The sequence below is a fragment of the Coenobita brevimanus genome, chromosome 105 (assembly GCF_032717465.1).
Source record: "Coenobita brevimanus isolate Jiangsu-jjx chromosome 105, ASM3271746v2, whole genome shotgun sequence".
NCBI classification, from domain to species: domain Eukaryota; kingdom Metazoa; phylum Arthropoda; class Malacostraca; order Decapoda; family Coenobitidae; genus Coenobita; species Coenobita brevimanus.
Window position 1 is genome coordinate 11,852,038 of NC_137058.1, and position 69,217 is coordinate 11,921,254.

Genomic DNA, 69,217 nt, shown 5'->3' on the forward strand with positions numbered 1-69,217 from the left:
CTGGTTTGTTAGCGATGTACATCGTAAACCTACAGGCGACATGACTGGGTTGTACTGGGGTGGCAGGACCGGGTGGCACTGTGGTGGCTCTGATAGGTGGCACTGAGGTGGCAGGACTGGGTGGCACTGTAGTGGCACTGAGGGGTGGCACTGCGGTGTGAGACGGTGTAGATTTCCATAGCATACGTTTACGACTTTTCCTCAATGCCCTGGGAAGACTTGTGGGGGAGTGTGGTGGGGGGATTTCACCCTTGGGTGAAGTGAATCGGGAGGCTGGAGCAGTGCATGACGTGGGGTCTTGCTCCGGGGTTCCCCGGCGGGGGGCTTACAGGGTAACTGCTTGGCCTTCTGTGATTCGTTGAAGGCCCTGGGCTGGAGGAAGGTCCTGGTAAAGATTCATGCAAATCCTGCTGGATTTGTTCAACTCCCAGAGAAATCCTCGATCTTGTGTCAAACTGTGTGAGTGGTTCGTTGGTCTCCACGTCGTCGTCATCATCAGGGTAGTCGAAGTCCAGTCTTCTAAACTTTTTGAGGGACAGTCTAATCCTCCTCCTCCTTTTTCTGCCATAAAAGGACCCCGATGATTTCCCATACAAGGCGTCAGAGGAGTTGCTTGATGGCGTTGGTGAGGGCCGTGTCACCCCAGGCCAGCCACCTGCAATACTGCCACTTCCCACTGGTGACTCCTCCTCTTCCCTCAGATCTCCACTCCTGTGAATAATTGGTGTTGTGGTTTGGGTCCCACAGTCGCTGCCACTATCATTGGAGAATAATATTCCGTGTATATCATCATCACTGACCCCCCCACGTACTTTGTCGAAATCTGAAAAGTGAGGAAAAAGCAAAAGTCTGTAATCGGCATGTTGAGACAACATGTGGCAACACTGTAATGAGCTCCATATTCTGTTATCACCCGGCAGGCCTCTCTTATGTTGCCACGCAGTAATGGAACTGTGGCTCTATTACATATGGCTATAGGGATAAATATGTCAAGGTATATACAAGTGAGGAATTAGTGCAAACACAGTACTGTGGAACTTACCTGGTAATCGGCACAGGTTGTTGCACGTCAACTAGTGAAGAGCACAGCGGCACACACCCACCATCCATCACCCCACAAGGCATACTAATGCTGCGACAATTGAGATGCCGGCTAGCCACCTCACCGGAAGAGTTATCATGAAAAAAAGTGTTTTGTGCATGTGCTCGGACACCACATGGTGCCGCGAAACGCGAGCAGGGTCCTGTCCTATTGCTCCGGTATGGCCTGTGGACCCTCTAAAGAAACGTCGACTGTGGCACTTTGGAGCTGTGGATGGGGAGGCCCTCAGGCAGTACTTCTTTGATTTTCCATGGAATGATTATTGCTTCCATGGCCAGGAGCCATCTCAGTGTGCCTTGCGCATAACAGAGATTTTTCTCTCGGGCATGGAAGCATACATTCCTTTCTCATATCCTTTGACTAATGCAAGAAAGCCTTGGTTTAATCACGCTTGTTCTAATGCTGCCCGCAACAAGGAGAAGGCCTATAGAAGGTACCAGAGCCAACCCACCCATGAATCGCATCTTTTATATGTTAATGCCCGGAATCGTGCTAAGTCTGTTCTTCGTTCTGCTAAAAAATAATTTCATCCATACTAAATGCTCTCAACTCTCCAACTCGAATTCTTCCTGCTCCTTCTGGCACCTTGCCAAAAATCTTTCTAACAACTTTACCTCATCATCCTTCCCTCCTCTTTTCTACTCTGATGGCTCTGTAGCTATTTCTTCTACTGGTAAAACAGATCTCTTCGCTCAGACTTTCTCCTCCAATTCCACCTTAGTCGATTCCGGTGCTGTTCCTCCACTTCCTCCCTCTGACTTCCTCATGGTAGACATTAAAATTTCTTCAGCTGATGCATTTTCTGCCATCACAGCCCTCAATACTGATAAGACATATGGACCTGATGGAGTCCCTCCTGTTCTCAAGAACTGTGCTTCTGTGCTTACACCCTGCCTAGACAAACTCTTTCACCTTTGTCTATCAACTTGTACCTTTCCTTCTTGCTGGAAGTTTGCTCTCATTCAGCCAGTCCCAAAGAAGGGTGACCATTCCCAACCCTCTAACTATCACCCAATTGCTTTAACATCCTGTATCTCAAACATTTTCTAATTAATTCTCAATAGAAAAAATTAAAGCATCTTTCCTATCACAACCTTCTTTCTGATCGTCAATATGGGTTCCGTCAGGGACGCTCCACTGGCGATCTTCTTACCTACCTCTCAGACTCCTGGTCATCCTCCTTTCGGGACTTTGGCAAAACCTTTGCCATTCCACTTGACATCTCAAAGGCTTTTGATCGAGTCTGGCATAAATCTTTAATTTTCAAACTGCCCTCTTATGGTGTCTATCCTTCTATCTGTGCCTTTATCTCTAGCTTCCTTTCTGGTCGTTCTATAGCCACTGTCGTAAATGGCCATCGTTCTTCTCCTAGATCTATCAACAGTGGTGTTCCTCAGGGCTCTGTTCTATCATCAACTCTCTTCCCTTGATTCATCAATGACCTTCTAAGCTGAACATCTAACCCTAGCCACTCATATGCTGATGACTCCACCCTTCATCTTTCCATTCGGTTCCCGCAACGTCCATCTCAGCAGTTACTTCAACAAACAAGGGGTGAGGCTATGGCACACCTAATGTCTGGCTTGGCTTATATCTCTAACTGGGGTAAAAGTAATCTGGTTGTTTTTAATTAATCAAAGACTCAGTTTTTACACCTATCAACCCGACAAAATCTTCCACAGGTATACTCACTAATGTTTAATATTCAGCTTAATCCTGCATCATCCTTGAACATGCTTGGGGTTTCATTTACTCGGGACCTATCTTGGAAAGATCATATTACATCTCTTGTAAAATCTGCCTCCAAGAGATTAGGTGTGCTAAGCCGACTCCATTCCTTCTTTACCCCTGCACAATTGTTGACTCTATACAGGGGTTTTATCCGCCCCTGTGTGGAGTACAACTCTTATGTGTGGGGAGGCTCTCCACATACAGTTCTTCTCAACAGGGTGGAGTCAAAGGCTTTTCGTATCATTAACTCTCCTCCTCTTACTGACTCCCTTCAACCTCTGTCTCTCCGTCGCATTGTTGCATCTTTATCTCTTTTCTATCACTACTTCAATGGTCACTTCTCCTCTGAACTGTCTTCATGCATTTCTCCATCTTTACTACGGGTGCATAGCACCCGTCTATCAGCAAACTCTCAGCTCTTTTCTGTCCAACTCTCTAATGCAAGAGTTAACCTTTACTCCCAGTCCCTCATTTATGCACAAGGTCAACTCTGGAACTGTCTCCCTCTGTCTGTGTTTCCTGCTTCCTATGATCTCCAGTCTTTCAAATGCAGTGTGTCCAGGCATCTCGAAATGATCGGATTTTGAATTTGGCTCTCTCTTGAATTTTGTTTTTTCTCAGAAGGAGCAATAATTGCGGGCTCGCGGCCTTTGGTTCCTTCTTCTTCGCATAAAACACACACACACACACACACACACAGAATGGAGATATGTCCTGGTTTCGGTTCATGTGGGTTCAGGTCGGTTCAGCGGGTTCCATGTGTTCAAATAGGAAGAGGAAGAGGAAGAGAAACATTTGAAGTCTTCAAGCATTTCTCGTACAGATCCAGCTGTGGTGATGTGTGTGTGTGTGTGTGTGTGTGTGTGTGTGTGTGTGTGTGTGTGTGTGTGTGTGTGTGTGAGAGAGAGAGAGAGAGAGAGAGAGAGTTATCGGCGTTATTGATCTTTTTTCAGGTTAGAGAGAGAAATAAGTTATTGGTGTTATGGATCTTTTTCGAGAGAGAGAGAGAGAGAGAGAGAGAGAGAGAGAGAGAGAGAGAGAGAGAGAGAGTTATCGGCATTATTGATCTTTTTTCAGGTTAGAGAGAGAAATAAGTCATTGGTATTATGGATTTTTTTTCAGGTGAGAGAGAGAGAGAGAGAGAGAGAGAGAGAGAGAGAGAGAGAGAGAGGCTATCGGGGTAATGGATCTTTGTTTTTTTCCAAGTTAAAGAGAGATAGGCAATTTACATGGGTTATATATCTTTTTTGCAAGTTAGAGAGAGAGAGAGAGAGAGAAGTTAGAGGGGTTAAGGATATTTTTTTCAGGTTAGAGGTAAGTTACAGAGGTTATTTTATTTTTTTTTTTTTTAGTTTAGAACAACTACAGTGTACAGTAACACCTATATTAAAATTTCCACACCTGTCATTCTCTGACTAAATATATCTGCACTGTTTACTTATCCCCTAATTCTACTGACTATGAAAAGTTCCTCGACTATTTTTCTTCTACGACAGAACATTTTCTATCCTTTTCTCCTTTCGCTGAACTCTCCATTCTAGGAGATTTCAATGTTCACCACCACCTTTGGCTCTCCTCTCTTTTCACTGATCCACCTGGTGAACAAGCCTACGTCTTTTCTATCCTTAATGACCTAGAGCAGCTTGGACAGCACCCTACCTGTATCCCTAACTGCCTTGGAGAGAGCTCCAACATATTTGACCTCCTCATTACAATTAATCCTTCTGCTTACACCGTTTATCTTTCTCTCTATTGGGCTCCTCTGATCACAACATTATTACCTTAACCTGTCCTATTGCTCCGGTACAGCCTATGGGCCCTCCAAAGAAATGTCGACTGTGGCACTTTGGAGCTGCAGATCGGGAGGCCCTCAGGCAGTACTTCTTTGATTTTCCATGGAATGATTATTGCTCCCATGGCCGGGAGCCAACTGAGTGTGCCTAATGCATTATGGAGGTAATTCTCTCAGGCATGGAAACATATATTCTTTTCTCATATCCTTTGACTAATGCAAGAAAGCCTTGGCTTAATCACGCTTGTTCTAATGCTGTCCGCAACAAGGAGAGGGCCTATAAAAGGTACCAGAGCCAACCCACCCCTGAATCACATCTTGTTTATGTTCCTGCCCAGAATCGTGCTAAGTCTGTTCTTCGCTCTGCTAAAAATAATTTCATCCGTACTCTTAACTCACCAACTCGATTTCTTTGCACTCCTTCTGGTACCTTGCCAAAAACCTTTCTAACAACTTTACCACATCATCCTTCCCTCCCCTTTTCTACTATGATGGTTCTGTAGCTATTTCTTCTACTGATAAAGCAGATCTTTTTGCTCAGACTTTCCCCTCCAGTTCCATCTTGGATGATTCCCGTGGTTTTCCTCCATCACTTCCCCCCTCTGACCTCCTCATGGCTGATATTAAATTTTCTTCAGCTGATGTATTTTCTGCCATCACAGGCCTCAATACTAACAAGGCATATGGGCCTGATGGAGTCCCTCCTGTTGTCCTCAAGAACTGTGTTTCTGTGTTTACACCCTGCCTAGGTAAACTCTTTCACCTTTGTCTATCAACTTGTACCTTTCCTTCTTGCTGGAAGTTTGCTGTTATTCAGCCAGTCCCAAAGAAGGGTGACAATTCCCAACCCTCTAACTCTCGTTCAATTCCTTTAACATCCTGTGTCTCAAAAGTTTTTGAGTCAATTCATAATAGAGAAATTATGAAGCATCTTTCCTATCACAAACTTCTTTCTGATCGTCAGTATGGGTTCTGTCAGGGTCGCTCCACTGGCGATCTTCTCACCTACATTTCAGACTCCCGGGTATCCTCCTTTCGGGACTTTGGCGAAAACTTTGCCATTCCACTTGACATCTCAAAGGCTTTCGATCGAGTCTGACATTAATCTTTAATTTCCAAACTGCCCTCTTACAGTTTATATCCTGCTATCTGAGGAAAGGGTGGCTGAGCTTGTGGCGGATGGAAGGGTGCAAGGAATAAATGTGTTGGGAGAGTTGAATGATTCTTTGATCACGAAGGAGGAAGTGGAGAAGGCAGTAAAGGAGATGAAAACAGGGAAAGCTGCAGGTATGGATGGGTGTGCTGTGGAATGCCTGAAGGGTGGTGGAGTGACTATTGTTGACTGGTTAGTAAGATTGTTGAATGTGTGCTTTGAGAAAGGTTTGGTGCCAATTGACTGGGCAAGTGCTTGTGTGGTCCCATTGTATAAAGGCAAGGGTGATAAGTATGAATGTACTAGCTTTAGGGGTATAAGTCTGTTGAGTGTTGTAGGTAAGGTGTATGGTAGAGTGTTAATTATGAGAGTTAGAGAGGGTACAGAGGGAGTGATTGGTGATGAGCAGTGTGGCTTTAGGAGAGGGAGGGGATGCGTTGATCAGGTGTTTGCTGTGAGACAAGAGTGTGAAAAGTATTTAGCGAAAGGCAAGGATGTGTTTTGGGCATTTATGGATTTAGAGAAAGCGTATGATAGAATTGATAGGGAGGCTTTGTGGACTGTTTTAAGATTGTATGGACTTGATGGTAGGTTACTAAAAGGGATGAAAAGTTTTTATGTAAATAGTAGAGCGTGTGTAAGAGTGGGAAATGCTGTGAGTGATTGGTTTCCCGTGAGAGTGGGGTTGCGATAGGGATGTGTGATGTCGCCTTGGTTGTTTAATATTTACATGGATGGTGTTGTTAGGGAGGTGAATGCAGGAGTTTTAGGTGGTCTGAGTCTGGTAAATGTTGATGGTGGAGAGTGGAATCTGAAGCAGCTGCTGTTTGCAGATGATACTGCACTGGTGACTGATTCAGAGGAGAGATTGAAACAGTTGGTAGAGGAGTTTGGAAGGGTGTGTGAAAGGAGGAAATTGAAAGTAAATGAGAATAAGAGTAAAGTGATGAAGTGTAGGAGGTTGATAGATGGTAGGGGGATGAATATAGTTTTGAATGGTGAGTTGCTTGAGGAGGTAGATTGTTTTAAATATCTAGGGTCACATGTTGCTGTGGATGGAAGAATAGATGCAGAAGTGAAGTTTAGAATAAATGAAGTAGGAAAGGTGATGGGAGGAATGAAAAAGTGTTTAAATGTCGTTCGCTTAGAATGGATGTAAAGAGAAGGCTGTATGAGGGTGTTGTGGTACCGACTGCATTATATGGGGCTGAAACATGGAATATGGGTGTAGCAGAGAGGAAAAGTTTGAATGTAATGGAGATGAGGTGTCTGAGGAGTATGTGTGGAGTGACGTGTATGGATCGGGTGCGAAATGATGAAGTGCGAAGGAGAACTGGAGTTGTTCGGGAGATGGCTGGTAGAGTTGAGCAGAGGGTGTTGCGATGGTTTGGGCATATGGAGAGAATGGATAATGAGCGATTGGTGAAAAAGATAACTAGATCTGATGTGAGAGGTGTAAGGCTGAGAGGAAGACCACGAATAGGATGGATGGACAGTGTGAAGAGAGCGCTGGATGTGAGAGGGATGTCTGTTGAGCAAGGAAGAGTGGCTGTGCGTGACAGAAATATATGGAGAGAAATTGTGAATGAATAAGTGATGACGCAGCCCTGAGGGGATATTCTCCCGCATTTGGTCTGATAAGCTAGTCAGGTCAGGTGCGGGTAAGGGGATGGGTCTGTTATGATGTGGCAGGGGTAAACCAGTTCTGCTGTCGGGCCCTGCTGCGGATGTCACTGATTGCATTGCGCAGTTGACCCTTGTGCGGTGTGGTGCGGTGAAGATCTGTCCATTCTCCCCTTTGGGGCTAAGATGGGAATGAATGTGTTTGAATGGATGAGTAAATGGAGAGTGTGTCGTCCTGTCTCGGCTACCTCCCTTTCCTTGGGGGAAGCAGCCTAGGTATATAGATAGATCTGTGCCTTCATGTACAGCTTGTTTTCTGGTCGTTCTATAGCCGGTGATGTAGACGGCCATAGTTCTTCTAGATCTAGCAACAGTGGTGTTCCTCAGGGCTCTGTCCTATCACCAACTCTCTTCCTCTTATTCATTAATGTAACCCTATCCACTCGTACGCTGATGACTCCACCCTTCACCTTTCCATTTGGTTCCTGCAATGTCCATCTCAGCAGTTACTTCAACAAACAAGGGATGAGGCTATGGCACACCTAATGTCTGACTTGGCTCGTATCTCTGACTGGGGTAAAAATAATCTTGTTGTTTATAATGCATCAAAGACTCAGTTCTTACACCTTTCAACCCGAGAAAATCTTCCACAGGAGTACCCACTAATGTTTAATAATATTCAGCTTAATCCTGCATCACCCTTGAACATGCTTGGGGTTTCATTCACTCGGGACTTATCTTGGAAAGATCATATTACATCTCTTGTAAAATCTGCTTCCAAGATATTAGGTGTGCTAAGCCTACTCCATTCCTTCTTTACCCCTGCACAGTTGTTGACTTTATACACGGGTTTTATCCGCCCCTGTGTAGAGTACAACTCTCATGTGTGGGGAGGCTCCTCACATACATCTCTTCTCAATAGGGTGGAGTCAAAGGCTTTTCGTCTCATTAACTCTCCTCCTCTTACTGACTCCCTTCAACCTCTGTCTCTTCGCCACACTGTTGCATCTTTATGTCTTTTCTATCTGTACTTTAATGATCATTGCTCCTCTGAAATGTCTGTTTGCATCCCTCCACCTCTATGACGGGCGTGTAGCACCCGTCTCGCAGTAAACCCTCATCCCATTTCTGTCCAACTCTCTAATGCAAGAGTTAACTTTACTCCCAGTTCTTCATTTATGCACCAGGTCAACTCTGGAACTGTCTCCATCTGTCTGTATTTCCTGCTACCTATGATCTCTAGTCTTTCAAACGCAGTGTGTCCAGACATCCCGAAATGATCGGATCTTGAATCTGGCTCTCTCTTGTATTTTCTTTTTCTCTAGGAAGGAACAGTTTGCAGGCTACTGGCCTTTGATTCGTTTTTCCTAGCATAAAAAAAAAAAAAAAAGATCAAGGCAGGTGATAAGTGAGGGGGGAAAGTTGGAGTGGTGTGTGACTGGGAGAGAATACATCTTTGCCACACTAGTAGTTTAGGAATCGGGGTAATATCTTCGTGATTGTCATCGTCATCGTCTTATAATTATCTTAACCCTACATCCCACAAATAAAAACAAACGAGCCAGACGATTAACAGATTCACCATACCATAAGTAAAAACATAGTAGCCAGAAGATTAAACAGATTCACCAAACTGGATGACTTGAAGAAATCAGTTATCCAGAATTAAAAAAAAAAAAAAAAAAGTTTTCTTATTAAAGAGAAGAAATTTAGCGAATACAAGAAAAGCCGAGGTGATGAGGTGTAACAGACAGTTGGAGAAGAACGCTATGTAAGCTTGATCGTGAAAGACTTTGCGTAAATTAAGTATTTTACTTATCTAAAAGGGGCCAAAAATGCTGATGGAACTATGGGATCTTAAATAATTCATGAGATAGGAGAAGAGGCATATAAGGGTAGTGTGACGCATGTGGAACAAGGGGTCAGGGTAGGAAAGTAATGTGATCCTGACAGTCCTGTATGGATGCGAGAAGCAATCTTTGAATATTAGGGACCGAAAAAGGGTGGACCTTCTGGTGATGAAGTGCTTCAGGTATGTATGTGGAGTTAGATGACGTAGCAGGGTGAGATAGGACATTGAAAGTGCGCGAAAGACCACGAACGTGTGAGGGTAGGCGTAGTGCAATGGAAAGGGCAGATCAGGGTATGTTATGGGTGGTGGGAGATTGTGAAAGGATACTGGTCTGATGTGGAGCGAGTGAGGGAAATGATGAGGTCTGAAAGATGGTGGAAGGATCGTGATGAAACAAATTTTCATCTCCAAAGATGTGACGATCCAGGAGTGTGAGAAGCGTGTATGGAATATAGCAAATTGGAATGAAGTGGCTTGGGGGAGAACGACTCTGCCAGTAATCTATAAGGGCAAGAGCTGAAGCAGCTGGGGTAAACCGTGGGTAAGAAGGGCATGAGTGTGATTAATTTGAAGACTACTTTAGGTAGATCACTAAATACAAAAGCTGAGAAACAGAATGAGAGGGGTAGGTTGCGTTCTCCTACTTTCCGGCACCACCAACCTGGAATGAGTAACATGTCGTGAATAAAGTCACAGTACCGCCACTAAAATAACAAAGCTATGGCACTGGAGCCAAAGTAAAATAGAATCACAGAAAATAAAGCAATGGTATGAGACCTAGAGTAAAACAGAATCACATGAAATAAAGCAATAATATGGGAGCCAGAATCAAACACAATCGCATAACATAAAGCAAAGATATGAGAGCCACAGTAAATCAGAATCACATAGCATTAAGCTAGGGTATAAGAGCCAAAGTAAAACAATCACATAACAAAGCTAAGGTATAAGAGCCAGAATAAAACAGAATCACATAACATAAAGTTAGGGTATGACAGCCAGAGTAAAACAGTAACACAACATAAAGTTAGGATAAAAGTGCGAGTAAAACAGTCACATAACATAAAGCTACAGTATGGAAGGCAGAATAAACACATAACATAAAGCTATGGTACGAAAGCCCGAGTAAAATAATATGAAAATTAACGTAAAACAAAGTGACAACATGAAAGTCAACGTAAAATGGTGACAATATGAAAATCAGCGTAAAGGAGAGTGACATTATTAAAAACAGTGTAGATCAGAGCGAATTTATGAAAATAAACAGAGTAATATTATTATAACCAGCATAAAACAGTGACATTAACTCTTCAGCTCAGCGAGAACATCCACGTTGATCTCCAATCCCAAAACTTTTGCGCAGTCAGGCAAAAGAGTCGTTAAGAGTTCCAACAGGTCAAGGTTTAGGTTTCCGTTGTGTATCGGGAAGGCTGGGAGGCATTTTACCAAGTTGAGCAAGCAAGATAGATTAAGAAGCTGCCCACCACATAGCTTGACTGTAGAGGGTTTGGAAAGGGGGGTTATTAAAGGAGGGGAGAAAAGAGCGAGGCAGGGAAGGCATCTGAAAGAGGGAGGAGGAAAGGAGACAGAGGAGGAAACAGAAAGGACGGAGAAAAAGGGGGTGGAATTGGTAGACAGTTGGAGGTAGTGAATTCTTCTCCTTCACCTATTGCTTCGGCTTTCGAGGGTTAAGGAGAGTGTTAGTAATGGGGCAGGGAAAGAAAGAGACATAGGAAGAACGGGAAGGACGGAGAAAAAGCGAAAGCTACGGGGAGACAGAGAGAGAGGAAGATATGCTCTTCCGTATATGCTCCTTTGGCTGTACGAATGGTTTAGACTTTAGAGCATACGAATATAAATCTTAGTGTATTATCCAATACAGGTTTGAGTAGATTCGACCCATCGATTAATAATAAAATAATGTGAATAAAACAACTTCTTTACACTAAGCTTGTGTCACCATGAGAAAGAACCTGAGTTAGAACGTCTCCGAAACTGTCTTTAACGATCTCCATTACGTGGGTACTGAGTCAGTGAATGAGTGAGATCTAGTATCCTTGGAGTATGAGTGAACTTGCATGGGGTGAAGCGGGTGGAAGTGTCTGTGGGAGTTAATTAAGGCTGAGAGAGTGAGAGTATAATATAGTAGAAACGTTCTTTAAGCTGCGTTAGGTTTTGTGCCTGTGTGAATGACTTGCGCCAGTGAATCAATAAATACAATAAATACTGCTGAAGGGATGTAGGATTGTGTGTGTGTGTGTGTGTGTGTGTGTGTGTGTGTGTGTGTGTGTGTGTGTGTGTGTGTGTGTGTGTGTGTGTGTGTGTGTGTGTGTGTGTGTGTGTGTGTGTGTGTGTGTGTGTGTGTGTGTGTGTGTGTGACACCAACAAGTGCACGAATGGATGCATGAGTGAATATGCATGTTATTAAATGAACAAGCGAATGAAAGTGACAATCAGAATGCAACCAAAACACAGCCACTAACTATTCAGGGAAATAAGAACGTCAGTGTCGATGCAGTCCAGGTGACTCAGTCCTTGACATCCTCGGGCCAGAAGACCCACAACAAAGAGGGTGGGAAGGGCCGTCCGCATGGTGTTGGTGGTGATGCCTGTACGGGAGTGCGAAAGTGAGTTTGGCAGGGAGGTGGGGAAGGTAGGTAGAGGGAGGGAGAGTGGAGAGATTGTGAGATATTGATAAAGTAAGCAAGGGGAGGGAGCGTGAAACATGTATGAGAAGTGAGTAGGGAAATGGTAAGGCGAGGGAGAGTGGTCGATGAGTGAGGAGTGTGTGTGTGTGTGTGTGTGTGTGTGTGTGTGTGTGTGTGTGTGTGTGTGTGTGTGTGTGTGTTCTTACCTAATTGTATCTTTACAGGAATGAGTCAAGCTCGTACTGCCCCGTGTCTTAAACCTAATTTATAGTACATATCCTTAAATTTGTGAATTGTTTTGGCACACACTATTTCATTCGGTAGTGCATTCGACTGATCAATTGCTCTATTTGGGAAACTAAATTTCCTTACGTCTTTATCACCTCTTTTTTTATGCATTTTTTTGCAGTGTCCTCTTGCTGATCCATCCCCATAGGTTAAGTAATCATTTATGTCTATTTTCTCCTTCCCTGATATGCAATTATATAGCATAATTATGTCACCTCTTTTCCTTCTCTCCTGTAGTATTGGCAGATTCAGTTTATTTAGTCTTTCTTCGTAGCTTAGATCCTTTAAGCTTGGTACCCATCTTGTAGCGGCCCTTTGAACTTTTTCAATCTTGTCTTCTGTACGTGTTGTTTGAGATGAGGACTCCAGACAACTGATGCATACTCCAGGGTTGGTCTGATGATTGATGTTATTATCTTTCTTAGCATGTCTTCATTTAAGTATGTGAACGCTCATATTTGCGAGCAGTGTATACATGTTCCGTACCTTCTCACTGATGTGGTCAGCTGGAGATAGTCTGGTATTGATAATCACACCTAGGTCCTTCTCTCTTTCTGATGTGTGTACGGTTTTATTTCCTAACGTATAATCCCAATTAGGTCTTTTTCCACTTTCACCAAACTTGATTACATGACACTTGTCCACATTGAATTCCATTTGCCATGTATTACTCCATTCATGAAGTTCATTTAATTCTTCTTGTAGCTCTTTACAAGAGTCTGTGTTAGTAATTCTCCTTTGTATTTTTGCATCATCTTCAGACATATTTAGATAGCTTTCATTTCCAGTGTTACTCTCTGTATCATTTATATACTGTACACTAAAAACATGATTGGTGCCAGCACTGAGCCCTGTGGAACTCCACTAGTTACTTCTCTCCATGATGAGTAATTTCCCCTTAGTACTGTTCTCATATCTCTTTTTATGAGAAAATCTTGCATCCATGAATACAGTTTGCCTCGAATTTCTCCTTGATGGTACAGTTTCCATAAAAGTCTTTGGTGTGGTACTGTGTCAAATCTTTTCTTGAAATCTAAATAGATACTGTCCACCCATCTTTCTCTTTCCTGTAATTTGTCTGTTACTCTGTCATAGTAGCTCAACAGAGTAGTAACACATGATTTTCCTTTTCTGAAAACAAACTTTCTGTTGTCATATTGTGTTCTAGATGATACACCCAAGCTTTTCTTATAAGCTTTTCTAATACCTTGCTTACAACACTGGTTAGTGATACTGGTCGGTAGTTGAGTGGCTTTTGTCTATTCCCTTTCTTGAATAAGGGAACAATGTTTGCTTTCTTCCAAATATCAGGTAGTTTACCTTGTCTCAAGGATTTCTTGAAAATTAAAAATAATGGTTTACTTAACTTCACTGCATATTCACATAGCACCCAACACGAGATTTCATCAGGACCATTTGCTTTTCCTTTGTCTGATTTACTTAGCTCTTCCTGTATTACTTTTTCTGATATTTGTATAACTGGTAGTATGTGGGGGCATGCATGTTCCACATAATCCCTCTCAAAATGTTTTTCTTCTGTACAAACTGATTGGAACTTCTTATTTAGTGCTTCACAAATATCCTTCTCTTGTGTATAGGTGATTCCCTCATCCGTAATAGATTGTATTTTATCTTTTACTTTGGTTTTGCTTCTGAAGTAGCTGTAAAATAGCTTCGGTTGATCACTACTTTTATTTATGACATCCTCCTCAAACTGTTTTTGGGCTTCCCCCCTTATTCTTGTATAATCGTTTCCTGCCTGTTTGTAATTATTATACGCCTTTTCACTATTGTGTCTTCTGTATCTATTCCACAACAAATCTCTTTTTTCTTTTGATTTTTTACATTCTGTATTGAACCATTTCTTTATTTTCTTTTCTGCTTCTTTGTGCTGTGGGATGTACTTCTGGACTCCTATTTCATAAAGTTCACAGAATTTTTTATATATACCATTTAAATCTTGTCCTCTAAGCTCCTTTTCCCAATCAATTTCTATGAAGTATTTGTTTAGGTCATCATAGTTTCCCTTTTTATAGTTTAGGCTCTTTTTGTAAGTTTCATTGCTGTTAACTATGTCATATGCAATACTGAAGTTGCAATTTAGTACTGCATTGTCGCTTTTGCCGAATGGAGGGTGTTATATTAAATTGTCAATATCGTTTTCTTGCCTAGTAAATATGAGATCTAGCATTGAGGGTACATCGAGTCCTCTTTTTCTGGTGCTATCCCTTACATGTTGCATTAGGAAAACTCCTGCACAAGATCCAGGAGTTTTTGGTCCCAACAGCTTTCTTGACTTATTATATCTAGAGTATTCCAATTTATATTTGTATTAAATCTCCAGTTAGTATAATTCTTTCCGATTTCTCTTCCATTCTATGTAGTAATGCTTTTAAACTCTAAATTGTACTCTCTACCAGGTCCTCATATTCTCCTCTTTCCCATGGTGGCATGTACAAATTGGCTACAATTACTTTCCTTCAGATGTATTGATCTCTACTCCAATCAGTTCTATTTGTGAGGGTATATCTAGTTCTATTTCTTTGACCTTTAGATTTTTCTTAGTTAATATTATAATTCCTCCTCCTTTTTTTAAGTTCCTATCTCTTCTCCATATATTATATTCCTCTTAGTTTAGGATGTCATTTGATATCCTTGGTGTTAATTTTGTTTTAGTTAGGCATATTATATGTAGTTCATTTTCTCTGACGTAATCATTCATCTCTTATAATTTAGATACCATTCCATCCACATTTGAGTACATCAACTTAATCATCTTGTTTATATACTTGTCATTATTTGGTTCTACTACCTTCCTCATTTTTATCCCCTCCTGTTTATGTACCACTTTCGTACCTGCAATCCAATTACTTTGTAAACAAATGTATTCTTCTCCTCCTCTGATCTTCCCTTATTATTTGTTTTTGCTTCCTCCCTCTTCTCTTTCAGTAAGTCCAGTTCCTCTTGTGTTAGGCATCTTTTTATCCTTACATTTTTGAACTCCTCTTTTTCCATAAGATTCTTTGCATTTTTAGTATCTCCTCCACGGTGTTTACACTCTGGAAGGTTACCTATAGAGGGCTTGACTTGTTTCTCTCGTATTTCCCTAACCGTTTGTGTTCCTCTATGTCTTTACTACAGATTTCCTCTGATACTTCTTTCAATATGCTCATTACATTTGTCATCTCCTTTTTGTCTCTTGAGATCTTGTTTCTTACTTCTTCTTCTTTTATACCAGTGATTACTATAGATTTGTTGATATCTGCTGAACCTCTGATTAATTTAGGATTGTTTTCGATTATTCTTTTCACTTCCTTTTTAACGTTTTTTTCTTCCACCCTTGTTTCTAAGTCTTTCTTTACTTTCACCAGTTCAGCATATGTGGTTTCCACATCATTTTTGTAGCTGTGCACAGCTTCATTCACCTGTGTTATCTTCTCCTCAGTATCACTGCTCTGATCTATCAGACTGCTTACTTGCCTAATTGTCTCTGTATTATTTTTGAACTCTTCCATAATACTCTCGTGGTTGACTACTGTACTTGCCATTTCACTAATTTTCCTCCTAAGTGAACCCACTTCTACTGTCAGCACATCTATGGTTGTGTCTTTCTTGTTGACTTCCTCTCCTAATTTTTCTATTTCTTCCTTTTGCAAGTGCATCTCTTTCTTAATTTCATCAATCTTATTCTGAAAAGCCATCTCTAGTCTGTGTACTCGTTCCACCAGTTTATTGTGAGTCTCCATTTCAACCAGTTCTTGGTAGAAATAATCATCCTGCTTTCTACCTTTATCCCTTTTCTTTTCCAAATTTGCTTTACTAAAGTATGTGGCCATCATGCAGTACTGAAAGCACATATAGTACTTACATGCCAGGCTGTAGTCATAGACTAAACAAATGATCAGTTGATTTAGCGCATTCTTGCACTACTTTGTTTTCTTTACTGTTTGAACAAGTCTTACTTAAAACTTCTTCTTTTTTTATATTAGAACACCATTTAGTCTAACCTGGTACAGAGCTTGACTCATATAAAGATACTAATTAGGTAATGCCACTGGCCAAGTTGGCCAGGCATGGAGTGGTGGCGACGTGCGTCTGCTCCCCTCGGTGCCTCGTGTGTGTGGAAGGAATATAATGGGAGGGAAAATGGTGGATAAGTGAGGAATGTGTGTGAGAGTGGGAGAGGAATGTAAAGGGAGGGAGAATGGGGCATGAGTCGGGAATGGATGTAGAAATGGTAAAACAGATAAGGGGAGGGAGAGCGAAGGATGACTGAGGAGTGATAAGGGAAGTGGTAGGAAAGATTAGGGAAGAGAACGTGAAGGATGAATGAGGAGTAAGTGTGGGAATGGAGATGGAAAGTGAGGGAAGGTTGAGCGAGGAGTGGGGAATTAGTAAAGTTATGTGTTTATATTCTTTTTAACGTTAATTTGTCCCAGATTTATGTCTTTTTGCAGCTTGTCACCCAGCTTAGTCGTATTACAAGAAAAAGCCTCAGTGCTACATCTTCTCTCTGACTAGCATCATGTTCTTGTGTTAACCTCTTCTTGCAAATTAGCATTCACGATAGAGAGATGACAATTTTTGGCCAAGTTAGAGTAAAAAATGTCAAAGAACCGAGGATCAAACAACTTCCGGTAATTTTGGGGGGGGTTCTTGATAAAGCTGTGTTCCTGTTAAAAGGGACTGAAAGAAAAAAAAAAACAGTTTATATAGGAAACGAAATCATCTTAGCTATAGCCCGTAAGGTGAATTTTGCTGAATATTACGAAGAGGGAATATGGTAAAAAATTATGATTAGAGATCATGAATGATTGACTAGCAAAATAACAGAGATTTTATCCCGCAAATGTACATATTTATGCTAACTTTTTTTGCTGTAGGATGTGAAAGCTGTCGGATTTCTCTAAGTTAATCAAGACTTTTATCTAGTTCACTGTCACAGTTTTCCTCATAGTGAAAGAAAACCAGCTGATTGTACTATGTACTTAATAAAAAATAGTAGTAGTGAAAGGATAACCAGTGTTAATAGAGATTTTTACATTCTTTCACCATGACAATGCCCAGAGGTGAAGAAATGTTAAGAGGTAGCACATATAACATGGGTTGTATCTGAATTAATTTTACAAATGAGATTACCTGATTCTTCACTGTGGAATGGAATGTGAGTGGAACGGAGTGGAGATGTGTGGATTCCGTCTTTTATAGGGAGATGATACCTAACTATCGACCGTGGCAACGGAGCACCACAAGGACAGAGTGACACCCCCCCAGGAGGTGACAATGGAGGGGCTCCGAAGGCATGCACGAGGTCAAGGCAATACGGACGTATGTCTCCAATTACCTTGCGCCGCTATTCCTCGGAACAGACCCAGTGGGAGTGCTGCAGTCTGCGCGCACTACCCTCCGACCGGACTAGCCCTCAACAGGTTTGGGGTGGGGCTGAAAGGACAGTCCCAGGCAGTACCCCTGTGACAGCCTCTAGCCGCACAAACAAGGAGACGGCCTCTAGCAGCTCCAACAATAGTGATGGCCTCAGCTGCACACCAAACGTGATGGCCTCCAGCTGCACACCAAAACGTGACGGCCTCCAGCCACACAACTATAGAGATGGCCTCCAGCCGCTCAGGTGCTGCTCGACCCCCTCCCCTCTCCTGCAGAAACCAGCGACAGCCTCCAGGCGCATCTGGGGAGAGTCAGGTACGCCCCCTCTCCTTCTGCAGCTGCCTGAGGGAGTACAACACAGGTGACGGCTTCCAGCCACACCAGCAGGTAGGTGATGGCCTCTGCCCGCGCTGCGTCTGCATATCACTCCCCCTGCAGGACACAGGTGACGGCCTCCAGCTGCACCCATGGTCAGGCGACGGCCTTCGCCCACACCTCGCCCACGGTCCTGCTTGGAAGTTGGGCCTCGGTGATGGCCTCCAGCCGCACCGACAGGAAAGGGACAGCCTCTAGCCGCCCTCCCCGTATTGCCTACGGGACCTCAGCGACGGCCTCCAACCTTGCCTGGGAGAGACATCACCACCAAAGCTTCTCACCCCCTGTGACTTCCCCAGCAAAGGATGACCCTTGCTCAGCTCGCCCCTCCTGTGGCCAAGTGGGACGTTCCTCCGCCCCTCTCCACCAAGGCAGCCCCCAGGAAGAACCTTCCTGCCTGAAGGAAGTGTGGTGAGGTCCTGTGCTGTACACGGGAATGAGTGCCATCCAGCCAGTGCCCATGGGACACGACCACCTGACGGACTTCTGCTGGAGGCAACACCACAGTCCGACCCTGATGGCAGCCCGACTGGAGGGAGACCGCAGACACCAGACTCCCAGAGGCGCCCCTACAACCCTGGGGCATGCCATTTCCAGCCCCAGGCAACGGCGAACTTCTCCCCACAGTAGGTGCAGACAAGCGTGCCTGTTTACGCTGTTTGGTCCAAGCCCTAAGGACCAGACTACCCTACCAGGCCCCACGAGTACAGGGCCTCCCACCACGCCTGATCACAGCTCGCAGCAAACAACGTCACCTTTGAGGGTTGTCACATGGCCCTTGAAAGAAGGGACACCAGCTGGGATCCCTCCAACACCTGGCCAACACCTGGATATCACCCGGCCTCTGCAGCCTGGCCAGAGTTTCCTGGCCTGCCAAGTGTAATAGTGACTTCCCAGACCTATAGTGACTGTAGAGCTCATGAGACATACAGTATATGTACAGTGCTGAACTAATGACCTAGTAATTATCTAGTATGCCTACGTGCCTATGTGTGTATACGGTGTTGAACTAGTGCACTTACCACTGTGTGATATATGGTAAGACATGCACTTATGTTCAGATTGATGTCAGAGCCCAAATAACAAAGTGTGTGAGAATTAATATCCTTCATTTTGCAGCGTCCTCTGACTGGCTAGTATCCTGCATGATACCCACCAACCAGTAGGGACCCCCTAGTTTATCCAGCACAGTTGATAATAAATAGTGTATCATGTGTAACTCCCATCCATGTTGTACGAAGGTTGTAATTTGGATGATATACGTTTAAGGTTGTTGCCTAGAGTTTTTATCTCCTGCTCTTCTCATTGTGTATTCTAGCTCCGGTCTGGTAAGAGGACCCGGCTATATAGCAGGTGTTTCGAGGACGAGAAGTCGCTCTTAAAACACCTAGCATAACAATACCGAGAAGGATGAAAGGGGAGAGGGAAGGGGGAACGTATAGCAGTAAGGGTGAGGTATAGTGGGGGGAGAATGGGTGGCGGTTGAGGGAAGAGGAAGGAGAGTGGAGGAAAGAGGGGACGGAGAAGTTAGGGAGCGAGTTAAGGGGAAACGGTGAGAAAGAGAAAGAAAGAGGGAAGAAAAGGTGAGCAGAGCACGCAATGACCTTGAAAAGGAAATAATTAAGGAGAGTGAGATGAGGCTGGAATGGAGGAAAGGAGGTAAGACGGTGATAGAGAAGAGGGAAAAGTGGATAGTGGAAGAGAGAGAGAGAGAGAGAGAGAGAAAGAGAGAGAGAGAGAGAGAGAAAGAGAGAGAGAGAGAGAGAGAGAGAGAGAGTCACATACTGGTGCATCCGAGGAAAGTTCCTCATTATACACTCGCTCACCACTTTGAAATAGGAAATGTGAGACAAGTGGTAGTAATGAAGTAGACAACGTTCATCTACCTGGTAAGTGTGTGAAAAGGATGGGGATGGAAGAGGGAGGGGTAGGATCCCTTAACCTCTCCCCTCCCTCACAGTGGTACCAGGCATTTGAGTCATGGTTACTGCTTCACTAGTGGTCGTCTCACGCATAAAGGTCCGAATTGGCAGGCAGGTGTATAAGGCGGAACTTTCCTCAGGTGTACGTCGTTACCAGGTGATCTGCTGTTAACAGTTAAGACTTATGTTGTTCACTGACTGTTTTATGCCAATAAGAAAAAAAACTTGAAGAACAGAATTTAACACACACACACACCGAGGCACCGAGAGAGAGCAGACACACGTCGACATCGCTCTATACCTGGCCAACTTGGCCAGTGGCATTACCTATATAAGTATCTTTATATGAGTCAAGCTCTGTACAAGGGTAGACTAAATGGTGTTCTAAAATAAAAAAGAAGAAGTTTTAAGTAAGACTTGGTCAAACAGAAAAGTAAACAAGCAACACAAGAATGCGCACAATCAGCTGATCGTTGTTTAGTCTACGATCTGCCAAAGGGAATGTAAGTACTATATGTGCTTTTAGTACTGCAAAATGACCACATACTTTAGTAAAGCAAATTTGGAAAAGAAAAGGGATAAAGGTAGAAAGCAGGATGATGATTTCTACCAAGAACTGGTTGAAATGGAGACTTACAACTAACTGGTTGAACGTGTACACAGGTTAGAGATGGCTTTTCAAAATGAGATTGATGAAATTAAGAAACAGATGCACTTGCAAAAGGAGGAAATAGAAAAATTAGGAAAGGAAGTCAACAAGAAAGACACAACCATAAATGAGCTAACAGTTGAAGAGGGTACACTTAAGAGGAAAATTAGTGAAATGGCAAATACAGTGGTCAACCACGAGAGTATTATGGAAGAGTTCAAAAATGATACAGAGACAATTAGGCAAGTAAGCCGTCTGAAAGATCAGAGCAGTGATATTGAGGAGAAGATAACACAGGTGAATGAAGCTGTGCAAAGCTACAAAAATGATGTGGAAACCACTTATGCTGATGGGTGAAAGTAAAGAAAGACTTGGAAACAAGGGTGGAAGAAAAAAAGCATTAAAAAGGAAGTGAGAAGAATAATCCATAACAATCCTAAGTTAGTCAGAGATTCAGTAGATATTAACAAATCTATAGTAAACACTTATATAGATGAGGAAGAAGTAAAAAACAAGATCTCAAGAGACAAAAAGGAGATGACAAATGTAATGGGCATATTGAAAGAAGTATCAGAGGAAATCTGTAGTAAAGACATAGAGGAACACAAAAGGTTTGGGAAATGCGAGAAAAGCAAGTTAAGACCCCTAAAGGTAACCTTCCAGAGTGTAAACACCGTGGAGGAGATACTAAAAAATACAAAGAATCTTATGGAAAAAGGAGTTAAAAAATGTATGGATAAAAAGATGCCTAACACAAGAGGAACTGGAATTACTGAAAGAGAAGAGGGAGGAAGCAAAAACAAAAAATAAGGGAAGATCAGAGGAGGAGAAGAATACATTTGTTTACAAAGTAATTGGATTGCAGGTACGAAAGTGGTACATAAACAGAAGGGAATAAAAAGGAGGAAGGTAGTAGAACCAAATCATGACAAGTATATAAACAAGATGATTAAGTTGATGTACTCAAATGTGGATGGAATGGAATCTAAATTATTAGAGATGAATGATTATGTCAGAGAAAATGAACCACATATAATATGCCACTCTGAAACAAAATTAACACCAAGGATATCGAATGACATCCTAAACTTAGAGGAATATAATATATGGAGAAGAGATAAAAACTTAAACCGAGACGTCCCATCGACGTATGGGTACTTTGCAACATTTTGCATTTGCCAGTCCTGTCAACGTACTGGTACGTCAAGCAATTGCAAGGTCCCTAATTTGCACAATTTTCAATTTTCGCGCATGATTTTTCGTACGTATACATGGGACACCCGCTATTCCTCTACAAGATGCCAAGCAGGGACAATGTCTTACACTGCATAACCTCCCCCCCCTATTGTCTTGGCAATTCACCTGTTACCAGTGACCTGGCCAATAAAGACGTTCAGGGCCAGAGTGATTCCCCAGTCGATGACAATGTGGAGGACAAAGTTTACATAGCATTAGAGGAAGAAAAAGTCAGAAATGATGATCAGGTAATGTGGCACAAGAAGGTTAGGAATGGTAATGAGTTAGTGAGTGAAACAATGCTTATAATGCCTATATTACTGTTTAAAAACCAATATACTCTCGTACTACATATAAATTCTTACCAAATAAATAAATAAATACCATTTATAAGTGGTGTGGAATAACTATCCTCCCATAGAACTCGTTTTCTTTGCAGCCAGCCTGATAGAAAATCCTGTAAGGTAAGGAGGTACTCCTACCTGTATCGAGTATTTTTAACCTCAGGTGAGCGATTTCTCTGTGAATTTTCGATGTTTCTCACCAAAAGCCAAAAAAAAAAAAAAAAAAATCCAAAAATGCTCAGGACTGGGGGGTTTCAGAGGTGCGAAAGTGCTCGGGAAGTGACAAGCTAAAAAAAGGAGGAGGAATTATAATATTAACTAAGAAAAATCAAAAAGTCAAAGAAATAGAATTAGATATATCCTCACAAGTAGAACTGATTGCAGTAGAGATCAATACATCTGAAGGGAAAGTACTTGTAGCCAATTTGTACATGCCACCCAGATCAAACACATAGGAAAGAGACGAATATGAGGACCTGGCGGAGAGTACAGTTCAGAGTTTCAGAGCATTACTACATAAAATGGAAGAGAAATCGAAAAGAATTATACTAACTGGGGATTTTAATACAAATATGAATTGGAATACTCTAGATATAATAAGCCAAGAAAGCTGTTGGGACTAAAACCTCCTGGATCTTGTGGAAGAGTTTTTCCTAACGCAACATATAAGGGAAAGTACCAGAAAAAGAGAACTCGATGTGCCAAAAATGCTAGATCTCATATTTACTAGGCAAGAAAACGATATTGACAGTTTGATATATCACCCTCCATTCGGCAAAAGCGACAATGCACTACTAAATTGCAATTTCAGGATTGCATATGACATAGATAACAGCAATGAAAGTTACAAAAAGAGCCTAAACTATAAAAAGGGAAAGTATCATGACCTAAAGAAGTACCTCTTCGAAATTGCTTTGGAAAAGGAGCTTAGAGGACAAGATTTAAATCCTATATATGAAAAATTCTGTGAACTTTATGAAATAGGAGTCCAGAAGTACATCCCACAGCACAAAGAAGCAGAAAAGAAAATAAAGAAATGGTTCAATACAGAATGTAAAAAATCAAAAGAAGAGATTTGTTGTGGAATAGATACAGAAGACAGAATAGTGAAAAGGGCATATAATAATTACAAACAGGCAAGAAACGATTATACAAGAATAAGGAGGGAAGCCCAAAAACAGTTTGAGGAGGATATCATAAATAAAAGTAGTGATCAACCGAAGCTATTTTACAGCTACATCAGAAGCAAAACCAAAGTTAAAGATAAAATACAATCCATTAAGGAGGATGGAATCACCTATACACAAGAGAACGATATTTATGAAGCACTAAACAAGAATTTCCAATCAGTTTTTACAGAGGAAAAACATTTTGAGAGGGATTATGTGGAACGTGCATTCCCACACATACTACCAGATATACAAATATCAGAAAAAGAAATACAAGAGGCGCTAAGTAAATTAGACAGGAAAAGCAAATGATCCTGATGATATTTCATGTTGGGTGCTACGTGAATGTGCAAAGACGTAAACCATTATTTTTATTTTTCAAGAAATACTTGAGTCAAGGTAAACTACCTGATATTTGGAAGAAAACAAACATTGTTCCCTTATTCAAGAAAGGGAATAGACAAAATCCACTCAACTACCGACCAGTATCACTAACCAGTGTTGTAAACAAGGTATTAGAAAAGCTTATAAGAAAAGCTTGGGTAAATCACCTAGAAGAACACAGTATGATAACAGAAAAACAGTTTGGTTTCAGAAAAGGAAAATCATGTGTTACTAATCTGTTGAGCTACTACGACAGAGTAACAGTCACATTACAGGAAAGAGAAAGATGGGTGGACAGTATCTATTTAGATTTCAAGAATGCATTTGACACAGCACCACACCAAAGACTTTTATGGAAACTGTACCATCAAGGAGAAATTCGAGGCAAACTGTATTCATGGATGCAAGATTTTCTCATAAAAAGAGAAATGAGAACAGTACTAAGGGGAAATTACTCATCATGGAGAGAAGTAACTAGTGGAGTTCCACAGGGCTCAGTGCTGGCACCAATCATGTTTTTAGTGTATATAAATGATACAGACAGTAACACTGGAAATGAAAGCTATCTAAATATGTTTGAAGATGATGCAAAAATACAAAGGAGAATTACTAACACAGACTCTTGTAAAGAGCTACAAAAAGAATTAAATGAACTTCATGAATGGAGTAATACATGGCAAATGGAATTCAGTGTGGACAAGTGTCATGTAATCAAGTTTGGTAAAAATGGAAAAAGACCTGTTGGGATTATACATTAGGAAACAAAACCCTACACACATCAGAAAGAGAGAAGGACCTTGGTGTGATTGTCAATAACAGACTATCTCCGGCTGACCACATCAGTGAGAAGGTACGGAACATGTATACACTGCTTGCCAATATGAGAATAGTGTTTACATACATAAATGAAAACATGCTAAGAATGATAACATCATTCATCAGACCAACCCTGGAGTATGCATCAGTAGTCTGGAGTTCTCATCTCAAAAAACACATAGACAATATTGAAAAAGTTCAAAGGGCCGCTATAAGATGGGTACCAATCTTAAGGGATCTAAGCTAAGAAGAAAGACTAAAGAAACTGAATCTACAAACACTGCTGGAGAGAAGGAAAACAGGTGACATAATTATGCTATATAAATGCATATCAGGGAAGGAGAAAATTGACATAAATGATTACTTAACGTATGGGGAAGCATCAGCAAGTGGACACTGCAAAAAACTGCATAAAAAGAGAGGTGATAAAGACGTAAGGAATTTTAGTTTCGCAAATAGAGCAATTGATCAGTGGAATGCACTACTGATTGAAATAGTGTGTGTCAAAACAATTCACAAATTTAAGGATATGTACGATAAATATGGTTTAAGACACGGGACAGTACGAGTTTGACTCATTCCTGTAAATATACAATTAGGTAAGAACAATCAGGTAAGAACACACACACATGGTTGGGAAAAGTATATAGTAGAACACAGAAGTCAATGGAAGATCGTTTCTCTGTTTTTTTTAGGTGTCCTCAGACGAATTTACATACCTTAGGGGAGACATGGATTAGATTTTGCATTCATTAACCTTTTTACTGCCAGATTTCTCAGCAGGAGTTTAAAAATAAATACTGTTATGAGGAAAAATGTAATAAAATACTTCTTCCCATTTAATGCACACATCAATTCTTTCACCATAAAATTGTAACCATTTATTCTACACCTGTAATGAGATAGGAGTGTGAGTTACCAGCAACTAATAAGGTAGGAGATACACTTAATCATAATACTATAATTACACAGATGACAGGTGGCTTCAATACACACGTGACAGGTGGTTTCATTACACACGTAGCCTAACAAGTGGTTTCGCTTTGTTGCTTATTGTGTGTGTGTGTGTGTGTGTGTGTGTGTGTGTGTGTGTGTGTGTGTGTGTGTGTGTGTGTGTGTGTGTGTGTGTGTGTGTGTGTGTGTGTGTGTGTGTGTGTGTGTATTTACAATATTTCTGAAAGATTTGTTTATTTCAGATGTGGCATAAAGTTTTTTCTTCATTCCGTACTGATTAAATTACTGGTCATGTATAAGTATGAGGAGTTACTTGAGAATACGTTCATAGGTTCATTGTTAGCTACTCCTAGGAGGTTAAGTTTTATCACGAGTTGTTTTTTTTGTCTGTCTGTATGTCTGTCTTTCTGTGTGTAGGATTATTCTAAAAGGCATGTATGAATTTTAATTCATACATTTTGTAGAAGGGGGGTCATGCACCGAGGAAGAATTGATTAAATTTTTGGCCCGATCAGGATCCAGAGTATCCCGCGTAATATTTCCAAATGTTGTCAATGAATTTCAATGAAATTGTGTGGAATGGTGGGCAATAGACCAAGAAAGAATTGGTTAAATTTTGGGGTGGATCCGAATCCGGATCCTTTTTAGTTGCAATATCATTGGCGGAGGTGCCTTCTAGTTTCAAAACGTAAAGAGAGAAGGTTGTAAAGATGGTGTTCTGATACTTGTTGAACAGGAGAGACTTGGTGCAGGAACAGAGCCCTGAGGAGCACCACACATGAGTGCTTTAGAAAATTTGTGAGACTCTATCACTGTTGTCACCGTTATTATTATTACCTCCGCTAACGTGGTTATGTTTTTACCGACGTTTGTTTGTTTGCTTATTTGTCTGTCTGTTAGCATCTTTACTCAAAAGTTATGAACAAATTTTGATATAATTTTGTGGTGGGGTGGGCCAGGGGTCATTGTAAAAAATGATTAAATTTGGGGCGGATCCTAATCCCATGTATCCCGCACAACATCTGAAAAAATTCTTAGTAAATTTGAATATAATTTTGTGGAAAGTTGAGCCATGGGGCAAGAAAGAAATTATTAAATTTGGGGGCGGATCCGGATCCGAATCTGCATCCTATATCCACGGATCCGGATCCGGATCCTTTTTAATGGCAATGGCATTGGTGAAGATATATGCTCTATCAGTGCTTTTGATTTATTATGGTGATGATGTTGATGATGATTACTTGCATTATTATTTGTAATTATTGGGTGTCTCATATGCTTTCTTCCTTCCTTCTTCTTCTTTCTTTCCTTCATTCCTTCCTTTTCCTTCCTCCTACAGGTGACTTTACACCCTCTCTTCTGTCTTTCTTTCCTTCATTCTTTCCTCTTCCTTCTGCCTATGGGTGTTCTGAACTGAAAGACAAGGCAAATGGTGTCCTGTACACCAGGAAACCATTTACGCCTTTGGATTGTAACCATATAACTAAATTATGGCGCCAGGTGGTTTTGTGTGTAATTAAGGCTCCCCGATCGCATTGAGCCCGTGCAGGTTTATATCCAAGGGGTATCTGGGGCTTACAACTACGCATAATGCCACTCAAGGATGAGTGAGGCTGGTCATTCATCTAAAATGTCAGAACCAACTTGCCTAGCCCGCTCTCCATCGGGCAACATAGAACTGGATATTGGATGGATGGAGTGTCATTATAATTATGATGATGATCTATCTATCTATCTATCTAGTGCCAGACGCCTCAATCCCGTTCGGGGTGGCCACAAGTAAATCGCCTACACGTCGCCCTGTCCCCCGCCATTTCACGCCCCGCTCCCAACTCACACCCCCCTCTCTCATATACCTCTTCACTCCATCCCTCCATCTCATCCTCGGCCTCCTCCTCCCTCTTCCCCCCTCCACCTCACTCACATACACTCTCTTCGTCAGTCTTTCACCCTCCATCCTCTCCACATGGCCAAACCACCTCAGTGTATTCCTCCTAAAGCTTCCTATCACATCCACATCCACACCAAAAAGCTCCCTTATATCCTCATTTGTCAGCCTGTCTCTCCACGTGACTCCACAGGCTCCTCTTAAATAACTCATTTCCACTGCTCTCACTCTTGACTTGTGTCCTTCCAGCAACGTCCAAGCTTCAGCTCCATACGTTAGAGTTGGTAGCACAATACTGTCATACATTCCTTTCTCATATTCTTTGACTAACGCTATTTCTTCTACTGATAAAGCAGATCTCTTCGCACAGATTTTCTCCTCCAATTCTACCTTAGACAATTCCGGCGCTGTTCCTCCATCACTTCCTCCCTCTGACTTCCTCATGGCTGACATTAAAATTTCTTCAGTTGATGTATTTTCTGCCATCACTGGCCTCAGTACTAACAAGGCATATGGGCCTGATGGGGTCCCTCCTGTTGTTCTCAAGAACTGTGCTTCTGTGCTTACACCCTGCCTAGGCAAACTCTTTCGCCTTTGTCTGTCAACTTGTACCTTTCCTTCTTGCTGGAAGTTTGCTCTCATTCAGCCAGTCCCAAAGAAGGGTAACCACTCCCAACCCTCGAACTATCATCCAATTGCTTTAACGTCCTGTATTTCAAAAGTTTTCGAGTCAATTCTTAATAGAAAAATTGTAAGGCATCTTTCCTATCACAACCTTCTTTCCGATCGTCAGTATGGGTTCCGTCAGGGACGCTCCACTGGCGATCTTCTCACTTACCTTTCAGACTCCTGGTCATCCTCCTTTCGGGACTTTGGCGAAAGCTTTGCCATTACACTTGACATCTCAAAGGCTTTCGATCGAGTCTGGCATAAATCTTTAATTTCCAAACTGCCCTCCTACGGTTTCTATCCTTCTATCTGTGCCTTCATCGCTAGCTTCCTTTCTGGTCATTCTATAGCCGCTGTTGTAGACGGCCATCGTTCTTCTCCTAGATCTATCAACAGTGGTGTTCCTCAGGGCTCTGTCCTATCACCAACTCTCTTCCTTTTATTCATCAATGATCTTCTAAGCTGCACATCTAACCCTATCCACTCATACGCTGATGACTCCACCCTTCACCTTTCCATTCGGTTCCCGCAACGCCCATCTCAACAGTTACTTCAACAAACAAAGGATGAGGCTATGGCACACCTAATGTCTGACTTGGCTCGTATCTCTGACTGGGGTAAAAATAATCTTGTTGTCTTTAATGCATCTAAGACTCAGTTCTTACACCTATCAACCCGACAAAATCTTCCACAGGTATACCCACTAATGTTTAATAATATTCAGCTTAATCCTGCATCATCCTTGAACATGCTTGGGGTTTCAATTACTCGGGACTTATCTTGGAAAGATCATATTACATCTCTTGTAAAATCTGCTTCCAAGAGATTGGGTGTGCTAAGCCGACTCGCTCTTTCTTTACCCCTGCGCAATTGTTGACTCTATACAGTGGTTTTATCCGCCCCTGTGTGGAGTAGAACTCTCATGTGTGGGGAGGCTCCCCACATACAGCTCTTCTCAATAGGTTGGAGTCAAAGGCTTTTCGTCTCATTAACTCTCCTCCTCTTACTGACTTCCTTCAACCTCTGTCTCTTCGCTGCACTGTTGCATCTTTATCTCTTTTCTATCGCTACTTTAATGGTCACTGCTCCTCTGAACTGTCTGCTTGCATTCCTCCACCTCTACGATGGGCGCGTAGCACCCGTCTGGCAGCAAACTCTTATCCCTTTTCTGTCCAACTCTCTAATGCAAGAGTTAACCGTTACTCCCAGTCTTTCATTTATGCAACAGGTCAGCTCTGGAACTGTCTCCCTCTGTCTGTATTTCCTGCTGCCTATGATCTCCAGTCTTTCAAATGCAGTGTGTCCAGGCATCTCAAAATGATCGGATCTTGAATTTGACTCTCTATTGTATTTTGTTTTTCTCCTGGAGGGAACTATTACTGCGGTCTCTTGGCCTTTGGTTCCTTGTTCCTCGCATTAAAAAAAAAAAGTAGTAACTTTTTCACTTCCATGCTCACTTCCCTGCTTCTTATCACTGCTTTCAAGGAACCAGCAACCTTTCTTCCCTGCTGTACCCTTTCAAGCATTTCACCCTCCAAACCTCCATCCTTACTCATCACGCTACCCAAGTGCTTAAACGTACTCACATTTTCCAATTCCTCACCATCCAACCTCGTTGTACATTCACTGACTTCACCTCTCTCAAAGACCATCGCTTTACTCTTCCCTACATTCACCTTTAGATTCCGTTTCTTACACACTCTCCCAAACTCATCCACCAAGCCTTGCAGCTCTACCTCGTCTTCACTTAACAACACAGTATCATCTGCAAACAACAGTACAGTGAGTTTCCAAACACTACCCTCTCACCAGGGCCACTCCAACATCCACTATCGTACCTTGCACCTCTTTTATTACCCCATCCATGTACAGATTAAACAACCATGGAGACATGACACATCCCTGTTTCAACCCAACCTTCAAAGAGAAAAATTCACTCAGTTCACCAAACACACGCACTGCAACCTTAGCACCATCATACATACTCTTCACAGCATGCAACAACTTCCCATCTACTCCATATATTCTTAATACTTTCCACAATCCTTGTCTATCCACCCTGTCATATGCTTTCTCCAAATCCATGACTGCCGCATACATCTTCTTTCCTTCTCTAGAAACTTTTTCACTAAAGATCTATGAATGAATATCTGATCTACACAACCTCTTCCCTTCCTAAAGCCTCCCTGTTCTTCTCCAACTAATTCTTCTGTTCTTTCTCTAACTCTGTCAATAAGTATCCTACCATACACTTTTCCTATTATACTAAGAAGACAAATGCCTCTATGATTACCACACACTTCTTTTTCCCCTTTTCCTTTGTACAAGGGAATAATTATACCTGACTTCCAATCCTCCGGGACTCTACCTTCCTCCCAGGCCAATCTGCACATCTTCCACATCCATTCTACTACTATCTCTCCCCCATGCTTCAGCATTTCATTACACACTCCATCAATTCCAAGGGCTTTCCCCAATTTAACTTTCTTCATTGCTCCCACAACTTCTATCCTTTGCACTGCTATTCTTATCTATCTCAGCAGGCACACCCCACTCACTAACTATTCCATCCACCTTCACATTCCCTACTTTACCATTCATATCACCGATCAAAAACACTCTCTGATTCCTTCCAAACTTTTCCATGCACACTTCCACATTTGTCCAGAACTCTTCTCTCATTCTCCTTGCACGATCTTGCATTGGCGCATACACACACACAATCGCCCACATTTGTAGTCCAACTTTCAATCTTACCCACACAATCCTTGACCCAACTGATCCATACTCTCTTATGTTCTTCTTCCATCTTTTACTCACAACTATACATACTCCTTCTTTTGCCCTCTCATTCTCACCTACTCCTGTACATATACCCCATCCATACACCCATTCTCTCACACTCTCACCTCCCCATTTAATTTCAGTTATTCCACATGCATCAACTTTCGCACCCTCAAGCACCTGGACAATCTCTCTCTCATTCACCTTATCATTCGCTCCCCTTACATTCCATGTTCCGATTATCATGTCCTTTGTCCGGTCCTGGGTCGTCATCTTTTGGTCAGTCCTTGTCCGAGGCTTATTGTTTGTCTTTTTAGTTAATTGTTTTCCGGGGAGGGACACTAACCCTCCGCGATGATGATGATGATGATGATGATATATTATTACTATTATTATTATTTTTATTATTATTATTATATTATTATTATGATTTCCTCCGCCAAGAAGTTTATGTTTTACCCCACACTGGTTGTTTTTTCTGTTAGCAGGATCACTCGAAAAGTTATGAACTGATTTTGATGAAAATTTGTGTAAGGGTGGGCCATAAACCTAAATAGAAATTAATACATTTTTTGCCGGATCCTGATCCGGATCCGGGATATCCCGCACAATATCTCAGAAAATTCTCTACGAATTTCACTGAAATTTTGTGGAATGGTACTCCATGGAAAAAAAAAAGAATTGTTTGAATTAGGGGACGGATCTGGATCCGGATCCTATATCCACGGATCCGGATCCTGGATTACCGAAAAAGTTATGAATCAGTTTTGATTAAATTTTGTGGAAGGGTGGGCCATGGTACGAGGAAGAAATTAGTAAATTCTGGTCCGGATCCGGATTCGGTTTCGGTGTATCCCTCACAATATCCAAAAGTTATTTTTGAATTTCACTGAGATATTTTGGAATGGTGCGCCATGGACCAAGATAGACTTGTTTAAATTTAGAATCGGATCCGGATCAGGATCCTACATCCACGGATCCAGATTCGAGGTTGCTCAAAAAGTTATGAATATATTTTAAAGAAATTTTGCGGAAAGGTAGGCCATGGGCCATGAAAGAAATTATTAAATTAGGGGGCGGATACGGATCCAGTATATCCCGCACAATGTTTCCAAAATTTCTCTCTGAGTTTCAATGATGGTTTGTGGAAAGGTCGGCCATGGGTCGAGAAAGAATTGATGAAATTTAGGGGTGGATCCGGATCTTTTATCCACGGATCCGGATCCCTTTTAATGGCAATGGCGTTGGCCGAGGTATGCGGTGTCTGAGTACTTTCTAATAATTTTTATTACCTCTTATAGTCAGGGTCGGCCCATCAATAGCACCTCCACCAAATTCTGCCTTTCATTTCCTCCTCCTTCCGCGCACCTGAATTCTCTCTTACCACTTATTTTTTCAACTAAACCTCACTCCTTCTCAGATTTACTCATCTTAGAAATAATTCCCGAAACAATAGCACATCTGACACTGCCAATTACTCCTGTAATTAGCTGAAAGGTAAGATAAGGGTGGTGAATTCAGGAAAGTAATTTTAAGGTAATGAAGTTTATAATTATCTGCTGGCGTGGCGTGAATCATTTGCCTGTGGTAGGTGTGTGGAAGGAAGAACACATGTTTAAGTACACGGACAAGAAGCCTGCAAGCTGGTGTTAGGTGCTGCCACACGTGTTCGAAACAAGTGATCGACGAGACAAAGCGACACACAGGGTTATAGCCAGTACAGTGTCTGAGTCTTAACGTTGGACTGACCTCTGAGCCTCGTTTCCTCTTGTCGATCAAATGTTTCGAGCAAGTGTGGCCGCACACTTAGACACTTGGATACACATTAAACACTTACGTAGCATTCGCGTCCAGCCCCTCCCCCCACACTCACACACACAACAGCAGCCTGAGTCATTCCACTGTAGGGCAAAGACCTCTTTCATCTTTTTCCATCCCGTCCTACAGTACTAGTTATTAGCCTAGTCCATCGAATACAGGAAATTTCCCCATTTCATATCTCAGTTTTCCTCCTTGTCTGGCTCTTCTTCTCACACATGTCGTGCTTGCCTCGCCGTTGCCCTGCTTGTCCGTCTGTTGTGTTGTGCCATGGACTTGACCTGTCCAGATTATCTACCTTTTTCCTTTATCCACGAAACTCTCTTTCATGTCTAAAAGTTATCTTAGTTACCTGCTTAATAACTATAATATGTTCAACTGTCGCGTAGCTGCGAAACAGTCCAGATTATTCACTTGGCTTGCCTGCATCTATAGCAGAAATAATTCATATATATATATATATATATATATATATATATATATATATATATATATATATATATATATATATATATATATATATATATATAATACTTTAAACATCTCATGAAAAGTCTTTGTCTAGTTCAGTGCAGTCACATGTATCCTTAAAGCACTCCAATCGGATTGAGCTGGTGAAATATTATATCCAAGGGGTGGTTGAGGTTTACTGCTTACGTAATGCCACTCAGGGATGAGTGAGGCTGGTCACTCTCATCTTAAATGTCAGGACCAACTTCCCTAGCCCCGGGCTCCCACGCTTCTCATGGGGCTTGGATGATGGATGATGATGGATGGAAAATAATAATAATAGGTAATAATAATAATAATAATAATAATAATAATAATAATAATAATAACAATAACAACAACAATAATAACACAAGTAATTATCCTCATCATCATCATATCCTCCTCCTCCTCCTCCTCCTTCTCCTTCTCCTCCTCCTCCTCATCATCATCATCATAATAATACTAATAATAATAATAACGAGGACAATTGTAGTCAAGTGCCACAAATCTTCTAAAGCCTGTTGGTTGTGGTGTTCCTCAGGGTTCTCCTTCACCAAGTCTCTCTCCTATTCATCAAGAATCAGAAAATCATCTTTACATCCTTCCCTCTAAAAACTTTGAAACAATGAACGTATGAAAATATTTTCCATCAACTCCTTATAGTTATACATGACAAGACATTTAATCAGCAAGACATGAAGAAAGAACTTTCTGCCATATAAGAAGAAAACAATTCATTCAGAAATAATCGGGTTAAAACACACACACACACACACACACACACACACACACACACACACACACACACACACACACAATAACGCAACAAACTGAAACCACCTGTCACCTGTGTATTAATACTCTTCTGATTAACTGTGTCCTTTACCTTACATACTGAGAACTCACACTCCTATCACACTTACAGGCGTAGAATAAATGGCGAAAACATTATGGAAATAGAGCTGATGGATGGATAAGGTGAAACGATGTATTTTATTATATCTTTATTACGACCAGTCTTTACGTTTCCACTTTAGCTGGGAAATTTGGCAGTAACGAGGTTAATGAATCCAGGATCTAATCCACGTCTCACCTAAGGAATATAAATTCGACTGGAGATACCTCTAACAAAACAAAAAATCTTTCTAAGGCAATTATGTCCTTTCATGTAGTTTCAGTAACCTTCTCTCTCTCTCTCTCTCTCTCTCTCTCTCTCTCTCTCTCTCTCTCTCTCTCTCTCTCTCTTTCTGTGTGTGTGTGTGTGTGTGTGTGTGTGTGTGTGTGTGTGTATTAAAATTCTGATCTCCAAGCTTTTTTTATTGAACTAAAACACTCTGGGAAAAAAGTAACTCTGAACTACTAACAGCAAATCACCATGAAAATACACACACACACACACACACATTGTCTCTTTCCTTCTTTATTTTCTTTATTCTTTATGTGTCCGACTCTGGGCAAAGGCTTCAAGGCCTATATCTCGGGGGCAGTAGCCTATCCCAAGGCCCAGTAGTCCTCCTACACCTCCACATTTCACCACTTCGGCTTCGGCACTAACACCCACCGTCCATATTGAATTCATGCTAGGGCTGTCTCATGCAGGACTGGCGTATTGGTATTGGCAGGGGTATTTTTACAACATGTCGGCGGGTCATCTGGTAGATCAGGAAAGTCTGCTTTTAATGAACTTCGAATCCGTAAACTGTTCCCTGCCTCAGCCGGGATTCGAACCTGGGTCCATCAGGACTGCAGGCCGCCTCTCTACCGATTCAGCCACCGCCTCCCCCACCTTCTCCTCTCTCTCTCTCACTGTCTTTCCTCCTCTCCTCCACCACACCCACTTATTCTCACTACTTTTCTCCCTTCCTATCTCAAGGTCCATGCCAGTTCTGCTCCCCCCTCCCCTGCCTCCTCTCTCTTTCTCACCGTCCCCCCCCCCTTAAACTCGTTAAGTCCTTTCTCCGTCCCATCTTTCCTCCTCTCTCCTTCCTCCTTCCCTCCACTCACCACCATTTCCCCCCCACTGTCTCATCCTTACTTCTGTACATTCCCCCTTCCCTCTTCCCTTACATCCTCCTCGGTCTCATCTCCCTATAAAAGACGGAATCCACACCTCTCCACTTCCCTCGACTCACCTTCCCTTCCACAGCGAAGAGTCAGGTAAACTCATTAGAAAAATTAATTCAGATACAACTCATTTCATACGTGCTGCCTCTTAAGATTTCTTCACCTCTGGGCACTTCTCATGGTGAAAGAATGTAAAAATCTCTACTAAAACTAGTTATCCTTTCACTACTACCAAGCTTTTTTTATCAAGTTCCTAGTATAACCAGCTGGTTTTCTTTCGCTATGGGAAAAACCCAGACAGTGAATTGGATAACAGTCTTGATTAACTTAGAGAAAACCGACAGCTTTCACATCCTAGAGCAAAATAAGTTAGTATAATTGCGAACATTTGCGGGATAAAATCTCGGTGATGCTTTGCTAATCATTCACTCAAGATCTCTAACCATAATTTTATGACCCTCTTGGTAATATGCAGCAAATTTCACTTGATGGGCTAAAGATAAGTAAATTCAGTTCTTCTTTAAACCGTGTTTCTTTGTTTTTTCGCTCAATATTTTTAATGGGAACACAGTTTTATCGAAGAACTTAAAAAAATTACCGCAAATTGTTTGATCCTTGGTTCTTTTGACAAAATTTTACTCTAACTTGGCCTAAAATTGCCATCTCTCCATCGTGAATACTAATTTGCAATAATAGAATGATGCTAGTCACAGAAATGATGTAACGCCGAAGGTTTGTCGTATCCCACGACTAAGATGCGTGAAAGAAGCTGCAAAAAGACGTAAGTCTGAGACAAATTAAGGTGAAAAGGAATGTAAGCACGTAAATTTACTAATTTTCAACTGCTCGCTCATCCTTCCCTCACTTTCCATCTCCATTACCACTCTTACTCCCCACTCATCCTTCACGCTCCCTTCCTACCATTTCCCCACTCACTCCCAATTCATCCCTCACTCTCCCCCCCCCCCTTTACCTGCCTTACCACTTCCACACTCATTCCCCACTCATGCCCCTTCTCCCTCCCTTTACATTCCTCCCTCACTCTCTCATTAATTCCTCACTTAACCCCAATTTTCTCTCCCTTTACATTCCTTCCACACACACACACACACACACACATATGAAAAGATAGGACAAAGGAGCCATTTCCAGTGGAGTTCAGTTTGGTAGGAATGGTTTGTTGTTGTCATCATTGATTATGTCGCATCCAGTTGTGTCTCAATTGGTAGGTGTAACTGGTCGTTGTAATTGGGAGGAATAGTTTGTTGTTGTTATGGTCGATTGAGTAGCATCCAGTTGAGTCCAAATTGGTAGGTATAACTGGTTTTTGTTGTTAGTCTTAATCTGCTACAGAGCCAGGGGGGATCTCATGAGCATTAACTGCCCGTCGACGGCCCTGGGATACTATTGTATCCGTAGCAGAATCAAATCTTTCTATTGTAAGACTATTTGTATCTCCTTTCAGGTGTTTGAAGGAGTTATGGTGACGGTGATACGTTTTCTTTAAAGTCTTACGTAATTCTGTTTTGAAAAATCCTTGACTGAGGAATTTTCTTGTGATCTGTTGGATTCTTGCTGTAATGTTTTCCAATTTGTACCGTACTTTCCTTTGCGACCCGTATCAACTGAGACATGTATACACCGCACGCTGGAACTCTAGGTATGTTTCCCGACAAATTTGGATATGAAACAATTTCAGAATTATAATAATCTCTTTCATCATAGAGTTTTGTTGAAATACCTTTGTTTTCTATTTTGATATTAATTTCCAAACAGCTTGCTTGGCAGTGGTCGGTGTCTTCTTTATTTAATACTAGTGTTTCCGGATATATTTCTTTTGTCCTTGTATTCATTTCTCCATCATTGTTTAAAGATATTAGATCATCAGTGAATTGTCTAGTTTTGTTAAATTTCTTCGCTACTGAATATTGAACTTTTGGCATCAGTTCCATCCACTTGAAATCAATACTATACAAGTATAGATTTGCCATGAATGGGGCTGCGTCTGTTCCCATGGGTATTCCTATGCACTGTTTGAAAACCATATTTCCACAAGTAAATGAGCAGTTTTCTACCAGGTAATTTGTCGTATCTATTATCTGATCCTCTGAGAAAGTCAAGTTTTTGCCATCTCTTTTATATACCCAGTATCCTTCGTGTTCACCTACTGCGATCATATTCTTATTCAATCCTTTACAAACAACTTGCACTGTCTATTCCAACTTCTTTTTTATATCCTCGTGTTCGATCTTCGTGTATAACGTTGAAAACTCATATGTTGCTACGTTTCTTGCATTTCTTTTGTGGTTGATGGAAGCAATATCCTTTCTGCACATTTCTGAGTTATCACATATCCACATTCGGTTGATTCCTGTATATAAATTTAGTTTATAACAATATCTTTTGTACAGCTTGTAAATCAATTTATAAATGTGTTATAGTTTCATTGCCAGTGATTTTGTTGCACATACTCTGGAGGAAATTATGAATCTGAATTTTACAGGGTTTTTACGTATCTTTACTATACTGTGTATATACGGTAATTATTTGTTGTCATCATTTACTTCAATTCCGTGACTAAATGAGTATGATGACTGCTTTTCAACTATCATACTCTCCTTCCTACTAACTGTTGTATATGTTTCGGAGACTTGATCGATCATGCCCAATTCTTGTAAAAGTGTTTTTATGGATTATACATTACAGATGACTGTTATATTATTATGTGCTTTGTCTACTGGGACCAAAACATACGACTTGTGCAAGCCTTCAAGATCCTTCATTGCTTCCTTATCTCTGAATACTGGTTTTGGCATTCTCCATCTAGAATAGTACTTCATAAGTTTGCAGAATTTTTCATCAACTTTTTCCATGACTTTTACTTTCAATTCTGTCATAAAACACTCATTAAATTATTCTAGTTTACACCATTCTGCAGCACATTTTTTGACTGCGATGTTAACATTTTCTCTCATTTGTTTCCAATTGATCCTCTTGCTTCCCGATAATTCAATCCTTTTTTCATTAGTTTTCGTAATCTGATATTTTGTATTATGTCTAGGTTACCTGTTATTACATGCTGATGATGAATATCAATGAACTCTGAATCGTAACACTTACACTCATGATTTTGCGTTAACCATTCTTTAACATCTAATTCTTCAATAGTCTTTTTGTAGTTTAATTATCTTCCTATTATAGTTGGACCATGCTGATATACGGTCATTCGGGCTTCTTTATTTTTGAATCCAGTAGGAATGCTCTCTCTGACATATGAAGACTTGAAAAGTTTATTCATTTCCAATTTTTCTATGCCTTTGTTGCAAAACTTAATTTTACACTTTATTCTTGTGAGTTTTTTTGCCTGTCTTCATTATGTTTGATGAGGTGAAAGAGAGAGAGATTGTCCAGGTGCTTCAGGGTGCGAAAGTGGATGTATGCGGAGTAACTAAAACTAAATGGTGTGGTGAGAGTGTGAGAGAACGGGAGTATGGATGGGGTATATGTGGAAGAGTAGGTGAGAATGAGAGGGCAAAATAAGGAGTGTGTATTGTTGTGAGTAAAAGATGGAAGAAGAACATAAGATAGAATGGATCACTTGGTTCAAGGACTGTGTGGGTAAGAATGAAAGTTGGAATACAAATGTGGGTGATTGTGTGCGTGCATACGCCAACGCAAGATCATGCAAGCAGAGTTAGAGAAAAGTTCTAGACAAATGTGGAAGTATCCATGGAAAAGTCTGGAAGGAATGAGCGAGTGTTTTAATCGGTGATATGAATGGTAAAGTAGGGAATGTGAAGGTGGATGGAATAGTTGGTGAGTTGGGTGTACCTGCTGAGATAGATGAGAATGGCAGTGCGTTAGTGGACATTTGTGCTGGGAGGGGGTTGGTGATAGCCAATACCCTCTTCAGGCACAAAATGATCCATAGGTATACATGACGAGTGATGAGAAAGGTGGGTGGTGAACTGAATGAAGGGAAGGCAATGATCGATTATATGTGTGTGGATGAAAGGATGCGAAGATGTGTAATGGATGCAAGAGCTAACAGAGGTTGGGAGAGTGGACTTTCTGACCACTACTTGGGGGTGGCCAGAATCAAGATCCAAGTAAGATGGAGAAATAGAAGAAGGGAAGGACGGGAGAAAGGAGTAGTTGCAAGGAGAGTGGAAAGGTTACAAGAGGATGAGAAAAAGGCAGAATATAAGAGAGAAGTGGAGGAACGATTCAGTAAATATGAATTGGAGCAGATGGGGGACGTGGAAGGTGTGTGCAAGATATTCACAGAAGAAATATGTGCAGCATGTGATGTGGTGTGTGGGGTGAAGAGAAGACAGAAGGGGGTGGAAGGAACAGCGTGGTGGAATAAAGAGGTGAGACAGGCTGTGGCACAAAAGAAGAAAGCATACAATGAATGGATGAGAAATAGGGGCGTGGAAGAAGTTGAGAGGCTGAAGAGAGAGTTATATGTAGAAAGGAAGAGAGAGGTGAAAAGGTTAGTAAGAGAGAGTAAGAAGAGAGTGGATGAGGAATTTGGAAGGATTTTGAGTGTAAAATGGAGGGACTGTAAGAAAATGTTCTGGAAAGAGGTGAAGAAAGTAAGACAGGGTGGCAGTGAAATTAGCAGGGGAGTGAAAGATAAAAATGATAGATTATTAGTGGAGAAGGAAGAAAAAGTGAGCAGATGGAGAGAACACTTTAAGGAATTGTTGAACATAGAGAATGGAAGTAACGCAAGTATAAGTGGCTGGGGAATGACTGGGAGAAGGAGGGAGGTGAGAAGACAGGAAGAAATCAGTAGGATGGAAGTTGTGGAAGCAATGAAGAAAGTCAAATTGTGGAAAGCCCCAGGAATTGATGGAGTGTGTGGTGAAATGCTGAAGCATGGGGGAGAGATTGTAGTAGAATGGATGTGGAAGATGTGCAGATTGGCCTGGGAGGAAGGGAGAGTCCCAGAGGATTGGAAATCAGGTATAATTATTATTCCCTTGTACAAAGGGAAAGGGGTAAAAGAAGTGTGTGGTAATCATAGGGGCATTTGTTTTCTTAGTGTAATGGAAAAAGTGTATGGTAGGATACTTTTTGACAGAGTCAGGGAAATAACAGAGGAATTAGTTGGAGAAGAACAGGGAGGCTTTAGGAAGGAAAGAGATTGTGTAGATCAGATATTCATTCTTAGATCTTTAGTGAAAAAGTTTCTAGAGAAGGGAAAGAAGATGTATGCGGTTGTCATGGATTTGGAGAAAGCATATGACAGGATGGATAGACAAGGATTGTGGAAAGTATTAAGAATATATACGGAGTAGATGGGAAGTTGTTGAATGCTGTGAAGGGTATGTATGATGGTGCTAAGGCTGCAGTGCGTGTGGATTGGGAACTGAGTGAATTTTTCTTTTTGAAGGTTGGGTTGAAACAGGGATGTGTCATGTCTCCATGGTTGTTCAATCTGTACATGGATGGGGTAATACAAGAGATACAAGGTAGGGCAGTGGATGTTGGAGCGGCCCTAGTGTGAGAGGGTAGTGTTTGGAAACTCCCTGTACTGTTGTTTGCAGATGGTACTGTGTTGTTGAGTGAAGACGAAGGAGAGCTGCAAGGCTTCGTGGATGAGTTTGGAAGAGTGTGTAAGAAACGGAATCTAAAGGTGAATGTAGGGAAGATTAGTGATGTTCTTTGACTGAGGTGAAGTCAGTGAATGTACAGTGAGGTTGGATGGTGAGGAAATGGAAAATGTGAGTACGTTTAAGTACTTGGGGAGTGTGATGAGTAAGGTGGAAGTTTGGAGGGTGCAATGCTTGAAAGGGTACAACAAGGAAGAAAGGTTGCTGGTTCCTTGAAGGCAGTGATAAGAAACAGGTAGGTGAGCATGGCAGTGAAAAGGTTACTACATGACACTATTGTGATACCAACTCTAACGTCTGGAAGTGAAGCTTGGACGTTGTTGGAAGGACACAAGTAAAGAGTGAGAGCAGTGGAAATGAGTTATTTGAGGGGAGCCTGTTGAGTCACATGGAGAGACAGGCTGACAAATGAGGATATAAAAGAGAGTTGTGGTGAGGATGTGGATGTGACAAGAAGTGTTAGGAGAAACACACTGAGGTGGTCTGGCCATGTGGAGAGGATGGAGAGTGAGAGACTGACGAGGAGAGTGTATGTTGAGTGAGATGGAGGGGGGGAGAGGGAGGAGGAGGCCGAGGATGAGATGGAGGGATGGAGTGGAGAGGTATATGAGAGGGGGGTGTGAGTTGGGAGCAGGGCAGTGAAATGGCGGGGGACAGGGCGACGTGGAGGCGATTTGTTTGTGACCACCCCGCACGGGATTGAGGCGTCTGGCAATAGATAGATAAATAGATTCATTATATTTTCTTTTCATGATTTTGTAGTTTCCAAGATATTCTATTACCTCTAATATTCTTGATAATTGAGAGCTTCCATCCTCATTGTTTAATCTTGTGTCTTGCACTAGCATGAATTAATCACACACACACACACACACACACACACACACACACACACACACACACACACACACACACACACACACACACTCCCTCCTGTTACCACTTCCCCACTCACTTCTCATACATCTTTCGCTCTCCCTCCCTTGATTTACTTTATCAATTTCCCACTCACTCTCCACTCTCCCTCCCTTCACCTACCATCCCCACTCCCACACGCACTTTCTCTCGGTCTACCTTACAGGCACCTCCACAACCACCACCACCATGCGGACAGCCATTCTCACTCTCTTTGTCGTGGGTCTTCTTGTCGGAGGATGTCAAACACTGAATCTCCTGGAATGCTTTGACCTTGACATTATTTCCCTGCTTGGTTAGTGGCTGTGTTTTGCTTGCAATCTGATTGTCACTCTCATTCGCTGGTTCTGGTAATAACACGCATATTCACTCACACGTATTATTTTATTGTATTTATTGATTCACTTACACATGTTATTCACAGAGGCATAAAACCTAACGCAGCTTAAAAAACGTTTCTACCATGATATACATACTCCCTCTGTCTTAATTAAATCCCACAGACACTCGCACTCGCTTCACCCCATGCAAGTTCACTCATACTCCAAGGGTACTCGATCTCACTCATGCACTCAATACCCACTTAAGGAGATCGGTTAAAGACAGCGACGGAGATTTCTGACTCAGGTTCTTCCTCATACACAGGCTTAGTATAATGAAGCTGCTTTTTTTCCACTATTATGTTATTAAAGGATGAGTCGAATCTTCCCAAACCTGTATTAGATAATACACTAAGATTTATATTCCTATGCTCTAAAGCAGCGTTTCTCAACCTTTTTACCCTTGCGGAAACCTTGAAATAATTTTCATGTCTCAGGGAACCTTTACATTCGAAGTACTATATATCACTATTAATATCTTTCTTTCTCTTGTACAAACTTAAGTTCTTAAGGAGAACATAATATATTTTTTCTGATAACTGGTTTAAGCAAAAAATAACTTACGTCTATCTGAAGTTTACTGACAATGTAATCAAATAATAAATAAAAATAAATAAATAACAAATCAAACTGCTTGTTCGAGACCTCATAAGGAAGTTTTCTTTCACACACAAAAATAAACATAAATGACCAATGTTATATATAACACATATAAACAGAACGAAAACAGATAATAACTTCAATTACTACAACAATAACTTGATCAATAAAACTTAAACAAATATAACTGTGGCAAATTAAGGCAAAAAGGAGACCTAACCTTGGAAGAGAGAGAGAGAGAGAGATACACAAACTTCCCATAAACTAACAAAATCATAAACATACTTGAAGTGTTAAAATTCAAGTAAAATCCCTAAATGATGGGTAACATTTACTAAATAACGTGGATGAATGAGGGACTGTACCAGCACGCCTGGAAGTACATTCGGGACTGATGGAGACCGTGCATGTGTCCTGTACTCGAGTGTGTCACTTGAAGTTACACGTGTAGAGTAACATTACAAATATGAAATTAAACACAAAAATTACCCAGAAAAGCATTTACATATGATTAGCCTTTTTATCATTCTTTCTCTGGGAACCCCTAGCGACCTCTTGCGGAACCATAGGGTTCTGGGGAACCCCGATTGAGAAACGCTGCTCTAAAGTCTAAACCAATCGCACAGCCAAAGGCATATAAAGAAGAGCCTTTCTTCCTCTCTTTCTGCCTCCCCGTTCCTTTCCCTTTTTCTTCGTCCTTCCCGTTCTTCCTCTGCCTCCTTCTTCCCCTGCCCCATTACTAACATTCTCCTAAACCCTCCACAGCCGAAGCAATAGGTGGAGAGAATTCTCTGCCTCCAGCTGTCTACCAATTCCTCTCCCTTTTTCTCCGTCCGTTCTGTTTCCTCCGCTGCCTCCCTCTTTCCTTCTCCTCTTGCGGATGCCTTCCCCGCCTCACTCTTTTCTCCCCGCCTCTAATTGCCCCATTCTCCGAACCCTCTACAGTCAAGCTACCGTATGTAATGGTCGCTCCTATCTTGCCTGTTCAACGTGGTAAGATGCCTCTCGGAGCATCCGATACTCAACGGAACCCTAAACCTTGACCTGCTGGACATCTGAACGAATCTTTTGCCTGACTTCGCCCAAGTATTGGGATTGGATTTTAATGTGGATGTTCTCGCTGATATTAACGGTAACGTCACTCTGTTTTATGCTACTTTTCATAATGTCAGTGTTTATTATCATAATGTCACTCTGATTTACACTTATTTTCATTATGTCACTCTTTGTCTAGCTGATTTTCATATTGGCACTCATTTTATGCTGATTTTCATATTGTCACTGTTTTACGCAGGCTTTCATACCGCAGCTTTATGTTATATGATTGCTTCCCATTCTCTAGCTTTATGTTATGTGATTCTGTTTTACTCTCATTATCATACCGTAGCTTTATAATTATGTGATTCTGTTATACATAGGCTCTCATAACTTTGCTTTACTTTATGCGATTCTGTTTTACTATGTCTCTCATATCCCTGTTTTATGTTAAGCGATTGTGTTTTATTCTGGCTCCCATCATCATCATCATCAGCATATCATCAGCCGTTTCGCTGTCCACTGCAGGACCGGCCTATCCCGACCGAAGTGGGGACGATACAGCCTATGTGTCTTTACCAAGTGGCTTAGGCTGTCTGGCAGAGATTGTATATAGGATGAGAATTGCTTGTAAGTGTGATTGTAGTGTTGGAGTGGCTTTGAATGTGCGTGTAGTCTCTGAACAAAGTGTAATCGGCCTGCACAAGCCGACTAGGTGCAAACATACATTATAGTATGCGACACTGGTTCAATCACAGCACCCCTTATGTCTGCCAAAGCAGTAGGCTACATGGTTGAAAGAACGCTCCCAAAGTTTATTGCCCTGGCGGGGCACGAGCCCTCGTTCTCCAGTGTATGAAAACGCACACTTTACCACCGTACCACAGAGGCTCCTGGCTCCCATACCTTAGGTTTATTTTATGTGATTCTGTTATACTCTGGTTCCAATACCATAGCTTTGTTACTTTGGTGGACGTAATATGACTTTATTCTATTCTCACGACATTCCAGGTTGGTCGTGCCGGAAAGCAGGAGAAAGCAGCCTGTCACTCTCATTATGTTTCTCAGCTGTCGTATTTAATGGTCTAAGTAAAGCAATCGTTAAATTATTCACACTCATGCTCTCCTTATTCACAGTTTACCCCAGCTGCTTCACTTCTTGTCTTTATAGATTACTGGCAGAGTCATTCTCCCCTAGGCCACTTCATTCCAATTTGCTATATATACACAGTTCTCACACGCCTGCATGGTCAAACCTCAGAGTTGAAAATCTGTTTCAACACTCTCCTTCCACCATCTTCTAGACCTCATCATTTCCCTCACTCAGTCCGCTTCAGATCAGTATACTTTCATCAATCTCCCACCACACTTTCTCTTTATTAGCTATTGCCCTGATTTGCCCTTTCCATTGCACTACACTTACCTTCACGGATTCTAGGTCTTTAATGCTCTTTCAATGTCCTATCTCACTCTGCTACGTCATCTGACTCTACATACATACCTGGAGCACATCCTCACCGGAGCTTCCACCCTTTTTCGGTCCCTAATATTCAAAGATTGCTCCGTGCACCCATGCAGAACTGTCAGGATCACATTACTTTCCTACCCTGACCCCTTGTTCCACATGCTTCACAGTACCCTAATATGCCTCTTCTATCTTATGACTTATTTTAGTTCCCTTAGTTCCATCTGCTTCTTTGGCGACCTTTAATTACCTAAAATGCTTCATTACTTCATTTCTTTCCCAATCAAGCTTACATAGCGTTCTTCTCGAACTGTCTATTACACCTCATCACGTCGGCTTTTCTTGTATTCACCAAATTTCTTCTCTTTAACCCGCCCCATCCCGACCACTTTTTCACCACTGACTCCCCCCAATCCCGACCATTTTTGGAAACAATTTTTTTGGGCTCAAAGCTCCGCTTTTGGTGAGAAACATCGAAAATTCATAGAGAAATCGATCACCTGAGGTTTAAAATACTCAATACAGGTAGGAGTACCTCCTTACCTTACTGGGTTTTCTAACAGGCTGGCACCAAAGAAAACGAGTTCTATGGGAGGATAACTATTTCACACCACTCATAAACGGTATTTATTTATTAACTTGGTACGAATTTATATATAGTACGAGAGTATATTGGTTTTCAAGCAGTAATATAGGCATTATAAGCATTGTTTCACCCACTAACTCATCACCATACCTGATCTTTTTTGCCACATTACCTGATCATCATTTCTGACTGTTTCTTCCTCTAATGCTATGTAAAGTTTGTCCTCCACATTGTCATTGATTGGGGAATCACTCTGGCCCTGAATTTTGTACCGTGGCATGACATGGCTTTACTGGCCAGGTCACTGATAACAGGTGAATTGCTGAGACAATGGTGTGCAGGGGGGAGGAGGAGGTCATGCTGGGTAAGGCATTGTCCCTGCGTGGCATCTTGTAGAGGAAGGTGTCACGTGTATACATACCAAAAATCACTCGCTAAAATTGAAAATTGTGCAAATTAGGGACCTTGCAATTGATTCGTGTTTATGTACATCGACAGCATTGGCAGTGACAAAACGTGTGGACGTTAAAGAACGTCGACGGGACGCTGTGGGTTAAGACTCTCTCTCTCTCTCTCTCTCTCTCTCTCTCTCTCTCTCTCACACACACACACTCACACACTTTATTCTGGCAAACTGGATTCTTGAAGTCTTTCAGTGTGTTGAATCTGTTTAATCTTTTGGCTACTATGTTTTTACTTATGGTATGGTGAATATAAATTTTCGGGCTCATTTGTTTTAATTTGTGATATGTAGAGTTAAAATAATTATAAGATGATGACGACAACGAAAATATTACACTGATTCCTAAAAGACTAGTGAGAGAATGATATAATTCTCTCCGAGTCACACCCCCCTCCAACTCTCCCTCTCACTCATCTCCTGCCTTGACCTGCCCTGCCCTGAATCCCCTAAAATATTCTGCCCTGCCCTGCCTTCCTCAACACTACCCTGCCATACCCTGCTTTCCCCTACAATATCCTGCCCTGCCCTTCCTTCCTTTAAACTACCACGCCCTGTCTTGCCTCTCTCTACAATACCCTGTCCTGCTTTCCTATGTATTACCCTCCCCTGCACTCCTATACGTTACCCTGTCCTGCCTTCCTATACACTACCCTGTCCTGCCTTCCTATACATTGCCCTGCCCTGCCCTCCTATACGTTACCCTTCCCTGCCTACCTATACATTACCCTGCCCTGCTTTCCTATACATTACCCTGCCTTGCCTACCTTTACATTACCCTGCCCTGCTTTCCTATTACATTACCCTGCGATGCCTTCCTATACATTACCCTGCCCTATACCCTCTACATAACCCTGCCCTACAATCCTCTTCATTACGCTGCCCTGTACTGAGATTCCCTGCGTCCTTTTAAACATCAGGCAGCTTCTCTAATCCCTTGACCTAATCAACCCTCTCCCCTTCCTCTATCACAGTCGACACAACAAGTCCTAATCAACCCTCTCCCCTTCCTCTATCACAGTCGACACAACAAGTCCTAATCAACCCTCTCCCCTTCCTCTATCACAGTCGACACAACAAGTCCTAATCAACCCTCTCCCCTTCCTCTATCACAGTCGACACAACAAGTCTTAATCAACCCTCTCCCCTTCCTCTATCACAGTCGACACAACAAGTTCGCTTCCGCTACTTTTGGATGTCTTAGCAGAAGTCATTGTCGAAGTGGACATAAATTTAGCACTTCTGGAGATTCTCCTCTGTGTAGAGGATAAGCTTGGCAGTGTGAGTAAGATAGATAGATATATAACTAGAATGGCACTCAGTAGAGCGCATACCTCCGCCATCAAAATCCATGCAATATTCACTGAGAAAGTTACTAAAATGTCGAAAAACGTCCTATCTCGCAATGTTAAGGAAAGTGAAAAAAAAAAAAAAAATCCTGGATCCGCACCTTTATCCGGATCTGCACCAAAATTTAATGGAGTCTATTCTGGGCAAAGGCCCATTCATTCTTCTATCAAGTTTCGTGGAGATCTGTCCAGAAGTTTTTGTTAATCTTGCTCACAAACCAACCAACAAACAAACTAAAGGAGAGGGGTGAAAACATAACCTCCTTGGTGGAGGTTAAATTTAATGGGTAGAAGGAAGGATGGAGGGAGAGAGAGAGAGAGAGAGAGAGAGAGAGAGAGAGAGAGAGAGAGATTGTCTGGAAATTTTATTTTATTATAATAAAAATGTCTTATGATACGAATGACTCTTTTGTGGAAAATTTTCTTTAAGCGTTACACCGTAGTTGTTCTAAACTGAAAATAAGATCCATAACATCTATAGGTTTTCTCTGACCTGAAAAAAAGATCCATAACTCTCTCTCTCTCTCTCTCTCTCTCTCTCTCTCTCTCTCACGGCAAGAGAAGAATTTAGTGAGTGATCACTGTATAGTAACATTTAGTGATTGGTGGAGGCGTCCATCATCCACGCACTTAGTGTAGTAGTACTCCGTTTTTAGGGTAGCTCTATATTGAGTGGCAAGCCAAATGGTTTCCTGTGAACAAGGAAAGCATTTACAACGCTGGGTGGTAACTTTATATCCAACCAACACATGTACCCTGCGTGACAACAAGTGGGTTGGCGGAGGGTTAGTGCTCATCCCTGGAAAACAGCAAACTAAAAATACGAAGAAGCCTCCGACCAGGACCGACCAAAAGGTGATGACTGAGGACCGAACAAAGGACATGGTACGGATTGCAACATGGCATGTAAGGGATGCAAATGATAAGGTGAGAGAGAGAGAGAGAGAGAGAGAGAGAGAGAGAGAGAGAGAGAGAGAGGGAGAGACTGTCAGGTGTTTGAGGGTGCGAAAGTGGATGTATGTGGATTAACTGAAACTAAATGGTGAGGAGACAGTGTGAGAGAATGGGAGTTTGGATGGGATATATGCGCGGGAGTAGGCGAGAATGAGAGGGCAAAAGAAGGAGTGTATATTGTTGTGAGTAACAGATGGAAGGAGAATATAAGAGAGTATGGATAAATTAGCTCAAGGATTGTGTGGGTAAGACTATTTTGAATAACAGGAATTGCAGAAAACAATGAGTCATCAAAGTGAGGGGACAGCACAGATATGATAATGATTACTTGTGCACTGACCGATCCTGATCAATCAGATGGAAAGATAAATAGATATATAGATAGATAAAGACAGAAATTAGATAGATAATAATTTAGACAGAGAGACAGAGTAAACTGACAGACATAAAAAAGCAACTCACCATCCAGTAGTGTCATGAGAGTGGGAGTTACTACTGAATGTTGCCACATGGTGGTCATACATCCTGTCTATTCGCTACAACTTGAAAGTCAGCCAATAAGAGCTGGGGGTGCAGCTGCCTGAGTTCTCATTGTCTCACTATGCATCCACTGAACAGAAAAAGCATACTCTAACGAGTTAACCCTGATGGCAACCACTCCTTGCAAGACACGACTTTGACAGGTCAGATAAGCGAAAGTGACAGATTTTTTCTAAGGCTTTTCGGCCTTAATGACAGTGTCATTTTGAGGCTAGTTTCTCCACCAACCATTGGAGGAAGGCTAACTATAGCCTTATCCAGCATATAACAAAATCCGGATGGTATGGCACATAGGCAATGTTGAATATGCTCAGGAGGCCCTGTATATATATATATATATATATATATATATATATATATATATATATATCTATATATATATATATATATATATATATATATTTACACACACATGAGGTGCTACCCAAAAGTTCCAGTAATTTGAACAGTGGGAGCCAACTTTTTGCAGTTTTCCCTTTTGCTGCTAGGAGGAGTCAGCAGCACCCCTTTTGCATCAGTGTTGCCCCGGCCGTGTTTGTGAGTAGACGTGTTTTTGAGCTACACATACTATTGTAACATGGTGTGTAGGTGATTTGGCAGTTTTGCAATGGTGGACCAATGGCGCAGCAATGTCAAGTCGATGTTGATCGTTTTCTTCGATATCCAAGGGATTCTTCCCAAGGAATTCGTCCCACCCGGTCAGTCTGTCAGCAGAAAATTTTACTGTGAAGTTTTGCAGCGTTTGAGAGAGAACATCTGCCACAAATGTCCAAAACAGTGTAAGAACAAGGACTGGATCCTGCATCATGATAACGCCCCCGCCCACACATCAGTTGTTGTCTGGCAGCTCCTGGCTTCCACTAACATGGTCGTCATTCCCCACCCACCCTATTTGCCTGACCTTGCCCCCTGTGACTTTCTGTTGTTTCCCTAGCTGAAATTACGACTGAAAGGGCGTCGATTTGACTCGATTGAGGAGATCCAGACAGAACTGCAGGTGCTCAAGACCATCACGCCAGAAGCCCTCCAGGGATGCATGGACTCGTGGAAAAAACGCTGCGACCACTGTATACCTGCCCATGAGGACTACTTTGAAAGGAGACAGTGAGAACTAGGAGGTAAGGTAACTTATTTTCCTATAACATTCAAATTACTGGAACTTTTGGATAGCACCTCGTGTGTGTGTGTGTGTGTATATATATATATATATATATATATATATATATATATATATATATATATATATATATATATATATATATATATATATATATATATATATATATATATATATATATATATATATATATATTGTTACAAAGCCTATGATTTCATCATCCTTTGTAATATATATATATATATATATATATATATATATATATATATATATATATATATATATTGTTACAAAGACTATGATTTCATCATCCTTTGTATAATTCTAACGTACAGTTGCTGCATGTTTGATCACGATTCGCCTCGTGGCTTCCATAGTGACCAAGCTTCCGTGTTCTACCTCACTCCCCCCTTCTCCTCCCTTATAGTAGAGTAAGTCGTTCTTTCTGTTGTTCAGAGCAGGAGTGTCAACTCTTTGTCCCCTATGGCTTCATTTGCGCGTCCTTCTTACAAGTTGTATCAAGCTCTGCCGGCCCCAATATAATGAGCTCAGTCTCTGCATTAATTGCCACTTAGATCTACTTCTCATTTTGTTCACATCTCTGTCCTCCCCTGTACAGTTGTTATTATTTTTGTGAGTGCTCAGGAAGTCTCCAACTATCTAGCTGCTGTGTAATTTGAGTATAAGTGTTATTACATTTTTTCTTGTACTGTATAGCATAAGGTGTTAATTCGTAGGCCTGATAAGGTTTTTGTGATTCATGTGGAGTTTTTGATGTCAGCCATTATTAATAATATTTTGTATCTGTAATAATATATCTTGCATTAACTGAGCATTATCCGGTTTTCTCATTTTATCAGGGCTGACTTAGATAAATTTACTCTTGCTAATTTCATGTTAATAGAGGCTATTGCAGTTATCCATATATGTAACCTGTTTTGCCATTACATTATCCTTATGAGTCCTGAATGTTTAGTTGTTAGTTTGAGCATTAAACTTTAACTTGTAATTTTACCTAACTCTTTTGTTTTGAACCTGGAACTTTGCGGGACAGTAGTGATGTTAGTATTCTCACTTGAAGAGTTCATTATCTCTCTCTGTTCCGTAACATAAATTTGGCGACCTCTTATCAGGATATTCAGGGTATTATCATGAGGATATTGCTTGATATTTTGTGACTGTGATTTATTCATGATGTCTACTATTACTCCTCTTGATGAAGCCAAAGATTTTTTGTCAAATGTGCAAACAGTGTGTGATGTAGAAAACAGAACAAAATGAACTTAAGCTTGTTGCTCAACAATTGGGAATTGCTGTTCTCTCATCATTCTAAAGATCAAGTTGTTGACATGATTAATAAATGCTTGTTTAATGTAACTCCCCCAGATGAGCAAACGCAGATTGAAATACCTAAGTTACAGCTAGCCCTGCAGGAGGCTCGTGCTAAGGAGGCTGAGTTTCAGGCTCGTGCTAAGGAGGCTGAGTTTCAGGCTCATGCTAAGGAGGCTGAGGCTAAGGAGGCTGAGTCTCAGGCTCGTATTCAGGAGGCACAGGCACAGGCTCAGGCACAAATTGAACTACGATTCAGGCAGACCATGAGTATCGCATGAAACAAGGTGGAGCTGGATCATCTAGCTCTGATGATTTTGATGTGGCTAAAAATGTTAAACTTGTCCCTCCTTTTAATGAATCTGATTTAACAAAGTATTTTCAGTTGTTTGAGAGGGTAGCTACAGGTTTTAATTGGCCCAAAAAGTATTGGCCAGTACTCCTTCAAACTGTTCTCACCAGTAAAGCTCAAGTAACTTATGCATCTTTGCCTCAGGATCAATCTGAAAATTATGATGTAGTTAAGAGCTTGATTCTTAAGGCCTATGAGCTTGTTCCTGAAGCCTATAGAGTAAAATTTAGGACAACTTATAAGCAAGATAAGCAATCCCATGTAGAGTATGCAAAAATCAAAGAAGATATGTTAGAGCAGTGGTTAAATTCTAAGAATGTAAATTCTGATTTTGATAAATTTAAGCAGATGATTTTGCTGGAGGACTTCAAAAGGTGTATTAATAACGATGTAAGCCTATATCTTGATGAGAAAAGAAAAGATAATTTGTCTGATGCTGCAGTTTTAGCTGATGAATATGTTCTCACTCACAAGAGATATTCTAAAGAAAAAAGGAAAGCTGAGAGTAAGTACGTTGCCTCTACTCAGAGTACAGGTAACAGGAAAGAGAATAAAGATGATGTTTCTCAGGAAGTAAATACCAGCTCCACCTCTAGATTTCAGAAAAGTAAATGTACTTATTGTAGTAAGCTTGGTCATACTACGGAGAAATGTTTCAGGAGACAGCGTGATGTGAACAAAAAGGAGTCTTTAAATATTCAGTCAATTGGTCTAGTGTCCACCCTTGAGAGTTCCCAGAATTCTTTAATAGAGTTAACTGAACCTGCTTTGAGGGGTAAATTAAATTCTCATGATGAAGCTCCTCTTTTGAGCAGTAACATGGGTGACACTCTCAAGAGTTCATGTGCTAATTTCCTGTCTGATGGTTTTGTCAGTCCTCTGGACAGTAATGACAGATAATCAGTTAAAATATATCGTGATACAGGTGCTTGCCAATCCCTTATGCTGACCAGTGTTCTAGAGTCTAATGTTAATTCCTCTGATGAAACTGTAATCTTACAAGGTGTAGGGAATAATTACTTCTCTGTCCCTCTGTGCAGAGTGAATTTAGAGTCTGGTTTTGTTAATGGTTCCATTATGGTTGGGTTGGTTGAGACACTCCCAATGTCATGTGTAACTTTCTTACTTGGAAATGATATTGGTAGAAGTCAAGTGTGTCCAGCTCCTCAGTTGTCTAGTGAACCAGTGACTGCGATCCAGGATTGTGATGTCCCTGATGTGTTCTCTGCATGTGCTGTCACTAGGGTTAAGTCTAAAGTTACTGGTGACTTAGAGGATAATGATGATGATGATGTTATCCTAGCTGACACTTTTCTTGCTAATTTGGACCACTCACCAGATGAGGCAGTACCCCGTAGTGTTGATAATTTGTCTCGTCAAGAGTTGGTTGAGTTGCAGGTTGCTGACCCTGAGTTGAAAGGTCTAGCTAACTCTGCTTGCAGTGAGGAAGAGTCAGCTGGTGCTTCTACTTGTTATTATATAAATTCAGGAGTACTTATGAGAAAGTGGAGACCCCAAACAGCATCAGCCGACTGTGAATGGGAGGTTGTACATCAAGTTGTCATCCCTCGTGTTTGTAGGCAGGATATCATTAGAGTGGCTCATGATTCCAGTTTGGCAGGACACCTTGGAGTGAGGAAGACTGTGGCACGCATTTTGAAACACTTCTACTGGCCAGGTATCTTCAGAGATGTTTCCTGGTATTGTAAGTCTTGTCACCTCTAGCTCCCATTCCTGCTCTTGAGGCGCGATTCACCCGTGTGTTGGTGGATATTGTGGGCCCTCTTCCTAAGACTTCTTCAGGATTTTCTTGTGTTGACCCTGATTGATATGGCTACTCGTTATCCTGAAGCCATTCCACTTAGAAATATCTCAGCAAAGAACATGGTTAAGGAAATGCTAGGGTTCTTCACAAAGTTTGGTTTGCCCAAGGAGGTACAGTCAGACCGGGGAAGTAATTTCATGTCAAATGTTTTCAAGCAGTCTCTGAAAGAGTTGGGCATCACCCAGATCACGTCTTCAGCTTACCATCCCCAGACCCAAGGAGCGTTGGAGAGATATCATCAAACACTCAAATCGATGCTCAGGAAATACTTATTGGAACATCAGAAAGACTGGGATAAAGGTCTTCCATTCGTTGTATTTGCCGCAAGAGAATCTCCAAATGAATCACTGGGCTTCTCACCCTTTGAACTACTGTTTGGCCATGAAGTAAGAGGACCCCTTAAGCTACTCAAGGAATGCTGGCTGTCAGAGGAAGATGACGTCAACCTGCTGGAGTATGTGATGAAGTTCAAAGAACGGCTGTCCACTGCTTTACAGCTGGTGAGACAGAATTTAGGAGCTGCTCAGGAGAAGATGAAGACTTTGTATGATAAGAAGTCCAGGTTACGCCACTTTCAGCCAGGAGATCAGGTTTTGATTCTGCTACCAGTGCATGGGGAACCTCTTCAAGCCAAGTTTAGTGGTCCTTATTTCGTGGAGAAGAAACTCAGTGATGTCAACTATGTCATCGCCACACCAGATCGTAGAAAGAACAAGCAACTTTTTCACATCAACATGCTAAAGTTATATCACAGGCGGGACGAAAATAACCCAGTCTGCACTGTAGCTGTTCCACCCGAGTCTGCAAGTGAAGCTCTCCCATGCAGTTTGAGCCTGACTGATAGTTTGGGGAAGAATCCTAATATCATGAATGATCTCCAGACTCAGCTTTCTCATCTAGCTCCCGAAGAAAGGCAGGAGTTTTCGGCATTACTGCAGGAGTACCCGCAAGTGTTCCGTGCCACTCCAGGAAGAACCACTGTGTTGACGCATGACGTCGATGTTGGAGACGCAAAGCCAATTAAATTGCCTCCTTACCTTGTGAACCCAGTGAAAGTTCCTCTCATCGAGAAGGAGCTTGGCTACCTGTTGGACCACAAGATGATTGAGCCCTGTCAGAGCGAGTGGAGTTCTCCTGTCACTCTAGTCCCTAAGCCAGGTGGGTCACAGCGGCTTTGCATCGAGTACAGACGTGTTAATCAGATAACCAAAACAGACACTTACCCTCTCCCTCGTGTGGAAGATTGCATAGACAAGATTGGAAAGGCTAGGTACATAAGTAAGTTTGATTTGTTAAAGGGATACTGGCAAGTACCTATGACTGAACATACTAGGGAGATCTCATGTTTTGTAACACTATGAAAGACTTTTGCATGTTCTGTAATGCCATATGGTATGAAGAATGCACCAGCCACATTTCAGAAGCTCCTGAATGTTGTAACAGAGGGTTTGGCAGGGTGTGTTGTTTATATTGATGATGTATTAATCTTCAGTGACAACTGGAAAGATCACCTATGCCATGTCAGTAAATTTCTTGAGCGTTTGGTTCAGGCTAATCTTGTAGCTAATTTATCAAAGTGTGAGTTTGGTCAAGCTAAAGTTCAGTACATTGGGCACGTAATTGGTGATGGACACGTTGCACCACCAGCAGCTAAGGTTCAGGTTATAAGTGATCTTCCCAGACCTAAAAGTAGGAAAGAGCTACAAAGATTTTTGTGAATGGTAGGTTATTACAGGAGATTTGTTCTTAACTTTTCAATTCTTGTATCACCACTTACAGACCTATTGAAAAAGAGAGTTAAATTTGTCTGGACCGATAACTGTGAATTCTCTTTCAGTAAACTTAAAGCTATCCTATTAAGTCAGCCAGTGCTCGCTACTCCAAATTTTGCTAAGCCTTTTAAGATGGCTGTTGATGCAAGTGATACAGGAGCTGGGGCTGTTTTGCTGCAAGAGGATGATCAGGGTATTGAACACCCTGTATCTTATTACAGTAAGAAGTTCACTCCACCTCAAAAGAACTACTCACCTATTGAGAAAGAGCTTTTGGCCTTGATTTTGGGTTTACAGCATTTTTCATTTTACTTGTGTTCTGGTTTTGACCCCATAGTCATTTATACCGATCATTACCCACTGAAATTCCTTAGTAAGTTTAAAGATAAAAATCAGAGATTGACAAGATGGAGTCTACTTCTTCAGGAGTATTCATTAGACATACAACATGTCAAGGGGAAAGAAAATGTTATTGCAGATTGCTTATCTAGACTTTAGACAGATTGTTTTAGAGCAATAAGAAATTTCCTTTGTAAATTTCTTTATTTTTTGTGGGGAGGAGTTACATAGCCTATGATATCATCTTCCTTTGTATAATTCTAACGTACAGTATGCTGCATGTTTGATCACGATTCGCCTCGTGGCTTCCATAATGACCAAGCTTCTGTGTTCTACCTCACTCCCCCCTTCTCCTCCCTTATAGTAGAGTAAGTCGTTCTTTCTGTTGTTCAGAGCAGGAGTGTCAACTCTTTGTCCCCTATGGCTTCATTTGCGCGTCCTTCTTACAAGTTGTATCAAGCTCTGCTGGCCCCTATATAATGAGCTCAGTCTCTGCATTAATTGCCACTTAGATCTACTCTTCATTTTGTTCACATCTCTGTCCTCCCCTGTACAGTTGTTATTATTTTTGTGAGTGCTCAGGAAGTCTCCAACCATCTAGCTGCTGTGTAATTTGAGTATAAGTGTTATTACATTTTTTCTTGTACTGTATAGCATAAGGTGTTAATTCGTAGGCCTGATAAGGTTTTTGTGATTCATGTGGAGTTTTTGATGTCAGCCATTATTAATAATATTTTGTATCTGTAATAATATATCTTGCATTAACTGAGCATTATCCGGTTTTCTCATTTTATCAGAGCTGACTTAGATAAATTTACTCTTGCTAATTTCATGTTAATAGAGGCTATTGCAATTATCCATATATGTAACCTGTTTTGCCATTACATTATCCTTATGAGTCCTGAATGTTTAGTTGTTAGTTTGAGCATTAAACTTTAACTTGTAATTTTACCTAACTCTTTTGTTTTGAACCTGGACCTTTACGGGACAGTAGTGATGTTAGTATTCTCACTTGAAGAGTTCATTATCTCTCTCTGTTCCGTAACTATATATATATATATATATATATATATATATATATATATATATATATATATATATATATATATACCAGCAGGGGTGCCCAGCTATGCCCAGGCCAAAAAGGCGAACACTCTAATTCAATTTGTTCTAATTCAGTCGTTCTTTCTACTCCAGAAAGACCATGTACTTCTTATAATTTTATAGATGGATTATAAGAGGTCCAGGAACTTTCTATTTCAGATTTGCTGACTAACTTTCAATATTTCTGTGCACTTGTTTACTATTACAGGTGACCTTAAATGACGTCTGCCTGATGACCTCAAATGACCTCGGAGGTCACCCTCACACAGCCTATTTCTGGACTGAAGGTTATGTCTCCATGCCATATGTTGAGTTGCTGGGTCCAGTCGTTCAAATGTGTATTACCAGTGACCTCAAATGACCTGGGAGGTCAGCCTCACATAGCCAATCTCCAAACTGGAGGTCATGCAAGTCTCCATGCCAAAAATTGGGTTGCAGGGGTACCCGGCGTTGCCCGGGCCAAAAAGGCAAACACTCTACCCGTGACCTCAAATGACCCAGATATGAATTTTGACCCCCCTAAAACCATCATTGGGTCACCCTGATTCAGAATATATATGGGTCTGGGGGTCTCTGGCCCTTGGTTTGGGTGTGACTGAAGGACAATGAAACAAACAACCAATGCAGCTCTTATACTCGCGTATATATATATATATATATATATATATATATATATATATATATATATATATATATATATATATATATATATATATATATATATATATATATATATATATATATATATCATCATCATTAGCTGTTTGAGTGTCCATATATATATATTCATTCATTCATTCATTCGGCTCCCAGGTAGGCATTTAGCCTGTCAGGTGGATCAGCCGTCTCCAGTTGGTTCTCTCAAAGGCCTCTTGATTTCTCAATGCTTCGATGTTATCGTCTGTCCAACTGTTCCTCCACACCATCTCTCCATCTTTTCCAAGGTCTTCCGACTGATCTTCTGCCATCAGGTCTCCAATTCCATCTCTCCTTCACTATTCTTGACTCGTCCATCCTCTCAACATGTCCTAGCCATCTCAGTTGTGAATTTTCGATTACTTTTCTCACCGATGTTACTCCAACCATTTCTCTTATTGTTTCATTCCTGATTCTGTCTCTCCTTGTTTTGTCCACTATTGCTCTCAGTGGTCTCATTTCTGCTGCTTGAACTCTGCTCCAGTCTCGGGTTGTCAGAGTCCAGCTCTCAGATGCGTATGTGAGTATAGGTGTTAAAATAGACTGGAATATAGTTCTCTTTGCCTCCAGTGGTACATATCTGTCTTTGAGTATTAGATATAGAGAGCATACACATCTGCTATATTTAGTTATCCTTTCGGTGATCTCTCTCTTATTCTTATCTCCCTCCTTCTTAAAAATACACCCCAGATATTTTACAAGTTCTACTTCTTTGACCTGATCGCCCCCAACTACTATATCATCCGCGTCATCATTTTGCTTTTTCACAGTGAGTATTTCTGTTTTGTTTATGTTTATTGTTACTCCTGCTTCTTCAAAACATTCCCTCCAGCACTCCAAAGCTCTTGTTAGTTGTGGCCGGCTATTACTCCAACATGCGATGTCGTCTGCGTAGGCCAATATATCCCATTGCTCTTCATTTCCAAACCTTTCCTTGAATCTTTTAATTATCATGTCCATATAAGCAATAAACAGTAATGGGGATAGTACACTTCCTTGTTTCACCCCAGTTTCCACTTCAAACCAAGTATCTTTTTCATACCCCGTTCGAACCTTACATTGATGAGGGTCATATGTACTCTTAATGGCCCTCTTCAATCTCCCAGTGATTCCATATTCCTCTACAAGACACCTCCAAAGCTTTTTCCTAGGAATTGAGTCAAAAGCCTTTGACAGGTCAATAAAGGCAACATATAGGTCCTTGTTATACTCCCAGCATTTTTCCATCACCATTCTGAGTACAAATACCGGGTCAGACGTGCTTCTGTCCTTCCTGTACCCAAACTGCTCTTCTCCTAGTCTGTCTTCAGTTATAGATCTTGCTCTTTTCTCTATAATTCTTTCGTAGAGTTTAGCTATGTGGTTTATAAGCGATATGCCTCTGTAATTATTACACAGTCCCGAATCACCCTTTCCTTTAAATATGGGCACTATGATGGTTTTGCCCCAATCCGGTGGAATTTTTCCATTTACCCATGCTTCATTGACCACTCTTAACACTGTTTCTTTTAGTCGATTACTTCCATTCTTGATCAATTCAATAGGTATTCCATCGCTGCCTGGTGATTTATCGTTCTTCATCTTTATCAAAGAGTCCTCGAGTTCTCTCATTGTTATTAAGTCATCAATTTCGTCCTGTGCTTCATACTCTGCACCCAATCCATCTCTGTACTCCTCAAGATCTACTGTCTCTCTGTTTAGTAGTCCCTTAAAGTAGTTTTGCCATCGTTCATTGATTTTATCCTCGTCTGTGATTATATTACCATCGTCATCTTTCAAGTTGTAGATCATTGTTTTGTCTTTACGGTATGATTTTGCCAGTCCAAATATTTTCTTTTTATTTCCTCTGACATCTTCCTCTAAAGCTTCTCCTAAGTCTTTCCAAACATTTCTTTTTGCTTGTCTCTTTATGTTCTCAGCTTCATTTCTTGCCTCTATATACTCAAGTCTTGTCTCTGGGCTTTTATGTTTCAGCCACTTCCTCAATTTCTTCACTTTATTCTTCACTGCCAACTTAACTTCTTCCGTCCACCACGGTGTATGTCGTTTTCTGCTTCCTCCTACCATTTTTACTCCTAACTCTTCTTCTGCAATTCTTCTTATAATGTTTTCTAATTCGACCCAAGTTTGGATCTCGTCATCCCTATTTTCAAGTTGTTCATCAATTTTGTTCATATAAGTTTCCCTTGTCACTTCATTTCTAAGTGGTTCAACATTTATCATCTTTCTCTTCTGTTTTTGTTTCACTTTACTCCTGTTTATAGTTAGGTCCCCGACAAGTAATCTATGGTCAGAATTTAAAGAGTCTCCAGGAAGAACTTTAACATTGCGAAATATCCGTTTATCTGATGTTATAAAGTAGTCTATGATGGATTTTTGGTCAAATTGTCCAGTTACCGTATTCCACCTATATCGTGTGAATTGATGCTCTTCTTTGTGTTCAAAGTAGCCATTCATGATTTTGAGATTATTTCTAACACACAAGTCGATCAGATTTTCGCCTTCAGTATTCCTGGTTTCTTCACCAAATGGACCGATAATATTTTCTATTCCTTCTCTCTCTTTTCCCACTCGGGCGTTGAAGTCTCCCATAAGTATTGTTGTATGATTTGGTCTGAGGTCACAGTTATCTTCAAGAAGTTCCATATATTCCCGTTTTTCATCTTCGGAGTGTCCTTGTTGTGGGGCATAGACCTGGTATATGATATGTTTCATATTTTTTATATTCAAGGTACAGTACATTAACCTTTCATTTACAAGTTTGACTTCTTGTACATGTGGTGATAGAGCTGGTCCTACTATCATAGCTATGCCATGATTCCTTCTTCCTTCTTCCACACCACTATACATTAATACAAATCCTCCTCCCAGATCTTTTCCCTTTTCTTTTCCATGATGTCTTGTCTCTGCTAAACCTATCAGGTCTATTTTTCGTTCTTTCATTAGTTCGATTAGTTCTTCTTCTTTGTCTGTGTAAGTACATACATTAAGTGTGGCAATTCTAATTTTTGTTTGAGTATTCCGGTTCATGTCCCTTAAACGTTTCCAAGGTCGACATTGATCGGTCCGTCCAGATTCCGAGGCTGATCCATGAGTTTCACAAGCATATTTGTTGTAACTGTCGGCTAGCTAGGCCTGTCACAGTCCACCGCTGTCGATAGCGTTACCCAGGGGGCACCTAGGTCAGATGACCTGGAGGTGACAGTCGGAATTTACCCCCACCATATATATATATATATATATATATATATATATATATATATATATATATATCATCAGCCGTTTGAATGTCCACTGCAGGACTGGCCTATCTTGACCGAAGTGGGGACGATAAAGCCTATGTATCTCTACCGAGTGGCTTAGGCTGTCTGGTAGAGATTTTTATATAGGATGAGAAGTCCTTGTAAATGTGAATGTAAAGTTGGAGTGGCTTTGGATGTGTGTGTATTCTGTTAACCAAGTGTAATCAGCCTGACAAGCCGACTAGGTGCAAGCAAACTTTATAATATGCGACACTGGTTCAAGCACAGCACCCCTTATGTCTGCCAAAGCAGTACTTGGCCAGGAGAACACTCACAACGTTTCTCCCGTGTACGAAAACACACACACACACACACACACACACACACACACATATATATATATATATATATATATATATATATATATATATATATACAGTATATATAATCATCATCCGGACCTTCATTCCCACCCTAGGGCAGGGTAAGAAGTAGGAATGTCCAGACAGCCCAAATTTGCCCAATCCAATGGGCCAGGCTACCAATCACTCATCATTCAAGTCCCTCAAATCCTGGCTCTATTGGACAAGCCAAAAATATTCACCACATTCTGTAGTTTCACATAAACGTATCTGATTAAGTCAATCCAGACGCTGCCACATTAAAAGGGGTGCCAGATCCCTGATCATGCACTTCTCCTCACAACATTTATCCAGCCAGCTCGATCTCTTGTCAGTTCCCTAGCCTCACCGACTTCCAAACCTCACTTCCTCACACAGTTATCCACCATATATCTCCACCTTCTCCTTGACATACCTCACCTCCTCCCTCCTTCAAATTCGCTCAAATATACCCCTTTCACCACTTTATGTTATCCATTCTCTCCACATGACCATACCATCTCAGTACACTTCTTCGATTCTGGTGTCCACCGACTTCCTCACTCCACATCTTTCACGAATCACTTTATTATGTATCCTATCCATCCTCTGTACTCCACATACATTCCTCAGCAGTCCCATCTCCACTGCTCTTACTATTGACTTTTCATTTTCATGCCACACCATAATCTCACATCATATGTTAAAGTTGATACTAACACTCCTTCATTTAAGCATCGTGCAGCTGCAACACCCAAACCTTTGTTTCTTATCGAGGCATTCATTGCACCAGCTACTTTTCTTCCTTGTGTTTCTCTACTTTCAACTTCTGTTGCATATATTCCTCTCTTTTCTATCATTGTACCCAGGTATTTGAACTCTATCACTGTACCTAGGTATTTGAACTCTCACCAGTTCCAGTCTCTCTCCATTCACTGTAACATTGCACTGGGAGTCACCTTCTCTCCCAACTACCATCACTTTACCCTTTTTTACATTTACTCTCAAGGCACGACGCTCCCAGACCTCAGCAAAACTCTGCACTAGCTTACCAAGTTCTTGTCCGGTACTTGCAAGCAGTACAGCATCATCAGCATACAACATAATTGAGATAATCCGTCTATTACTATTCATTAACAACGCCATCCTTCTCTCCATTACCAATGTTTTTATTTCTCCCATCACCCCATCCATAATTATAAATATTGAACAACCATTGGGACATCACACAACCTTGTTGCATGCCCACACCGATCGTGAACCATTCACTTAGATGTCCATTAACCTTTTCACATGCTTCACTATCATCATAAAATCTTTTGACGGCACCTAGCAGTTCACCAACTACACCATACATGCACAAAACTTTCCACAGTCTTTCTCTGTCCACTTTGTTGTATACACCTTATGGTCCTTCTGACACGCCTTCTCTGCTATCTGTCTCATGGTGAAATATTTGATCCACAAATCCTGTGCCACTCCTAATGCCACCCTGTTCATCACTCACTAGGACTTATGATATATTTCTTATTTTCTCTACAATAATTCTTCCATATACCTTTCCCACCACACTCAGTAAACTTATGCCACGATAATTCTTGCACTCACTTCGCTCACCTTTATTTTTGTACAGGGGTAAAGTCACTCCCTTTTTCCATTCTGCAGGCATAGTTTCACGCATCCATATATATATATATATATATATCTATATATATATATATATATATATATATATATATATATATATATATATATATATATGGGTCTGTTATGATGTGGCAGGAGCAAACCAGTTCTGCTGTAGGGCCCTGCTGCGAATGTCACTGATTGCATTGCGCAGTTGACCCTTGTGCGGTGTGGTGCGGTGAGGATCTGTCCGTTCTCCCCTTTGGGGCTAAGATGCGAATGAATGTGTTTGAATGGATGAGTAAATGGGGAGTGTGTCGTCCTGTCTTGGCTACCTCTCTTTCCTTGGGGGAAGCAGCCTAGATATATATATATATATATGGGTCTGTTATGATGTGGCAGGAGTAAACCAGTTCTGTTGTCGGGCCCTGCTGCGAATGTCACTGATTGCATTGCGCAGTTGACCCTTGTGCGGTGTGGTGCGGTGAGGATCTGTCCGTTCTCCCCTTTGGGGCTAAGATGCGAATGAATGTGTTTGAATGGATGAGTAAATGGGGAGTGTGTCGTCCTGTCTCGGCTACCTCCCTTTCCTTGGGGGAAGCAGCCTAGATATATATATATATATATATATATATATATATATATATATATATATATCTCTATATCTCTCTCTCTCTCTCTCTCTCTATATATATATATATATATATATATATATATATATATATATGGAGCCTCTGTGGTACAGTGGTAGAGTGTGCGTTTTCATACACGGGAGAGCCAGGGTTCGCACCCCTCCAGGGTAATAAACTTTGGGAGTGTTCACCCAGCCACATACTACTTTGGAGGACACAAGGGGTGCTGTGGTTGAACCAGCGTCACTTACTATAAAAGTATGCTTGAACCCAGTTGGCTTGTGCGGGCCAACTACGCTTGGTTCAAAGACTACACACACATCCAAAGCCAGTACAACATTACAAGTACACTTACAAGCACTTCTCACCCTACATACTGTACTATCTCTACTAGACAGCCTAAGCCACTTGGTGGAGATAAATTGGATGTACCGTCCCGAATTCGGTTGGGATAGGCCGGTCCTGCAGTGGATACTCAAACGGGTGATGATATATATATATATATATATATATATATATATATATATATATATATATATATATATATTGCAATGAAATGACTGCATAATTTTAATATCTGGAGTAGGCTGTAGCTCCAGCCGAGCTGGGTGGTACTCTCAAGGTGGATGGTAAGCTGATGACAAGGGGAGCGGGAGCTCCTGCTTCATCAGCCCTTATGACTGATGCTATGTTGCACCCCAGCCACAGTTTGCGGTCGATTTTTCAGCTTTACCAAGATAAAAAATTTTCCTACAGATATGAAAAGCTTGAATTTACACACCTGAAAAAGGCAATGTCAGTTCCATAGGCCTTATGGTTACCGCAAAACCTCCCATCAAAAATTTTAAAGGTTCCCCCCATTGCTGTATAAGAAAAAATAGGAAAAAATTGGCAGAAACCCAATTTTCGCTAAAGAACCTCACGAAAATCAATGAAACAAAAGGAATATATGTTTCTATTGATGAAACTAGGTGCAAGAGTCAGCATGAGTAAAACAAGAAGGGAGAAAAAAATTTGGTAAGAGTACACAGAAACAGATCGATCATGGCAGGGAAATTACTGCGTCATTCGGGACAAAGGATAGGGAGGGAAGAAGATGGCGCGTAGAGGATCTCTGGTGGGGATGAGGGGGGATGAGACACATCCCCAATGCAGGGAAGGTCATGTGGGTGATACTATGGTAGGAGGATGCAGACACAAAGCAATCATAGCAGGGAAATTGACGTGTCATTTGATATAAAGAGGGGGTGGAGGAGCGGGGGCTCAAGGGGGAGGTGCGTGGGCATGAGACACCCCCCTCCCCCAACGATGTAGATGTGGAATTCGTGAGTAGTTTGGGTGGGAGGGGCTAGAGAGGGCTGTATCCAATCAGTCAGAGGGAGGTGGAGAAGTGGCTGGGGGGTCCCCCACAGACCAGATGAAGGGGTGGGACCTTCCTTTCCACCATCCTTTCCCCTAGTTCTAATTGGATAGGAACCATTTACGTCATACAAGGGGCTGACTTAAGGCTCGGCAAGTTTTGATAGACCTTCTACGATTGTCAGTCATAGGACTCTACGTGGGAAACTTGCAAATGGACAATCATCAGTAATAGTGCTTTAGAGGTTAATCTTTCCTCCCCACTGGGCTCCTCCGATTACAGCATTATCACCTGAATCCCTAAAGTCCTATGTCTGCTGAACGACAGTATAGGAAAATGTAGCATAAAGTCCTACAGTATGTCTGTTGATGGTACAGTGCCTACCAAAAACCGGTGGTAGGTAGCATCGCCTCTTCTATGACACTATATGGAACCAAGACAATGGGAACTACAGTATCTGGTAGGGTATGGCCAGACTGGGAGTCTAGAAGGGAGGGTGACCCCAGCTCGCCATCTCTCCACCTACCTCTGCCCCACTGGGTCCTCTCCTCATTATGGCCTCCCAACCACCCATACTCCCATATAGCCTACCCCCTGGATACCGTAGCTGGTGTGCGTAGCAAGCATACTTCCTCCCTTCCTCCACTCTTCCTCACCACCACACTCCCTCCACCTTCATCCTTTCCCTTTGTTTCCAGGCATGCACCATGGTAAACTTTATGATCATCATTTCACCTTGTTTTATGCCTAGGAATATAGATTACCCTGTTTGCAGTTATGATTGTATGGTTATTAGCCATTCTCTGATGATTCAAGGGTAGACTTTTTTTTTTTTTACAATAGTTAATATGGTAACCATTAGACATTTGAGTGTGAGATATGCCTATTTAGGTTTCTAGATTCAAGCTCTTGAAATCTGTAAGAAAAAAAAATACAGTCCAAGAAATTCGAAAAATCGTACTCTAACTGCAGTTTTGTGGATAGGTGCTCAGCGAAATTTGTGGTCTTTAGGGGTTAATCTGTCTCATTGCACCAGGAAGGCCTGTGGACCCTCCCAAGAAGTGATGGCTGTGGCACTTTGGAACTGCTGATTGGGAGGCACTCAGGCAGTACATCTTTTATTTTCCTTGGAATAATCATTGTTTCCATGGCCGAGAGCCATCCCACTGTGCCTTGCACAATACGGAAGTAATTCTCTCAGGCAAGGAAGCATACATTCTCTTCCCATATCATATGACTAATGCAAAAAAAAAAAAAATAATAAATTGATTTTATCTCGCTTATGCTGTTCACAACAAGAACGCCTACGCAAAGTACTGGAGCCAACATACCCCTTAATCTCATCTCTTATGCTTCTGCCAGGAATCATCCAAAGTCTGGTCTTCACTCTGTTAATGATAATTTCATTCGTTTTAAATGCTCTGAACTCTCCAACTTGAATGCTTCCTGCTCCTTCTGGCACCTTGCTAAGAACCTTTCTAACAAGTTTATGTCATCATCCTTCCCTCCTCTTTTCCACTCTGATGGCTCTGCAGCAATTTCTTCCACTGAAAAACCAGAACTTTTTGCTCAGACTTTCTCCTCCAATTCCACTTTTGATGCCTTCGATGCTGGTAGTCCATCACTTCCCCCCTCTGACTTCCTCATGGCTAACATTATAATTTCTATGATTGATTTATTTTTGACATCACTGGCCTCGGTACTAATAAGGCATATTGGCCTGATGGGGTCTCTCCTGTTGTATTCATGAATTGTGCTTCTGTGCTTACACCCTGCCTAGCTAAACTTGTTCATCTTTTTCTAACAACTTGTACCTTTCCTTCTTGTTGGAAGTTTACTGTCATTCAGCCTGTCACAAAGAAGGGTGACACCATTCCCATCCTTCTAACTATCGCCCAATTGCTTTAACATCCCGTGTTTCAAAAGTTTTCAACTGTATTCTTAACATATAATTTTTAAAGCATCTTTCCTATCACAACCTACTTTCTGATCATCAGTATAGGTTTCGCCAGGGACTTCCCACTGGCAATCTTCTCACCTTAAGGTTCCTTGTCATCCCCCTTTCGGGACTTCGGAGAAAGCCTTGCCATTGCACTTTACATCTCACAGGCTTTTGATCGAGTCTCGCATATACCTTTCCCAACTGCCCTCTTACGGTGTCTATCCTTCTATCTGTTCTTTGATCTCTAGCTTCCTCTCTGGTCACTCCTACTGTTGTAGATGGATACCATTCTTCTCCTAGAGTTATCAAGAATTGTGTTCCTCAGGGTTCTGTCCTATCACCAACTCACTGCCTTTTATTCATCATTGACCTTCTACTCTATACATATAACCTTATTAAATTGATGAAGTGTAAAGTGATGAAGTTGATGAGGTTGGTAGATGGTAGAATGATGGATGTAGTTTTGAATGATGAGTTACTTGAGGGGGTAGAGTATTTTATGTATTTAGGGTCACCTGTTGCTGTGGACGAAAGAATAGATGTTGAGGTGAAGTTTAGAATAAATGAAGTAGGAAAGGTGCTGGAAGGAAAGATAAAAGTGTTTAGATGTCGTTTGCTTAGAATGAATGTAAAGAGAAGGCTGTTTGAGGGAGTAATGGTACCGACTGCATTATATGGGGCTGAAACATGGCATAAGGGAGAAGCAGACAGGAAGAGACTGAATGTAATGGAGATGAGGTGCCTGAGGAGTATGTGTGGAGTGACGCATATGGATTAAATGACAAATGTGTGTGAAGGAGTACTGGAGTTATGTGAGAGATGGCTGATGGAGTTGAGCAGAGTTTCAGTGGTTTGGGGATATGGAGGGAATGGATGAAGAGCAATTGGCGAAAAAGATAACTGGATCTGACATGAGAGGTGTAAGGATGAGAGGAAGACCACGAATAGGATGGACGGACGGAGTAAATAGAGCCTTGGATGTGAGGGGGATGTCTGCAGAGCAAGGAAGAGTGGCTTCAAGTGATAGGAATGACTGAAGAGAAATTGTGAATGCATTAATGGTAAAACGGCCATATATATATATATATATATATATATATATATATATATATATATATATATATATATATATATATATATATATATATATATATATATATATATATATATATATATATATATATATATATATATAATATCACACACACACACACACACACACACATATATATATATATATATATAGATATATATATATATATATATATATATATATATATATATATCAGCATCAATTGCCCCTTTCCGTTGTCTATAATGCAGCACCGTTCACGGGGTCGGAGCACATCATGGCCATGGAAGGATATATATTGCAATCTTTATGCAAATATTTGATCTGTTATGGTAAAATCTATGGAACAGACCTGCAGCTGCATGCATGGGCTAAGCTCCATTTCCCTCGTAGACGATGCCTGGCAGATTTCTGTCATCGGGGACGATGAATGAACTGGGTAACATTAATGCAAATGAATCAGTTAATGGGAAAAGTTAATAGTCAAGCGCAAGCAAGGATAAAACACACAATGTTATTCTGGTGAAGAAGTTGAAGGAGATTGCTTCTGACTGTTTTCACTCTAAGAGGTCTTTCATAAGCTAAATAATTATCTTGTGGTAACAAGACATGACAATACAGATGCCAATGTGTTGAAATGGTTAACCATGGCAACCAGTATGGGTTGCCTCATCTCTGCCCTGCCCTGGGAGATGACATAATAACACCTGTTTTGTTTGAAGCTATGCTGTACGTACATGTACACATGCTGTATACACACTATTTATCTTACATTCTTTTATACATCATCCTGTCAACCAGTCTGCCTCTGCGAAAGCCTTTCTGTCTTTCTGTCTGTCCACACACACACACACACACACAATCAATACTACTAATTTTCCGTGTGTGTGTGTGTGTGTGTGTGTGTGTGTGTGTGTGTGTGTGTGTGTGTGTGTGTGTGCGCGCGCGCGCGCGTTACTTGTACACCTGTTGACTATTCCGATATAATTGTCATTCATTTCAGTTCATGCTCATTTCTCCCATCCCTTTATCTATTGATCCATAAGTCTACCTATTAACCACCATACAGTAAATATTTCCTGCCAACTGATCGATGTACAGTATATCAGCCTATCACTGTCAATCCACGTATCATAGTATTCAAATATATGTGTATAAGTATAGTTATATAAGTACAGTATCTGTCTATCCATCCCTCTGTACTTTATATATTTATCTGCTTCTGTCCATGTATCTCTCTAGCTACTATCTATGTATCTATCTATGTATTAATTTATCTATCTATGTAGTAGTGACGCCCTTTGCTTCCCACTTAGTCCCCCTCCACCTCCAGCGCCCCACTCCCATGCAGTAGGAGTGAGGTGGCAGGATTTACGACGGTAATAA

General features: G+C 41.3%; 1 protein-coding gene across 1 annotated transcript; it reads right to left on the reverse strand.

Annotated features, from left to right (window-relative positions):
• Positions 1-19,057: 19,057 nt before the first annotated feature.
• On the reverse strand, positions 19,058-60,292 carry LOC145416231 (uncharacterized). Its single transcript, XM_080285239.1, has 2 exons — positions 58,636-60,292; positions 19,058-19,122 (listed from the first exon to the last, which is right to left on the reverse strand). Exons 1-2 carry the CDS (start codon positions 60,290-60,292, stop codon positions 19,058-19,060), a joined length of 1,722 nt encoding a protein of 573 aa, XP_080141365.1.
• Positions 60,293-69,217: the final 8,925 nt, after the last annotated feature.

What these genes read in the sequence shown, in the direction of transcription:
- LOC145416231 (XM_080285239.1), bottom strand. Translation starts at nt 60,292, where the DNA reads ATGAAACATATCATATACCAGGTCTATGCCCCACAACAAGGACACTCC. An exon ending in TACATATGACCCTCATCAAT is followed by an intron (nt 19,123 to 58,635) that starts GTAAGGTTCGAA and finishes TGGATAAACTAG; the next exon opens with GGGGTCCCTACTGGTTGGTG.